Source organism: Lissotriton vulgaris, chromosome 10 (genome assembly GCF_964263255.1).
Source record: "Lissotriton vulgaris chromosome 10, aLisVul1.2, whole genome shotgun sequence".
In the NCBI taxonomy this organism is placed as follows: Eukaryota; Metazoa; Chordata; class Amphibia; order Caudata; family Salamandridae; genus Lissotriton; species Lissotriton vulgaris.
The window spans coordinates 719,205,063-719,277,151 of record NC_141698.1 but is presented as its reverse complement, the minus strand read 5'-3'; positions in this window follow the sequence as shown (position 1 = coordinate 719,277,151).

The following is a 72,089-nucleotide window of genomic DNA, read 5'->3' as shown; positions in this document are numbered from 1 at the left end:
GGCGGATAGCTCATCTATCTTCCCGCAAGAGTATTATATCCTACAGCACTTGTAATAAGGTGGACAAGATATCCGTCATATTTGTGACATAGTAATCTGTAAAACAATTTCAAAATGAGGTCCTGTATCTACAAACAGGTTTATCTCTGTTTGGTCAACATATCTATATACATTTTCTTCTAGATTTCAGATGTTATGTAATGTTATGTTATTATGATTTGCCTATCTAGACTAATCACCCTGATGCTGGATCAGATTCTAGGCATAAAGCGGAGAGTGATAGTCCTGAGCAATTAGTTGAAGCACCAGGTCTTCAGCTTCTTGCAGAATTGAGGATGAAGCCCTGATGTGGAGAGAAAGGTTGTGCCAGGTATTTGGTGCGATGTAGGAGAATGTAGACCCCACATTCTGTTTTTTCAGATGCAGGTTGTGTGTGAGTAAGAGTGAGGCTGAGATCAAGTGTTTGGTGGGTTGGTGGCAGTAATGCGGTTGTTAAGGTATGTTGGTCCAATGTTGTGCAGTGAATTTTATGCATGCGAGAGGAGTTTAAATTGGCATCATTTTTGTACAGGAAGCCAGCAGAGCTCTCCGAGATATAGTGAAATATGGGTGCATCGTGGGAGGTCAAGGGTGAGTCTTGCTGCAGCATTCTGGACGGTCTGGGATCAGTAGAGGAAATGAATGGAGATCCTGGTGTAGTGTGTGTTGGTGCTTGTGATAAGGGCTTGCATGACAGGTCGTCTGGTATTTCCTGGGTAGCCACTTGAAGATCTTGTGGAGAATATGGAGTATATGAAAGCAGGAGGAGCTGAGTGCGTTGGTTTGTGCAGTCATGTTGACCTTGTCATCTAAATGATTCCCAGATTTCTTTGTTGTTGGTTGGTTAGTGTGGGTGTGGGTCTGAGCTCTGATGGCCACCAGGTGAGAACGAGACGGAAGCCTAGAGATGCCAGGCCAGGTCTGAAAAGGACAAGACTGGTCAGAGGACCAATCCCAGATAACCAAAATCTAGCAAAGGGAATTTCATAAAGAGGGAGTGGCAGTGCCTTCCAGAAGTAAGGGGAGAAAATGGATAAAAGGGAGGAAACAAGTATATGGGGAGGTTGTTAGACATGAAACAGATGGAGAGCAGGTGGTGTGGCAGGAAAGGGGAGGATCCAGATGTTAGGGAACTCGGGAATATAAGCGGTCATATGAATGGAGTATACAATCTTATTTTAACGTATGCAATTGATCTAGAAAATTATATGAGCCAAAGATGATATCTACTATACTCGGTGGAGGCAAAGACCATTGGGGCTTTAGACAAAATGCCATTTTGTTTCACTTTCCCTTGCAAAGGTTCAATGTAGTTCTGCCTCGGCATTACAGATTGACATTGGTTGGGAGTGTTATTATTCCTCGGTTTGACAATTACATGGCTTGGCTTGCAGTCTCTATGCCATGTGTGAATTTCTTGGAAGAATGGATGCCAGGTTGCATGTGGCAGAAATAGTGGATTGAGCAGTCAAGCAGGAATCCTATGCTGCCCTGATATTGATTTTTGCCATGTCATCTCAGCACTAGTCTTTTTGTATCTTGACAGTGGAAATATTGGTGTTATTATCTTATCAAACCTACCCTTGATTTATTGAAGGAGTCCTCTAGACTGTAGTTCAGGTTAACTCGTGCAAAAATAAACACATCCCTCTCTGCTGATTTATTGGCATTTGCAAGAATTGATTTCCAAAATCCTTCACGCACCTCATTCAAACTGCATACCTTCACAACAACTCTACATATTAAGTGAGATTTACTCAGTTTATCAGAAGTCAATTGATCTTCATACTCAAAATCTCAGAAGTCATTTATTCATAGTGGCAAATCATGTATCTTCACAGTATCCCACAAAACTATGATACTTTGTTCTCGACATCACATCTCACCTTTCATAAAATGTTGAAGACTGTAATGTCTCAGGCAATGGTCTAATCATATCCTGTTTCATTCCAGAACATCCATCCATTGCTCCTTTGTGTAATAAATAAATAAATAATATCAATTGCCTCACATAATGCCATAATATAAACTCGTTAATACTCTACCCTCAGCATTATACTCAATGAAGGCTTAGAAAAGCTTTTCAGGAATTAATCCATCCATCAAAAACTAGATGTTCAATAACTGAATGCGAGTTCTCTTTGGGAAACTACCTGGTCATTCAGCCTCCAATGAACCTGAAGCAGTAGTTAAGGTGCATGATGCCTTTAATGGTTGAGACTCTCAGGAACAACTTTATAAAAATGCAAAGCGGTCAACAAAAGGAATGTTTCCTTAAGATTAAGAAGGAAGGCTGTGGGCCCAGAACAAGAGTAGGACATTGCACCAGAAGGAAGTCTCTACATTACAAAAAGTTCAAACCTATGGAAAGCCCAAATGCAAGGGGAGAAAATCGAGGTGAGAGGAATAAAACAACACAATTAGCCCCAGGTAAAAAGACCACAGATTTGGCTATTCTCATACAATATGTAGGACCGGATTATGAGTATGCTGATAATTATTGCGTTCAATGAAAATATGACAGCGAGACATTTGCATATTATCATATGCAATATTTAATGGCTATACCAACTTTGGGGGGAATAACATGAGGATTTTAGTGCTTACCATAACAAAATCTGTATATCCCAGTGAAAACTGGGCCTTTTTCCCTTGTTAAATTATGGTAGGTTTGACCAGACGAAATTTAACGAAGGTTGCAATTTTTATTGCCACTGATAAACAGTCTGTGCACCACTTGTAACTTCATACCTGCTCAAACAGGTGTTTACACAGTGATTGCAGTTTAAAGGGACAGTTGTAATCATGCCCAGAGGGGGTAAGTGGCAGCTTTAACCAATAAATCCACAAGAAGGGAACAGTGAATACCTTTAAAGGACCAAAAGAAAGTTGAATTTTGCCACTGGTGTTAATGAGATTAGTCCACATCTATGTACATCTATACTTACCTTTATATACTCACCTTCAAAATATTTTATCAGTAGATATTCTGGTTACAGTTTTTAGAACTCAATATTCTGGTAATACATGTTTGGTTTAAAGCACTTATGCTATTGCAAAAGCAAGCTCCCACCCGACCTTTATTCCTTTACCTTTGGCTCAACAAACTGGGGCATTTGCCAAAAATTGTCTCATCACATCAACTACTTTAATTCTTGTTTTGTTCTTTATTTATAAAAAAAAGTTTTTTGTAATTACATTATTTCAAAATTCATTCTTTTTGAGTACATATTATCAAAAAAACACATTTCCACAATTTCACAATCCACAATTAATTTGGACAAGACTTTACTTTTTATGAACTAATCACATTTTTCATTCTTGTCTACATGTCCACTTGTTTGTACAAAAATAATTAAGTGCAGAAATTAATAAATACCATTCCCTACAGTCATAACCCATTCAGAATACTCTCACAACCATACTCCATACACTCACTATCATGCTAACACCCAGACCAGCCACGCATACACAGATGAACAAACTAATGGATCAAAACATCTACCCTTTTGTGCTGTGTTGGAATCTGGGGTATCACACACTCGACGCATGTTTCAATGGACAATCCTATTAGTCTCCATCTTCATAATGGTCCTAGATATGATTTAACAATATATTGATAAATGACGGGTGATGAAAGTTGGGGGATCTTTACAAACAAAACACAAAAAATATGACGGAAAGACATTACAATTGGTTTAAAAATGCACACACAATCTCTATTTAATATGGTTACATTTCTTTTAAGTAACAACATGGCTTTAACTCATGTGTCTATGCCCTTAGGAGTTTTATACATTGCTCCTTTGAAAATGCTTAAATAAAACTAGATTGTATACACAGATGCTCGTTCTTATCAATATACTTCCTTATCAATTAACATGTCTAATGCCAGACATTTTCTCCCTTGCCCGAAAACGGTGCAGCTAATATACATAGTTACCCAACAATTACAAACTCCAATGAACAAATTTTACAAAATACAAGTTAAGGGTATAATGTAACAAGAAAGAAAAAAAGAAGAAATGGAGAATAGAAGAATGAAGAATAGGAAGAGGAGGAGGAAAAAGGTTAAAAAACAGAAAGAAAAAAAGAAAAGAGAGAAAGAAAGACAAGGTTATGTGCCCCCCTAGTTTCTACACACTATCGATCTTTAGTGTGGGTCTATTTACTTTACTCTCTTGCATTATTAGTTATAAATTGAGGAGATAATATGAATAAAGTCTTGTACAGTGTAAACATAGTTTTGCTAGCGGATCCCACATCTCGTAACTATGTAATGTTGTAGACTAGGTAGTAACCCAATCACTAATGAGAAATGGTAATGCAGAGACTCTCCTGTTATTCTCCCATTGTGTTTTTGCTAGGTATAATGGGCTCTCATACCTGGGAGGAAAACTGTCGCTGAGCCTTCCAACCACAATGCCAGTAAGAATAGTGTCACTTCTATGTGGCTCCTATCACCTGGAACCAGGCCTAATCGTCTCTATAAATTGGATGCCCCAGTTTGTTGAGCTGTAGACAACCAAACGTAAAGCAATAAAGGTCGGGTGGGAGCTTGCTTTTCCAGTAGCATATTTGTTTTTCCCCCCTGCTCCTAGGCCTAGTAAATAGGGGGTAGCCTTTTTCTGACATTGGTGGTTTAAAGCACTTGTCTTTGCTGCTTTTTTGATTTGTGTCTCTTTATGCATAACTCTTTTAAGGAAGATTAGCAGAGTTAACGGGTAGTTGGCACAACACAGGAGTCCAAAGTGTTGATGCAAGATATTCAAATATGGCATTAGTGCCCACTGATTGATAGCAAAGTTTATTTAGACAATAGTCTATAAACCATACATAGAGCAATGGATTACACATAGTGATAACAAGTATTTAAAACCACAATTCATTTTACACATTTACAACACTTGTAAAACCATAAAACATAAAATTGGGATACACTGTAATTTTTAAACTCTCCCACCCTCCTTTGTTACCTCCATTATGTATTCTCTTGTTGCTTTCAGAAATTTCCCCAACGCAATTGTAATATCCAAAAGAGTCATTTCTGTAAGGAGGTCAATGGCGTCTGCACGGGAGGTCACCTCATATTTTTAAAAAATTGGACGGAAAAAAGCTTTCCGGATTGCTAAAATCCATGTACAATCAAACAGAATATGTAAAATATCATTTCTTACTCCTAGACCACATTTACAGGTACCGTCCGGTTGGATCAGGGCTACTCTTATTTTTCTTTCAATCTTCCATGGATTTAGGCCCACCCGAACCTTCAAGATTTCATGTCTTAGCCATCTATTGGGCAGTAAATCCAAGTATGGGAACCGGACCTCCTTTTCCCATTCATTCTTTACCCAATTCACCGATTTTTTTTTGCCTCAGATAGTCCATGTCTTGTGATCTGGAGTATTCAATCCCTTTGTCTCTAAGCATTTTTTTGTGCAGACTATATTCAACAGTGGTGGGGAGAGGCTCAATTTCAAGTGCGCGGCTACCGTCTGGAGAGTTTTCTTCACATCTCGCGCCCAGCGTAAGCTGCTCACTTGAACTTCCTCTCTACACCAAATCGAAACCTTCTCATCACTGCCAGACTCCTGTCGGTTCCAAAATCTTATTAAGGACATTTGAGTCTTTATATCCCATGATGTCAATCCCACCTCCATTCTAATGGCTTAAATCATGGAGCTATTTGATAAGGACAACAACATTTTCAGAATTTTTCCTTCTTCCCGGTCCCACCCTCTTTTACCACTTAGGTAAAGCACCTCTGAACCATAAAGCACTTGTGGGGAGGATCATAACTTCAAAAGCCTTTAAAAACGGTCTGTGTGACATGTCACCGTAATCTTTATTACATTTTTTGAGACCACATACTGATGAATAAGCATTAGCCGTTTGCGCCTCCACTTGGGTATTCCACTTTAATGTGCTATTAAACCAAAGGCCTAAATATTTATATTCACCTACTACGTCTAATTTATCCTGTCCTAAAAAACAATTAAATTTATTTACCCTCTTTCCAAAACATAGGATCTTTGTTTTTTCCATATTCACGGTTAAAAGCTTTTTATCACAATATTCTTTAAAAACATTTAATTTCCTTTGGAGGCCCATTTCAGTTTGATCCAAGATCACAAGGTCATCGGCGTATAAGAGGCATGACACTTTATTACAATTCATATGTGGACTCGCACTTCTTTCAACTTCCAAGGCCGCGGGGAGGTCTGCCAAGAAGATTGAAAAAAGCAAGGGTGCAAAAACGCACCCTTGTCTCAAGCCGTTCCTTACTGGAATTTTATGGGTTAGTGAGCCCTTTATGTCTTTATTGACCTGGGCCCAATTGCCACTATGTAATTCTTTTAAGATGTTTAATATACCCTGTGGCATTCCATAATTTTCTAATACTTCCCAAAGGCTATTTCGGTCCACTGTGTCGAGCGCCGCCCGGAAATCGACAAAACAGCAAAATAATTTGCTGTTTTGTTCGATCGATTTCTTAGCCAATGCCCACAGTGCAAAACAATGATCTATCGTGGAGTGGATTCTTTGAAGCCACCTTGTTTGACAGGAATGATAGACCTTTGTTCCACCCAAACTTTTAGCTTATTAAGGATTATTTTAGAGAAAAAATGTTCACCCTATATCCAATAGGTTTATTAGCCTGTAATTCTTCGGGGCATATACATCCCTTTTCTTATGTAGTGGTCTTATTATAGCTCCCTTCCAGTTTGGGGGCATAATCCCTTGGTCTAAAATTAAGGCAAACATTTTCGCGAAGAATTCCACCCACCAGGTCTGGTTTGAATTTAATATCAGGGCTGGTAAATTATCTGGGCCTGCAGCTCTAGTTAGATTCAGTGTCCTTATTGGCTTATGGACATTTATTATTGAGCATTCTTGTTTTAGATCCTCTACTAGGCCTTTCCAATCCCCTGATACCTCATTTCCAGTCCCCCTCCCAGGGGCGTATAATTGCTGTTTATACTCTGCCCACGCCCCCTCTTCCACTAAGCAAGTCATAGGAGCAACCGAAGATCCCGTTGCTGACTGGATTCGTTTCCAGAACTGCTGTGTGTTCTTGGTTTCGATTGCTTCTAATAACTTGCTCCAACACATTTCTTTATGGGACCTTTTAGCATTGCGGATTAGGGCGATATAATCCCTTTTTAATTTTAATAGGTTTTCCGCCCAAGATTGCTCAAATTTTTTCCGTAGGCTACTTTCTTCTCTCCTAACTTCTCTTTTCTTTAGTAAGCAATCCTGGTTAAACCAAGATCCTCGCTTTGCTTGTGCCCTTCCATTGTTTTTATTGGTGCTTTCACCATACCTTAATTCTACACTTATGCTTTTCACTACTTGAGTTATTTTCTCAACGTACCAACATAAATTTTGGCCGCACAAGTGACCTAATTGCACCTTTTGTTGCAGACTAGTTAGCCTCTCAATATATTTTTCAGTTAGCCGAGTGTTTATCCGCTTAGGATAATCCATCTCTTGGGGCATAACTCTATCTCATGCTATATGTTGGGCACTTACGAGCTCTAATTTTAACATTTTGTGATCACTACAATCCGCGGGGTAAATCCTAAAATCTTTTACCAACTCAAAATTCCAAGCCAACATAAAAATATAATCTATCGGGCAATTTTGAGTCCCATATTTAAAAGTTTTCTTTGCGGGGCAATCCTGAGTTGTCCTTCCATTTAGACAAAATAAACTTTTTGTTGCAAAAAATTGCCCAGGTTGGCCGCATCAGTCGGTATTTTATTTTCCAGAAATTCTGCTTTTTTTACTTCACATGCCTGTAGAATTTCTGTATACCACTGATCTGTCAATTTTGGGTTTAATTTGTGATTAAAATCTCCCAATAGCAACATCAAATCATTTCCATACTTATCACATAGTGTATCCATATCATTCTTATATATGACAATTCAACCCCATATTCCTTCCGTGAACTCCGCTGCATATACACATTTAGGATCAGCATTTTTTCATATTTTATATCAGAAAAATGATGTTTGAATTCTGCAAACCAAGAGCCACTTGGATGTCACGGGTATCTGAAAAGCCTTAGTTAATAAACAAGTTGAGATCAAAGTCAGCAAGCCACCGACTGGGCGGCCAGAGGTAGATTTTTCTGCTGAACGGTAAATTTGTTTAAACCCTTCCACTACCGGGGTTCACCACAGAGCCAGGTCTCTTGTATACAAATAATTTCACACTTTTTTGCAAGTTCTTTCAAAGCTTCCTGTTTTACTTGGGTACCCATCCCATTTATATTCCAAGAGACCATAAATCTGCTCCGTGGCTGCCCCTTTACCTATTCTACATCGCTAAGATGATCATAGGTTACAGATTCCTCCCTATAGCTTTGTGAGGGGCCTGCCGGGCTTTCGATATTGCTCCAATTTTTCCTAGACTCCACTAGGTCCGAATTATTTATCACTATATTGCAGTTTTCCCGCCCTTGTTCCCTTTCCCTTCCTGGTAGCTTCACTTGTCTCTTGCCTAGCCCTGCATGGTACTTTAGGAAAGATCTCTGCTGAGGCACCATCAGATCTTGTACTAGCTCTTCATTGGGCACTAGTCTAATACCCTCTTTTTGGATCTCCTGCTCTGCATTTATTATTGCCGTTAAGGCCAGAGCAGAATAAAACTGTACCTTCGTAACCTCCTTACATCACCATTTACCTTGAATCCCACCTGTCTCAAGTCCTCTGTGCCTATGCTTTTTAGATTTGGGCAGTATGCAAATATGTTAAGGAGGTGGGACCTATTTAGAGGAGCGCTCTTTTTTGCTTTTTTCCCACCCATTCCCAATTTTACTTGTTAGTGCCCACTGTTTTGCAGGTGATGAACCCATACAGACTGTCACCAGTACATGAACTATAGCTATAACAGAATCCCAGGCAAGAGCACTCTCTCTTCATATAATGTATTGCTGAATCCCACAGTGAACTGCAAGAGGTCTATTTTCTTCCTTAGACAGGGATAATCTGAGGAATGACCCAGAGAAGTGTTAACTAAGGTACAAAACCTGAAGCATGAAACTGTGGTTCAAAGGCAAATTAAGATGTCTTCCACATACTTAATACCGATCACAGGGGCTATGCTATGGCAGAGGAGTGCCGTCCCACTGCCATAAGGCAGCAGATTGAAATAAAATGATAATAACACTATTTTAGTATCATTTTATTTTTTACTTTCTCCCCACTCCGCCAAGTTGAGTGCAGGGCAGTCCATCCTCTCTATCCCAGTGTCATTAGCTAGGAAGGAGGAGTGGTAGGCGCACTTTCAGTGAGCATGTCTGTTTGCCGGCCGTCTTAGGCCGGCCAATAAGACTCGCGAACTTAGAATTTCTCCAGCTGGCTAAGTTTCACACCCGGGTGGAGAACCAGTGCAGGCTCCCAGGCCCTAACTGAGCGGCATTTCAGCCCTCTCAGGCTAGAGTAAAAAAGATCAGAATAACATTTAGAACTATTATTAACTGAGAGTCTGATTTATATCTGGGTGGATGTGACCCATTCTTTGAACAGAGCCAGTGTAGCCCGATTTATCTGTTAGTAGTCTGACAGACAAAGTCCGACAAAGTCCTGCTGTCTCCGTCGCGTGTGGTTTCCTCCATTGGGCCGAAGGAGCAGGAGCACCATATAGACAGATGTGTCTCTGCCGCCAAATTTAGATGGCAGCAGTAGCTACCATATATTCTATGTCCGTCCTCACCCGAAAAATCCTGGCTGGAATGGGCATAAAAAATTGAATTATGCCTCCCTTGAAGTGGGAGCTAACTCCCATGACAAGAGGGGTATTGGATATGTTTTGTATGAAAATAAAAACAGGCTCAGTTACGGTTGATGAAACCTTGAGTAAAGCTACCATTGCATTGGCTTGAACTACACTGACAGTGATTCTAGCCATGCTCCGCCAGACCATTGATAACATATAAATCGGGCGGCCGAACCTCCCAGTCCATACAGAGTAATTCATAAACCTTCCATGAAGGCTCAGGTACAAAAATACAAAATCAGAAAGCATAGCAAAATCCATATGTCAGCAAGTGTCTCAAAATTCTAAGAGTTGAACTCGATAAGAGTACCGAGAGCATCACATGAGATGACAAGTCTCAAAACAGAAGCCCACACGAGAGAGACCTGTGAGGCGATTGCAGACTTTTTTGTCCAAAAAGTAGAAATGATATATAATTCCTTTGTAATAGAACCCAATGGACCTGCCACAGAACAAAGGAGGGAATGGAGAGGGACAGGTAACCCTGGCCTATGCCAGTTTGTAGTCCCGAGCAACCCTGAGATGATGAAAATAGTCCAGAGTATTAAGTCCGGCTCTCCTAGAGACGCGGCACAACCGAAGATCTTTAGGAATTCGGCGGAACTCCTCATAAACCATATTAGTCATATGGCTGGGCTGTCGCTCAAGACCTGCCATTTGCCACAAGATTGGAAGACTGCTCAGGTCATACCCATCAAGAAGAAAGCCAACCTGGGCATAGAGCATTTGGACAATTTCCGACCCACTTCGCTCCTTCCCTTTTGTGCGAAAGTGGTGGAGAAAATTGTTAATGCACAACTGTTGAAATTCATGGAGGACTTCCAACTCCTTCACCCATCTCAATCGGGTTTTAGAGCTCACCATTCAACAAATTCGTCTCTGCTCTTCTCGGCTGAACTGTTACGCAAGAGAGTGGATGAGGGCCGGACGGCCGCACTACTGCTAATAGATCTCAGTGCGACATTTGATACCGTCTCTCACCCCATGTTGCTCTCCCGCCTCAGGGAGGCAGGGATTATAGGCTCGGCCTACGAATGGGTGAAGGCGTTCCTCACTGAGAAAATTCCAGGTACACTGCCCGCCCTACAAATCAGAAGTACGGGCACTAAAGCAAGAGGTCCCTCAGGGCTCCATATTGAGCCTGACCTTATTTAATCTGTACATGGAGCCCTTGGCCAAGTTAGTAGAAACGTTTGGGGTGGAGATAGTGTCCTACGTGGACGATACCCAACTGGTGGTGACACGTCTCAACCCCCCGAAGAGGCAGCAGCTAATTTCTCGGCGTGTCTGGGGAAATTGGCTGAATGGATGAACAATAACTGCCTGCACCTTAACGCAAACAAAACGGAACTCCTTGTGGTTGGAAAGGCTCCCTCCATCTGGTCCCCGGCATGGTGGCCACCGGAATTGGGGCCCTCCCCGTGCCCCGCAGAGCAGGTGAAGAACCTGGGGGTTAGACTTGATGCCAACCTCTCTTTCGAATACCACACTAGAGGGGTAGCAGGCAAATGCTATGGCATTTTAAAATGCCTGCGCAAAACGCTAGATCTTTTTCCATCGACCAGCAGGAAAACCCGGATCCATACTCTGGTCACACCCCATCTTGACTATGGCAACTCATTGTAGGTGGGCCTGAGTCAAAAGGGGCTCCACCGTTTGCAATGTGTTCAAAATGCGGCGGCCAGACTGGCGTTGAATCTTTCAAGAAAGTCTTCCGGGAGACGTGCTCTAGCTAAACTTCACTGGCTTCCGGTCCATGAACGCGTCAGGTTCAAAACTCTCTGCATAGCCCACCACATTGCACAGGGGAAGGGCCCAGTCTAACTCCAAAACTTGCTATCCTTGTACCAGCCTAAACGCCAGCTTAGGTCTCTTGGTTGTATGCTCTTCCAGGTGCCCCGAATCTGAAGTACTGGAATGAGCTGCCTCTATCTATCTATGTACAAGTATATACAAGTTTCTTCATTGGCCAGATCACGCTTTTGAACCAAGGATTCCTAAAGTTCCTATCCGGATCTTGGTCTTTCTGGGCCTTTGATGTTCGTCTAACATCATAGGCCCAGAAAGACCAGGATACTTGTACATAGATTGCACTGTATATTTCACCATTCACTGAGCACTTTTCACTGAAAGTCACTTTTTATTTGACAGTCACTACAAGCATTGAATGTTATCCAAGAATGATTACAATTCAGATATTAAATGTTTGAAAACCTTTAATACAACTGATTTAATACATGACTTAAAGCTTTTGAGCGTTTATTTATTTATTTCTCAAAATTGTTGGACTTGTATCAGAGAGTTCTTGCCTTTTGCATTACAACAGCTCTTCAATCAGATCACTCTGTAACTGGACCCCAGGAATATCAAGTTCTTCATCCGAACTTTCGCTCACCTGACACCATTACTCTTATCTTTGTACTTTATCTTCACTAGTTTCAGAAAAATCTTCCTTTTTACTTCTCTCTCGATTCCCTCTGTGAACTTAGGTTTGTCTCTGAGCTTGGTCAGCAGGTTATTTATTTTGGAAAAAAGAGGGTGGGGGGGTCAACAGGGGAAAGTTTAATGACCACGGTAACTCAAACCCCTTACATCAACTCAATAAACAAACAAGAGGTACCTGGTCAAATTGCTTAGCTAAGAGTTGTGTCGTGCCAAAGAGACCACTACACCAAACTGACCTCCCAATGACAATACTAGGTTAGAAAAAGTCCCATCAGCCCACCCTTATTGGTGGAGTGTCGTCATGTGGGATATGGACCATGAACCAAGATTTTCTCCTAATGCATCTAGTAGTGATGCAGAGATAGGTTCTGGAAGGTGGTCTTCTTAACCCAAGTATTGCAGAGGTAGGACCAATGGGGTGCAGTGCTAGTGAAAACAAAAGATAAGAGTGATTTTAAAATTGGCTCCTGTGACAAAAAATATGTTTATTCAGCATTGTCCAGGGTCAAGGGTAAAAACAACGCCTATAGTTTTAAAAAATGACTATATCACGGCGTAGTGCGTGGTGGTCGACATGTTTCAGCTCGTAGGACAACTAGTCCGAGCTTTCTTCAGGACCTAGAGATGTTTATGCATCTGCACTATTAGAAACAAGTGGTGTGATTAACATATTGGATTAGTCCTACCGGATCTTTGAGCCCAAAGTATTCCTTGGTAGTCATCCAATTAGTCCGGATTTTCCTAAATGAAATGTGAGAGGCAATTGGTGAAGAAGTGGCACTTCAAAAGACACAACACAACTAAGAAAAAGCAATGGCTAAAGAAGACTTTTCTAAGCCCTTCAGAAACTACATATGTCTTCTGATTTATAACTAAATTAGGTACACATCGCTCGTAGAATTATGTTCTACTCACCCAGCGATCTCTGGGAAAGCGCCTCACCTCACCCGGCACCCACTCGGGAAAGAAGGAGGCCCGCTCTGTTAGGGATGGAAAAGTATAATGACCTCTAATGAACTGATCTATTGAGGTACAGAGTATATGTGCTCAACTTATCCATATATATGTATTTAAACACTAACTAAAACTAGTTGATTAAAAAGAGACTCAACCCAGACAAAGACACATGGTAGGTGACTAGGCTAGGGAATAAAACTTACTGAAAAACGTGGGTTCTATAGATGGGCTATAGATGTGAGCTGGACCCTCATGCAGAGAAAAAAAGGCTAATTTGATGGCAATAAGACTAACAAACTAGCATACAGTCAACTGCACAGTTTCAAGTTAATTTAGATAATGACACAGCTTAATACTACAAGTTGCAGAATCTCATGGTCAGCTAGATCCATACCTGTCCGTCGGTACCCCTATGGCCAGCGTCCGAGTAGGAGTGGAGGTGATATCAACTATGAGATGCTGGGTTAAATACACCCTCTAATTGGTTAATTTTGTCAAAAACGCGCGAAAAAACGGCGTTTTTTTATGAAAATGACCCCCCCATTGGTCTTCACTAGCCGGCCAGTGTTAAGGGTGGAAGCTGGAGTAAGACGCGCATGCGCTAGGGTTTAGCACTATTACGAGATACTGGAATTTAAGCGCGCATGCGCTGAAGATTAGTGCTCTGGAGGAATGCTCCTGCGCTTGCGCTAGAAGTATAGCGCTATGTCAAAACATGTACAGACGCATGCGCGTGTGCAGAGAGAATTTAGAATCTGCACGCGCGGGTGCCGTGTATCAATTTGGACGCTCTGCGCATGCGCAGATAAACTACACCGATCGTGTGTTTACTATTGCAACGGCGCCAAACTTGAATATAACAATGTGCGTGCATCCGTTACGCCAGCGTTATGATGCGCATTTGAGATGAAAGAGTGCGTGTCTGACACTGTTCTCTCCATAGTATAACAAAAGTTAGATGTACAGAGGAAAAATATACCAGGGGATATTAATCCTCATGAGATGCTTACACAGATGAGGTTATACAAACAAAGTTTCACCAAGTATTATTAACACTACATGGCCAGATAGTGACACCAATGGGCACCATGGATATAAACTAGATATATTTGTACAGACAAAAGAGGGTGCTATGTAAGGCAATCCTAAATAGGGAAAGTACCAGTAAAGAGAGGTGGAAATGGTCCTTACACATATTGGCTCAACGGTAGGTCATGTGTTCTTGACTATTATGTATGTTGTGAACATAGCCATGGTTTACTATAAAGATGACCATGGGATGTCATCGTTGAGCCCCTTGGAGTCGCTTTGTAGCTGAAATATCCATTTCTGCTCCTTTTTGAAAAGGAATTTGGAGATGTCATTTATGTGAGTGGGGATGGATGGGTGTTCTAAGACCACCCATCTCATGTCTTCTGCTGTGTGTTTGGTGCTTAAGAAGTGGTTAGTCAGTTTGGTTGCCTGCTTGTGTCGCCTGATAGTGCTCTTATGCTCACCAATCCTGATTTTGATTTTCCGGGTTGTGTAGCCAATATACCTGAGGGAACAGGGGCAGGTGATCATATAGATCACATTCTCTGTGTTGCAGTTAGTGTGTTTTTTGAGTACCCAAGTCCTCCCCGAACCTAAATCGATGGTGTTGGTTTTGCTAGTCTGAGGACAGACACTACAAGAGCCACATGGGTGGTGCCCCGTGACAGGTGGAAGGTTCCATAAGGTGGTTGGTACTGCAGTGGTTTGTAACCTAGGTCTTGTATGGACCAATGTGTCACGTAAGCTTTGGGCTCTTTTAAATGAAAAGAGTGGTAAGGGGATATTGGCATTGGTGGTATTGAGAATCCCCCAGTGTTTACGCACTGCTTTCTGAAGTCTGTTGGATTGTGTGTTGAAGGTACTCACAAATGTGAGTCTCTCAAGAGGTGGTTTAGGAGGACGTCTATCCAACAGTGCCTCGCGGTTGTTGTTGGAGGCCCTTTTCCATGCCCTTTTCACCAGGTGTTTAGGATATTCTCGTTCCTTTAGTTGTTTTGAAAGGGTCTCTGCATGTTGGTTAAATAGTGCTAGGGATGAACAATTCCTTCTCACCCTGAGAAATTGACCCACGGGAAGGTTTTCTTTCAACGAGCGTGGATGGTGGCTGTTGAAAAGAAGTAGAGAATTTCTCGCCATTGGCTTGGTATATAGTTCACTTTGTAGGCTACCAGCCTCAGGAAAAATAGACAGGTCTAGGAATGCGAGTCTGACACGGCTATGTTCTAATGTGAATTTAAGGAACTGGTTCCGTTCGTTCAGCCATTGGTGAAAGGACTCGATCTCGTTCTCAGTCCCTCGCCATACCATCAATATATCGTCTATATATCTCCTCCATAGCACCACTTGGTGGAAGAAGGGGTTGCTATGGTGGAGGACAAGATCTTGCTCAAATTGATGGACATATAGGTTGGCGAGGCTGGGGGCAAAAACGCTCCCCATTGAGGTCCCTGAGATCTGAAGGAATAGTTGGTCCTCAAATTTAAAGAAGTTTTCTTTCATAGCTAGTTCTGCGCATGCAAGAATGAAATTAACAGGAGTGATGCTATCTAATTCTTCTAGTGATAGAAGATGTCTGATGGTGTCAAGGGTTTCCTGTTGAGGTATGCAGGTATAAAGAGACTCGACATCAAAGCTGGCTAATATGTCGGTCTCCACATTAAACTCGATGTTGGGTAGTAGGCGTAGTACATCGGCAGTGTCTTCCAAATACGTGGGCATTTTCTTGACCAGAGGTCTAAGAAAGACGTCTACAAAAGTGGACAAAGGTTCCAGTAAGGAGCCGATCCCGGAGATAATGGGACGTCCCGGGGGTGGTCTGGTGGCCTTGTGGATCTTGGGTAAACAGTAGAACCCAGGAGTTACAGGGTTCTCTGTTACCAAAAAACTTGCCTCATGCGATGTAATCCAACCTTCATTCAATCCTTCATCTACCAGATTTTTGATCGTTAACAGGAGGCGGGGAGTGGGGTCTTCAGTCAGGCGGCGATAGAATTGCTGATTGTCCAGTTGTCTAAGACATTCTTGTCGGTATTGGACCATGTCTAATACTACCGTCGCACCCCCTTTATCCGCCGGTTTTATAATGATAGTAGGATCTTTAGTAAGACTAGTGACGGCTTGTCTTTCTGCTTTGGAGAAATTATTGAAGGTTGTGGACTCCATGTCTTGTATTAGTGCAACCTCATGTCTGACTGCTTGTTCGAATGTGGTTACAAGTGATGGCACTTGATGACTCAGGGGGGTGAAGGTGGATTTTGGTCGCAACCCGGTATTCCTGGGTTCATCACTGCTGCTGTCAGGAGATTCAGTTCTATCTTTGAAAAAGAAGTGTAGACGCACCTTGCGAAAGAATTTCTCTAGTTCAGTCCTCATCAAAAAAGGATCCCCTCTATTTGTAGGGACAAAGCCAAGGCCTTTTCCCAAGACTGTTTGTTCAGCCATTGTCAAAGTGCGGGAGCTTAAATTCACTATTAGATCCCTGTCGTCTCTGCACTGAATAATGTGGTAAATATTTGATTTACCGTCTTAATTTCTATGCAGGTAAGTACTTAATCAATAATAACTCAATCGGAAAGAAAAAGGCAGAGTCCGTGGTGTTAGAGTTCTTAGGGGTTTTATTCCTTAAAAAGGAATGGTCATGACCTGGATATCATGTTCCTGCAACCACAGGGGTTCAGGAAGGGATAGAGCAATATTTTATTGACAATACATAGCTTATATACTTAAGTTACATTATAGAAACCAATACAGTAGATAACAGCATCCACGTGGTAGTGATACGTAATTAGAAGGCGTGAACTAGGCGTGAACATAGAGGTGTGTGCTAGAAACGTCACAGGTAGGTGTCACAAATGGGTGACAACAAAGCAGAATCGTGTAATGTCAGCAGAAATCTGAGGCTTGGATGCGCGCGCAGCTGCATGACGTGTGATTGACGTGAAGCTGGAGGGTGCAGGGGGACTTGACTTTTACACTGGCGGAAAGAGACAGAAGTCTGGCATGTCAGATCAACTTGTGCTTCTATCATATCTGATATCTGATGTTTGGGAACCATATTATCTAAACGGAAAAGGTCTCTGGGGCAGAAGCTATTCTATACTGACTGTGAGTGCGTGTATAAGGGAACTTACCTTAGGAAAGGTATTCGTCCTATTCGGGCGCCAGAATAAGGTTATTTATTTTGGTCATTCATCTCATCCACTGTTTCCACTACTCTCACTCTCTTTATGTGAGCAGCTTGGATCCACTGAGGCACTCTAGAGCATTTGACAGCACTATTTGGCATTAGGAGTTCTTGGAATGGCCCTCGACATTGCTCATCAAGGCAACCCTTGCATACATGCTTTTGTATAACCACCCAATCTCCAGGATTCAAACCATAGCAGGGTCTATCCTTGTAGTCTTCTGTTGCTACACTCAACCGATGAAAGACCGATTTCACCTCATCAGCTAGACCTTTGCAATCATCCAGAATGTTGCCATCCATTATTCAATCATTCATTCATTTGATAACTTTATTTCGGTCATTGACCATAAAAGTGCAGATAAAATACATACACAAATGCACAATCAATAAAAGAAGAAATAAATAACAGACCTTCAATATAAAGTAGATTAAACTGAATAGTTATCAAGAATTGAGGGTTAAAATTCACAATAAGACATGTTGGGGCACAAAAATTCATCCAAAACTTTTCCTCCGATGCCACATGCCAAATAGAAAACGAGAGACACTAAGACAATGGGAGGTTGAGTATCATACGTTAAAACCCTAAAAGCCTGTCTACAATATCCGAACCCTAGGTTCCTACACAACGGAATCAGCCAACATTTTCTTATAACCTCATAAGCAGGACAAAAAAATATTACATGGCTAACATCTTCACATTTATAATTAGATGCCGGGCAAGCAATAATTTTTGGATTATCCCATTTGCAAGTAAATGCTCTAAGTGGTAGAGTGCCATGCCTTAGCTGGATATAGAGCTTCCTAGCAAGGGGTGGATAAATTACATCTAAAAATTCCTCTGCTCGCAGTTCAGTTTTCACCAAGAGGAACTCCACTGAAAGCCTTCCTAGGGAACCTGAGCACTGTAGGGCTAATACATACTGCTGTCTCAACCGACTTTTAAGTTCCAGTTTGGATATTCCCGGGCAACATACATCCGGGGTCTCCCAGAGCTGAGGCAAGCCAATCTGGGAAGTAGGAGATTTAACGTGACACAGCCATGGGATGTTCTTGCCTTTTAGCAGGGCCCAAACCTCTAGGAATTCCTCCCTATATGCAGCTAGTTCAGGCACTGGCCAAAGCATCTTCCAATAGAGCAAAGGCCGTGCCGATACTATTTCTTCAATGGATTCCAACCCCAGGTCAAGTCATAGAGGAGTGAGTGGTGTACTAATTGGTAACCCCAAAATACTCCTCATGAACCCCTGCTCAATCTTCACTAGATTAGATATATTTTTTTGGCCCCAAAGTTCTGCACCGCACATTGAGGCCGTTCTAGCTTGTCGTCGGTATATTTCAATAACCGGAGCTGCCGGATTGAAATCTGAGCTTCTGTGGATTTTGTTAATGCCCCCCATTACTTGGGATAGCCTAAGGGCTGATTTGGAGATTTGGGAGGCCCAGTCAAAATTTTCCGCCAGGGTAATGCCCAGGTAGACAAAGGTCTTAACTCTCTCCAGGGCAGAATCATTCAGAATGGGGTTCGGGCGCGTCTGCTTTGGGGGGTTGAAAATCATGAACTTGGTCTTTTCCAAGTTAATTTTCAAACCCCGTAAAGCACAAAATGCTGAAAAACCATCCAGGGTGCGCTGGATGCCCAATTATGTTTTGGATAACAACAAGGTGTCATCCGCAAACATCAGAGCGGGCACCCTCCTGTCATCCAACCTAGGGGCATCATTGTCTTTTACATCAAGTAGATGGTCGACAAGACAGAATAGCATTGGCGCTAAAACGCACCCTTGGCGTACACCCTTCAAAACAGGAAAACGTGCTGAGAGATCCCCGTTCCTCCCGCACCTGACTTGGGCATAGTTACTAGTGTGAAGCCTAATTAAGATGTTCAATAAATAGGATGGGAGACCATCCATTATTGAAACTAATGCAGCTAAAGGCACATGTGCAAGCCTCATTGTTATGCCCATCATCACTTTGGTTTTTCTGTCTGGGGTACTTCTCATATTCATCAAAACATTGAAAGTGCATAAGGCCACTCCAGACCTGTCAAAGGACAAATGTTCATCAGTTTATCCTTGAGGGTGCCATTTACTCGCTTTACTACACCTGAAGACTGATAGCTACAATGAAATCTCTACCTGATCGCAAATTATCTGTAACACTTCATTCTTAAAGTATGCACCACGATCAGTCTCAATAGATGTCGGGAGGCCAAATCTTGGAATCAACTCCCCCCACAACAATTTGGCAACTGTAAGGCTATCTGCTCTCCTGGCGAGAAATTCTTCCACTAATTTAGAGAAAAGATACCTACTAAGATATATTTCAAACCAATACAATATGGCATTTTAATAAAGTCTGCCTGTAATCTTATAAATGGTCCTTCTGATTTGTCAATGTAATTCATGATTGTAACACGTTTTGCTCTTATTATTTAAATGACATATCAAGCTAAGACTACATATAGCCTTAGCAATATGTCGAAACGCACCCTTGGCGTACACCCTTCAAAACAGGAAAACGTGCTGAGAGATCCCCGTTCCTCCCGCACCTGACTTGGGCATAGTTACTAGTGTGAAGCCTAATTAAGATGTTCAATAAATAGGATGGGAGACCATCCATTATTGAAACTAATGCAGCTAAAGGCACATGTGCAAGCCTCATTGTTATGCCCATCATCACTTTGGTTTTTCTGTCTGGGGTACTTCTCATATTCATCAAAACATTGAAAGTGCCTAAGGTCACTCCGGACCAGTCAAAGGACAAATGTTCATCAGTTTATCCTTGAGGGTGCCATTTACTCGCTTTACTACACCTGAAGACTGATAGCTACAATGACATCTCTACCTGATCGCAAAAGCTATGCAAATTATCTGTAACACTTCATTCTTAAAGTATGCACCACGATCAGTCTCAATAGATGTCGGGAGGCCAAATCTTGGAATCAACTCCCCCCACAACAATTTGGCAACTGTAAGGCTATCTGCTCTCCTGGCGAGAAATTCTTCCACTAATTTAGAGAAAAGATACCTACTAAGATATATTTCAAACCAATACAATATGGCATTTTAATAAAGTCTGCCTGTAATCTTATAAATGGTCCATCTGATTTGTTAATGTAATTAATGATTGTAACACTTTTTGCTCTTATTATTTAAATGACATTTCAAGCTAAGACTACATATAGCCTTAGCAATATGTCGAAACCCTGTGTTCTCCCAGTATTTCTTGATATCATAACCAGACCAAGCCTTCCTGCACTTGTTTTATTATGCATATATTTACACGTGGGCTGAAAAATTTGAGTCTGGCAGGACAAACTTCTGTTCTGTTTTTACATAAAAATTTTGATGATTCTTTTTATAGCCCAATCTTTCACATTTTTGTTACTCATTTTCAGGAGTACCTTCCTGCAAGTCTCTCATTTCTCTCAAAGGTGTCTACATTGACTCCAGAAAGAACCAATTCACATTACTTGAACCCTGTGTAGTATCAATAGGAAGACTTTAATTTCCATTTGTTTGAATAATTGACCCTTCTTGCAAGGTGCAATAACTCGCCATCCGATCTGGTTATTTGATTCCCAAAGTAACCATTTCTTTGCCAGCATTATGGACTATGCATTTCACAACTGCCACTCCCTTTGGCTTTTAAATTGCCTTCAGAAAATCCAATATGCACATGCTATTTTTGATTTAAGCACCTGTAGATATTATGACCATAGTTGCCCATAATCATGAACAACAAAGAACCATAATGACTATCCTTATATATTGTCTAATTCAAATGCTCTGATAAGCAGCACGCTCTCGTTAAGGCCAGCAGTTCTGCCACTTGCACTGATGTCACATTTGGTAAGGAAGATGATTCAAGAGGCTCTGGAATGGAGCACACTGCATAGGTAGGTTTCAATCAACCATACGGCTCTCTCAAACAAGAATCATCACAATTAATGTTAAATCTGCGAGCTCCAAAGGGACTTCTTTTATGTCTGCTTTTGTTTTTTTGCATATTTCGATCGCTTCTATACATTTGAACTCCAATTCATCCTCAATTTCATGGCCATTGCCTTCACATTTGTCTGAAATTAGAAGCAGTGTTGTTGGATTCAGGATATTACACCTTTGAATGGAAATATTCTCTGCTGCAAGAATCGTTTGCTAATACCATGTCAACCTGCTGTTTGCTATGTGCTGTGCTCTTGTTCTTGTCAAAAGAATCTCAACAGAATATGGGACAAGCACAAATAAAATATGACCCATCACAATTATTTTAGTTTGTCCGTTGCCAGACAAGCAGCTGTAACCAATTTCAAACAGCTTGGAAGGCTTACAGCTACTGGATCCAACTCACCTGAGATATACGCTACTGGAAACATTAGTCCTCCACATTTTTGGGTGAGAATTGAAAGTACACATCCATCTTTTTCATGGCAGACTAGGTAAAATATCATAATGTAATCAGGCATCCTGCTTGTGGGCACAGAACACAAACTCTCTTTCAATTTCTTTGATACATCAAGACACTCATCATCAAATGATACTGGATCTTGTACATCAATACAACGTTAGCCTTACCAAAGGCTTCGCAATCTGGGAAATGTTTGGCATCCACTGTCCACACTACCCAACAATTCCAAGAAACATCTGAACCTTCCTCTGGGAAGTCAGGGGGCTCAATTTCAGAATTACAAAAACATGTTCTTTTGAGACATTCCTCAGACCTTTTTTAATATGGTGTCAGAGATAAACAACTTCTTTTTCATAATACTTCATTTTTGTCGGGGAGACTAAATGCCAATTTTTCGCCAAATGATTCAGCAATGCAGTCATATCTATTTTGCAGTCCTATTTTGTTTAAGATGCTATTAGCAAATCATCAATGTATTGGTCTAGGAGGACAGAATTACCTGCCAGTTTTAGAGTCTCTAAATCCTTCTTCAGTATTTGGGAGAAAGTTGAAGGACTCCCTGTATAGTCTTGTGGAATTCTGAACCACACAAGAACTTTATTTAAAAATGGGAATGCAAAGAAGAACTATGAATCCTCATTCAATTTTTAATTGAAAAGAAAAGTTGGCACAAGGGTATGACTGTATACTATTCTTGTTATGATGGAATTTGAAACAAAATTACTACCTGCTCAGCTTTTTAATTCCCATCACCAGAGAACTGCAAGGACTACCAAGCAGTTCTGAGAGAATTCCCTGCTCAATCTTTTTCTCAATCACTGGTTTCGTTCCCTCTTCGGTCTCTTTTCTGAGCCTGTACTGAAATATTGCATCTGGTTTAATCTGAGGGCCTAACTTATGAGTTCTTGCCATAGAGCAGAGCCGCGGGCCTTCCTTCTGTGCTGCCCTATGGCAAAAGAAAAGGGCTGCAATGTGCCGTATCTATCATATACGACGTATTCCTGCCCTTTACCCCTGCACTGGCACACAATGGGCTGCTGTGCACCAATGCAGGCATATTTGCACCATGGTGTTGCTGGGATGATTATTTTAGTGCAGAAAGGGAAACCTTCCCACACAAGCACAAGAGGCTTTTTCCTCTTTGTATGTGTCCTGCAGAATGGAGCACACATAGAAAAAGGAAAAACAAGAAGTGAAATTTTAGGATATAAAGATATTTCTCCACGTCGTGCCTCCCTTATGCCTCCCTGGGGGGTGTATGTTTTTGGACCTGCCTCAGAGGTATAATTTCATGTAAATGTGGGGCATTGTCAAAAAGTAATGGATGTTGCTGGGAACACCCCCAGCAACACTCATTTTACGCCCCTTTACTGCATAAAACTATATTAAAGGGAACGATATTTAATAGGCAGCATTAAGCCCAAAAAAGTGTCTTAGTGCTGCCTGGTAAATATGGAGCAGGCTTGTGCGCCACCGGGGCATCACAAAAAGTGACGCACCGGCTGTGCAAGGGTTTTTTACTGGTTACGCGCTTTAAATCAATCGAATATCCATTCCGGTAAAGTTCCATACCCCTTCATCAACTGTATGTCTTAAATCCAGAGGTAACTGTTCTTTTGTCAAAACTGGGTACATCTCAACTCTTGTGTCTTTTGAACAAAATTTAAAAACTGACCCTCATTCTGCATTTCAAGTGCAACACCATCCGGTGTAAAGTATATAACGCAGTTCATCTTTCAAAGAAGGTCACTTCTAAATAAGTTCACTGTGCTTGCTTTGCACAATATAAACTGATGTTTATTCTTCATCTGTCCTATTTTGACTGGAACATCTACTGTAATCTGGTTAACAATATGTTTATTGTTGATCCCTACATCTTGAAGTTCTCTTCCCGAGAGGGGTAGGTTTGGGGCTTCCACAGAATGAACTGTAGAACGGGTAGCCCCTGTATCAATCAGAAATAAAACAAATTGTCCATTGACGTTCCCTTCAAGTTATGGGCCAGTTTGGTCTACCTTTAGGACTGTTCCAAGCAAGCAATCCTCCTCCCACCTCAGGCACCATCATTGTGAACTGCTTCCTGCCATCTCATCATTAGAATCATAGTATTCTGTTGGTATCCTGCTTTAACTGGCATTTTATTTCTCATGTTCTGTTGCATTACTGGGGCTGTTGGTATTGACATTTGAAGTTTTACTGATCTGTACGTTCTGCCCTGAATTTTGCATGTTTAACATAACATTACCTTGCATTGTGTGTGCTGAATTTGCTCTGAATTCTCCTGAATCCTCTTAGGATTCTGTCTACATACTATGTTCTAGTGCTCGATTCTCTCACAAAAATGACAGGCTGTATTCTTTTTCAACATTTCAACAGTTCCAATCATTCCATCTCGTATACCCGCTTGTAACACATGATTCATTCCATTTATTCGATTCTGCACAAAATTCATATTTGATTCCTTGTTGCTTTCTCAAACTGTTTTGTCTGAGCAATCACAACATTTTCCTTTAACTTCTTTTGACTTTTCTCAAAATAAACCCTACTATTTTATGCCAACATCAAGATTAATCAATGCCCTTTGCCGACCAGCACAACTCACTCTGTTTAATATGATTATTAATCTCTGATTTTAGTCCATTCGCAACTGTACTGGGTTTCTTAAGAACCTGCATTACCTCTCATAATGAGAGTGCATCGATCTTTGGGTTCCTGTGTTGTTCTTAAAAACTTTTCTCAATTTATATCCTTTTCTGAAATTAATATTTACAAATACTCAATCACAGCTTTGTATTAGTCTGTTAAATGCTGCTGGAGCATTGTTAGGATCAAGTATAGCTGGTTCTTGTGCTAACCTTGCAACAACTCTCCAACCACAAATTTCCAGGGACAACAATCTCATACAATGTGTTTAAATTAGCCCCTAACATTGGGCAAATGTGTATCAACTTATGGTTCTCTGCATACCACTTTGCTGGATCGTCTCACAATTTTGTAAAGTTATGCATAAAAGCATAGATATCAGCCCTTGTCCATGGGACTTGCACAATATTCCCTCCATGGACTTCCCTTAAATGGAAACCTATCACTGAATTTGTCCCCACTACCGAATCACTTGCAATATTCCTTGTCCTCATTGCCTTTCCTTCTTTTTATTCGCTCTCCCTTTTTTCCATATTTTCCCGATTTCTTCAAGTCATTCCAATCTCGTGTTTTGTCAATTAAATCTTTAATTTGAGTCCTCAAAGTAATGAAGGCCATCTCCTTGATCTCATCATGTTATTAAATCAATTTTATAATTTTGTTTTACATTTTTCATTTGATTAATGTCAGCTTCTAATTCATCGGCCAATTCTTTCAATTTGTCATGTGCTTCTTTAGCTCATCTAGCTGCTTTTTTTTTATCAAACACCTCATTTCATCAGCATTACATGTCAATGATCTGTTAAGAACCACATTTCTATGAACATTTCTCCAAATTCTATTTTTAAAATTCTTTATACAGGCTTCTTTCGGTGGTGACTCTACTACCACTGTTCTTTCAGGGATAGCCTGAGCCTCATCCAATTGTGCCCCGCTAGTACTTGGTATCGCCATTGTGACTGAAACTCCTGTCGTGGCACATGGCACATGGTACAACTCTAGTAGAAGCTTATACTGTTGCTGTGTCTCCCCCTACAGCCCTATCAACAGTGCTTAATTTGTAAAACAAAAACAAAGTACCAGAGCCCATGTTAGGCGGCCATTTCTACTTGCACCGCCCATTGCTGCGGTCAGCACTGCCAATTACTATGATAGTACAAGTAATAATCATCACTCTCCCATAAGAGTGGCAGTTCTGACTATTCCAGTCCCCCCAAAGCTATAAAAAGTGCTTTGGTGGCAGGTATTGCATTTTTTATTTTATTGAATTGATAAACAATTGTTGTTGTGCTCGTCTCTACATGAGACTAACAGTACCACTGTGTGGCAGACTGTCATAGGTGCCAATTTTGACAATTAAGTGATGGTGCCAAGCACCGGAAACCACCGGCTAAAATGAAGCACAGCTTATTAAACCCGATAGCAGTCTGCGTTGTTTCCAGTGTTCTATCTGTATATGGAGAAGGATCTGAACTCACCAGCTCATTTATGAAGTTGTCGTCATCATCATCTAACTCTTCAATCTCTTTTTTGTTTTTCTCTTTATCCTACTCCTTTCCATTAACCATAGCAGGACATTTTTTAACACATTTCAGAAGACCTCCTTCCAACCTTTCTCTTGGTGATCTAATTTGCCTTCCAGCCAACTTGTAAATGATTTCTTTATGATTCTTTCTTTTTTGTACCTCTCCTTCTCAGCTACCATGCTGTTCCATGTATTAAGCACCTCAAACTGTGTAGGTCTAGGCATTTGTCTCATATTGTAAATGGGTTGTCCCAGAAAACCTAGCTTTTTAATGTGAAAAGTACCCTCCATTGGAAATTGTAAAGCCTAATCATGTGCTGTGTATATATTCCATTCAGAAATATGTATGTATGTATGTATTGGCATTTATATAGCGCACTACTTACCCGTAGGGTCCCAAGGCATTTCGAACGCTGCGAAACCCTTCCTGGCTTCCCTGAGAGATGGTCCCTTAATGGGTATCTCCAGGGTGAGACCAGGCATCCCCGGCGGTCTGGTGGGGCCGTTAGTGAAGATGAGGCAAGCTAATGCCCAGAGTTGCCGAGTGTGATCGCTGATCAGAGTGGGCACCGAGGCGAGAGAATTATCGAGTCCGCTGAAATCCGAGCACAATTATAATACCCGACCTCTACCATCATTTCATATGCTGGTGTTCCCTGGCTCTGCAATTTCTAGCCCATTCTAGTTATAGCATCCTTAGGTTTGGATTTTGAGAATATACCACCCACGTTTTACAATTAAACAAAGTCAAAATAACTCTAAAATCACAACCTATCACAATACACGAACCTAGCAAACAACAACTAATAACAGAGCGGCTCTGTCGAAGGTCAATCTATTACAGTGTGACTGTGCCTGCCAGCAACCAATCAAAGCACAGCTTTGACGTGATATCTCACTAATCCCAGTGTGGCCCCTGGCTAAACAACCAATCACAGCACGATTATCTATGGGAACAGAAAACCAATAACAGAACCATATTAAACTAGTTAAATCATTAACCCCTTGGGCGTTATGAATTTTCGCCCAGTGCAGCCGTTTTAATCAGTGGGCGGGATTCAAATGAATCCCAGCCGTCCTATGCACACGCCCACCGGGCCGTCCGAAGCACACAAGGGGTTAAACCCTTTGTCTGTTTACCGTGGAGAGGCAATAAAGTCAGCATACTAAGTAACACAACTCATTTGAAACTGTAGAAACTTACATTCAAGCAAATATGAAGTAAACTGTATCAGAAACTAAAATGAATAACACACTGCCCGCAAACGTTCTCTCAGAAGGCAAATTCTGACCAGGAGAAATGTACTTCTAAGTCAATGTTCTCCACCCCGTGCTCTCTTGGTAAGCACAATAACCCAAGTTGAACTTTCATTCCTGAAAAGGAAAACTGTTAATGCAGAGTCCCTATAGATGTGTACGCAGTGCCTAGTTCTACACACCACAATACAGACAAAATAATCAAAACCTCCAGATCTTGGATTTTCCATTAAACCATTAACCAACTCAGGTCTAACCCAATGAAAAACTTGACTTCAAATTGGTTTACAAATATGAGTAATAAATCAACATGCCAGTAATCAGTCCATTAACTGACCTCTCGATCATCATCATAGATCTGAGAAACTCAGCACTTTAACAAAGAACCATCACCACAGACTCATACTCCAAAATACTCTCACAAACTCAAGTTTTCCCTGTTCATACTTACACTCCAAGTTAATTCTGGAACACACAGCGTTACAGCTAGTCACCCCACAGGAGGCCCTGACAACGAAAACTTTCTCAAAACTTTTTTATCCTTCATATATGCATTGAGCGCTAAAAACCTACAAAAAAAATGTTGTGGACCCCTTAAAGGGGAGGTGTTCTGACACAAACCCTCCTCTGCTACCAACATTGTGGAAGTTGAACCCTACAAATCATCTGAACCTCAATAATTTGACAACCCGATTTAATCCTTGGCAGTTCAGATCCAAGATCTCTTGTTGATCTTGCAGTAAGAGACTACACTACTCATCAATAACACATCAATTTAGCAGAGTAAAAAAAACAGAATAATATTGAGAGCCATTAATAACTAAGTTTTAGATCGAAAATAGGGGAAAATTAATGTATTACAGAATTGTTAATAAGAACGATACAGAGTAATGTATTAACCTGCCACGAAGACCCAGAAATACAGAATCGTAAATCATAGCAACATTTTTATTTAAATAGATCTGGGAACATTTTAAGTTTCAAACTTATAAAGAGTACTGACAGCCACCCATGAGAGGAAAAGTCTCAAAACAAACTGACAGAGTTTCGGGAGGAAAATGATAAGTCACTCACAAATCCTCAAAACCAGGGGGGTTTATTCACAATTCATGCTAAAAAAAGAATAAAAAACATTGTAAATTCATCATGGTATGATCAAGGTTAAGTTGCATTGACAAATTAATTGTATTGACACAATAATGAAGTTCTTAGCACTAACCCTTTTCTTTAGGTAAGAGAATTATTCTGCTTGCTGTCTCAGCAACTGTACTCCGGAGATGTGCAACATAATATGAAACATATGTTGGAAAGCTTTATTCACAAAACCTGCTTTCTAATACAGTCGTCCACAGTGACGTCATATCCTTTTTTTTGCTCCACAGAAGTAGAAGAGTGATTGCTTTCAGTGGGTCACTGAATGGACAGGGGAATGGGCCGGAGCAAGATAAGCAGAACACCAGAAACTGAATCCAGTTTAAAATAAATGGTGTCTCACACAAAAATATGGCATACCTAGTTTACTTTATTAATCAAATTTGTAAGCAAGATAATCAACTTATTTCACGTGCAACATCATAAATGTATCGGTTACAACTCTATGCATCATTAAGTCATTATTTTGCACAAGTAATTTTCACACCAAATTGCACGTCAGAACAAACGTTGACATTCTCCATAGCAATTATGCAAAAATTGTCCCTGCAGCGGTGACGATTGTCCCTGAAAGATCAACATCAAGCTCAATCGGTTTAAAGTTTCACCTCTGAGCACTTATTTATCTCAATCTACATTCCTACATACTAAGTCCAGTCACCTCAGGTTTTCAATTTGTAGCTGCAGCCAACTGCTGTTCCCTTCAAGAATTAAATGTATGCAGACTACTCAAAAACATGCTAACACATTAATCAATGCAGTGTTGGCACATCTTGGGGACTACACATTTCTGTTTCCCCTCAAACTGCATGAGGTGCAACTAGCTATGCCCTAGCTCTCTAAAAGCTAGATCTTACTGGTTCCTAAATTAAATCAACCCTGCTACCGTAAATTAATGAGACAAGCCTCTTAGGCAGCTTCCAACCCCTGAAAGAAATATGGAGAACCCATTCATTGTTTTTCTAGGTTTTTGTTGTTGTGGCCATGCAACCAAAAGGTAGTATGCACTGGAAACCCCATTGTGGCACTGAACACCAACATGCTACATTATCACAACCAAGATTCACATGAACACCACTTTGAGAAGAAAACTATAAATAGAACTACAAAAGAGCCTGATCACACCTCACTGAGAACTGTTATGTAGCATTTCCTGATAAGGCAGACCTATATGAGCAACTCTGCAGGCTTCGGATAGCTTCATCACATGTGAAAGCAAAGCATTGCCAGCACTAAAATAGCAGCTTCCCTCATACATACATCACATGGGCAACAGACACAAAGCACAAATGTCAAAAAGAAACCCTAAAATAAAGAGTTTGGATTTCATGTGCTAACGCATGCAAATTGTGTTTTGCATGTCTGTGTTTATAAGTTTTAGAACACGAAAGTCAGACTATTGGCTATGTCAGTGCTTATTCATTTTCCCAGTGGGAAAAATATGGGTGCTGCTGAAGTCCCTATCTTTCTAATAGTCGTCGTTTTGATTGCTGTTCCTATTGTGGTGACAAGAATTGTCGCTGCGATTGTCCCTGTTGTTGTGGCAGCTGTTACTGTTGATATTGATCTTGCTGTGGTTACAGATGTCAGAGCTGTTATCCCTGCCTTGCTAAAAGCTAGTTTTGCTGCTCTTGGCCCCGTCCTAGTGGGAGCTGTGGTGCCCCTTGCAACCCTGCTCTGGTCACTATACTTGCACAAGCTGTGGTTGCTACTATTTTAATAGTTCTTTCTACAGCTGTCCCTTCTGTGGTAGTAGATGTGGTTACTGAGCTTGTTGCTGTGGCTCTTGCTGTTGTGGCACCTAATGTTGCGGTATACACCCGTTACAACGCATCTTTTACTCCGCACTACCATTACAACGCGACTTTTACAACGCATACCATTACAACGCATTGCGCTGGGGGGCGCTCTAGGATAGGGAATAAGTATAATTTACTATCCAACACCTTCCCTAGGGTCCACGGGGACTGGAGTTAGAATAGTAAATTATACTTACCACTATCCAGCACCTCAAAGCGCTATGCGTTGTAATGGTATGCGTTGTAATGGTCGCGTTGTAACGGTAGGTAGTTGTAATAGTATGCGTTGTAACATGGTACATCCAATGTTGCTGCTGTTGTGACAGCTGTGTCACTATTATTTTCCCTGCTTTAGTTACAAGTGTGGCCACTGCTGTTGTCCCTATTGTGTTCGTTACTGCTGTTGTTATAGCGGAGTGCAATATGTTGCACTGCTTTGTTCCCTAATGTGCTTGAAACGATTGCTAAGCCGTTGTTACTACTGTAGTGGTGGATGTGCTTGTCAGAGGCAAGGTATCACTAGCCTGTAGATTTGAATCAAACTGCAAGAACAACATGGAACCCCGTCGGCTCTTCACTGTCGACAGTGCTGAACATGTCCATAACTGTGCTTGAAACTGTCTGTGAAGATGGTTAGGGTAAGTGAAAGGGGTCCAGAGGGAAAGTAAGAGATTAGGTTAGTGTTGGCGTATCAGTAGAAAAGAGGTTTAGGATTGGAAGAAAGAAGAGTGTTGGCAAAATGAACGTTACCTATCCTTTTTTCAGGGACGGCTCCTCCTTTGGAGCGGAAGAGCATCGCCCAACTTAAATCCCCTCCCCAAGACCCGTGGTGAAAAATAAAATGGTAATTTATTACCATTTTATTTTTCATCCCGAGGCGAGTGTCAGGACGGGGGTGGGTACGCTGCTGAGTAACATCAATAAAGAGGAAGGTGGGCTGGTATTGCACTGTTTAAAGTGCGCATGTCTTTTTGGCCTGTCGTCTTGCGACGGCCAGCCATATATGCGCACTTTACACCTCTCAACCAAGCTGGCTTAAGACAGCTGGGTTGGGAGTTAGTGCAGGTCTCCAGTGTGCTGTGGCACACCGAATGAGGCTGCTGCCTCCAATCAGGGCGTTGCTCACTTACTGCATGTGAGCAGCAACAGGGTTGGGCAAGGGAGTTCCACTATTCGGTTTCACTATACGGTTCCAGTTTTTGGTTGAAGAAAAGTCTGGAGCATGGGCATGGCACTAGGTACCTTTTTTAATAACATTTTGCATGCGTGTGCCTCCTCCCTACCCCTCCCAGCAGATGACAGCCGGGAAACATCCTTTACGACGCAACTTTTACCACGCAGTACCTTTACAACGCAGGTTTTTCAACGCAAGTCATTACAACGACTTGCGCTGGGGGGCGCTCTAGGATAGGTAATAGTTTAATTTACTATCACAGAAACTGAACCCGGTACGTTGGAACAGGGAGGCCGAATCGCGATTATCAGGAGACGCAGCCGCTCCTCAAAAAAAACTTACTTTTTCTACAAACGATCAAATAAATAATAAGGGTGACTCTCATTGAAGAAAAGAGCACCTTATAACTGCAAACGTACCCACAATCATTTACGGTGGTTCCAACGTGCCGCATTGACGGTTTTTACCTATCTTTAAGGCTCAAGACAGAACGAGTCAAAAGAAGATAAATCAAACTGTGGAATTCTTTGAAATTGATTAATTAAATCCTGACAAGTTTTCTACAAGATTTCAAATCGAGAATGTCTTTGTCCTGATGAAGGTGATACGATAAGCAAACACCGAAACGCTGCGTCGACTGTTTTTAACTGCTTTTTAACTTAATTTGTGATTTATTTGCATATTGTGATTTTACATTATGTTTTTATGTTTTAACCAATCAAATTCTTGTTCACTTAGAGTGTAACCCGAAGGGAGGAATTTAATAAATATAATTTCTTTTTTAATGAATCTGACTTTGATATCTAGTAATTAGTGACACTTGCCCTAATGTTTTGAGTCGTTTATATAATTTGTATATCGTAGAACTTTGATAATAGCACTGAAAGAAATACTACATTTGTCTGCAGTTCTCTTCCCTAGTTCCAAAGGATATTTCCATTGCGATACAACAGGGCTTAAGATTCTTTGTTTAATTTACTATCCAACACCTTCCCTACTATCCACGGGGACTGGAGTTGGAATAGTAAATTAAACTATTCACTATCCAGCACCCCCCAACGCAAGTCGTTGTAACGACTTGTGTTGAAAAACCTGCATTGTAAAGGCATGCGTGGTAAAAGCATCCGTTGTAACAACGTACATCCATGCCAGCCACCACTGTCTTTTTTCAGCGTGGAGGTGTGACTTACTCCTGGTAATTTAAGAGTAAGTGAAGAGTAAGTCATATCTCCTCATTGAAAAACGTTGTGACTCGGGTCCACCGAGATCACCTTTTTGCGGCCTATTCAAAAAGGCACTTTGAAGTACATGAAATAGTACCACTTTAGTATTCTTTGACACACACTAAGCCTTTGCGACCTGGCCTGAAAACATGTAAAATGGTTATATTCAGTGTAAAATTCAGGGATTTTTTTAATATAATAAGTACAAATAGAAAGAACAGTGCCCCGTTTGCAATTTTAAAATTAAGGACTCAAGCATTTGGGCCTGATTCACAAAAGTATGTAAGAGTACATATAAGAGTACTCCTGCACTACTACTTTCAGGGCCAGACTGGGAACCGAAACCGGCCCTGGCAAACTGCTCGGCCAGCCCCCTGGGTGGGTGGTGGGGGTTGTTCAGCCGAGCTGTTTGCTAGGGCCAGTTTCGGCCGATTTTGTTACAGGGGACCGATATTGCCATCCCCCGGTAATAAAAACGGCTCCCAGGGGCTTAGAAGCGGCCCCCACCCTGGCAGTCCACTTGGGAAATGCCTGGTACCTGCTATGGCCAGTCCGACCTTGACTACTTCCCATACTCATAAATGCATTTGTGAATTATGTTTTGTTTTGTATCTCTATTAAGCCATTTGGTAAACATTCCCTGTTAGAAAGTGTTTGGTAAGTTATATGACATTAAAACATTTGTATGGCACGTACTACCAGTGTAAAGGTGACATCGTGCATTCTCAAACTAGACGCCTTTGGGGGGCCCTGGGAATGCTATCTTAAAATAATTGTGTTTGTTGTTTGTTGAAGATTGTTGTACTTTCATTTTTTTTCCTTTTTCTGAAATTATAGGCAAATGTAAGGATAATTTGACTTTACACTCAGCATTGTAGCAATTTTATGATATGTTACATATTCCCACGCAATTCTTTAGGGTGAAATACGCTGCAATATTCGAAATTAAACCGTCTTTAGTCTCTAAGTGTTGCTTCCAGGGAAACAGGCGAAACGCCCGGCGGGGGACCGATGTTGTAAATTAGATTTACAGTTTGAAAGTAGATGACGCAGTATGCATTTATGCCAGGGCCTCCTACATTAATGGCCTCACGTGCTTAATTGGCAGGGAGGGAGATGGCCCTCGTGTCTCCATACCTGCAGAAAGAGATGACTTCAAAGGGTCCACAACATTACACGCAGAATAGACCCTTCTCTGAGGCCCTTTTAAAAAGCTCCTCTCCATACATTATTAACACCTTTCAGTACCGCGCGGCACCTTAATTACGTTTCTAGGCTGTTTAAGCATGTTATAGACTAATGATTTTAAACATTTAATTTAAAGAGGGATCATATCTTTCTGCATATTGTCTGCCAAAGATTGTAATGTAAAGATTGTAATGTAAACTAAAGAGTTATCACAGAACAGCAATACATCTTGCTTTTGTTAACGTTCAGTTCCATAAAGGACAGTGTACTGTCAAAATCACAGCCTGGCTTTCACCTTCCTTTCCAATCCATTAAGCTTTAGCAATGATGACCTTTGTTACTTTAGATGTATTTGATTGGGTGTTTGGTTACCTCCAGGCTTCTAGACGCTACATAGCCACAAGAAGAGCAAAACAAATGTCACTGGAGTGTTATTTAGGGATATTTTCTGAATCGCTTTATCTGATTTGCTTGTCGGGTGGTCATAGCTGTACATGTGCAGGCTGTTGTACAGACATTTGGGATTCTCAAGATCTTGATCAGAAAATGTGCAGCAGAATGTAGATTTCCCGATGGTACATGGTTCTTTGCTTCACCTTTGCACGGAAAACTGAACCATAATTGGAAAAATTACTGTGTAACACACAGAGTATGCTAATTTGAGTGTGATCTGCTGCTGGGAATTAGTTCAAAGATCCAAGACTGCACTGATGTGTTCTCTGCAGGAGAGTGGTCCATGGTACAAGAAGTGCTGCTGCATTTCAGAGCTGTCTTCTCATGTGTACTCTTCACTTTCTCAATAACCCACTTGACATTTGGGAGAAGACCATGCATAAATATATTTCAATGAAGAGAACATTCTCTACCACCTTCATATGCTTCTGTCCACCCAGGCATAAGTCAAAGGCTTCAGATAGACTTCTTAATATATCGTAAGTGCAGACCCATATAAAATAGCAGTGACACACTCTGTCTGGCATTGTGACCCCGTCTGAAGACCACCACAAGTTGTTGAAGATGCTGAATGATGTGAACAGGACTATAGATGGGCACTGGAACCTTGCTCCTAACCTTTACCCTTAGTCTGCAGTACAGTCTCCTTGTATCCTCAATTTTCTTCAAGACGTATATAAGCCATCTTAAGACCCAGATACAAGTTGTACATTGTTTTAGAGTGCGGACAAAGCAGAACAACATATACAGTCTTCTTTGCTTTTGGAGAATCAATAATTGGCCAAAGGCTCAAAACGCTGATTGGATGGCCAATTCTTAATTAAATTAAAACCCCTGAGAATTGAGCATTGCGAACATGACTTCAAAGACTGTAGATGAACCATTGAGATCATAACCCTTCTCATCATACAATATTAGAGTGGATGAAATCATAGAGGTAAAAATGCCTGGTGTAGATTACTGATGACATAATTTTCTCAAGCCAGTGTAGTGTATTTTTTATCATCTTCACCACCTCAGGAAAACTAAACAGCTATATTATCCGATGATCCATTCAATTAATTTTTAGATCGCTAAATCAATAATTGAAAAAATCAACAGTCCCCAGTGTAACTCTTTCTGCGCTGCATGCTTGTTAGAACTTGGCAGCAAAGCAGAAGAGGGATGTAATCAGATGCGAACCTAGCGCTGGGGTTTTTCAGTATTGGTCTACAATGTTGTGATCCAGGTTAGATTTTCGCAATAACACCTGACTATGCAAATGATTGTCATTTTCACTCACTGCATCTTGATAATTTAGCAAGGATTGATCACTCACGATCATTGTTGTACACCCTCCCTTAATAGCTTATATATTTGGTTTAGGATATTTAATTTAGTCCTTAGACAATTTGCAAAAAAGGTGCAACATATATGGCATTTGGGGAGAATTGCAGAGTTCTAGACAAAGAGCTCTCTATGTTGTCTGAGCCAGATCCGTGGGTGTGCGGGGGTACTGGCAGGGCTAAACACCCCCATAATAATAATTGGCACCCTGAATGCTAGTGTCAGCAGTCTAGAGATTGCTTTCAAAACAAAAAAAGTTTAGCTCACTTTATCACTTCCTTGATCACTGAATGCATTCAGCATGCAAGCTAAAATGAAAGGCCCGCAGTGAGCATTTTAAAACAAACTTCAAACCAGTCAAATGAACAGTGAAAGGACTCCAGCACCATAGTTTATAAAACATAGCATGATGTGGGGCATAAGCGTAATGTTGCATGAGTGACAGCAATGTATGCATTAGTGAAGTGCATATTTTACTCGTCGAAGCTCCCTTTTTTGAAGTTATTCTTCGTAAGACACTCATTGCCTCCTTCCATTTTTAGGTCAAGCCTACCAAACAGCACACACTCTCTGGCTTGAAAAGACCTATAGTGGCCATACCAAGTACCTACAGTAGGCTTACAGCCCACCCATTGCTTAACATTGGTTTGCTTTATTGACACTCTTTTTTGCATGCTTCTTATTCCATGGTATTCTATGTCCATCTTGTGTTTGCACCTCTCCTAGATTATATCCTTTTTGCCTTACTTGGCTTGACTGATTTGTATCCTTCCACTGCTCACTTTAAAAAAAAAACATTTCTTTGTTAAGATTTGCAATGTACAGTGATAAATGAAATAATCATTGTTATATATGTCTTCAAATCTCCCAAGAAGAAAGTATCTTTAATCATAAAATTACAATTCAAAACTATAACAACAGGTACAGAGCAGCCGCGGTCGGTAGTGGGAGTGCCTGCCGGGCAGTGACGTGGGGAGGGGCAGGGTGAGGGGTAGTAATCTATGTATTACGGACGTTTGCAGGTAAGCAAACATATAAATAAATAAAATGAATTTTGTTGCATGCACTGCATCACCAAATGCGATGCAGTGCGCAACCAAATTGTTTTATTTATTTATATGTTTACTTACCTGTAAACGTCTGTAATCCATAGATTACTACCCCCACCCTGCCCCCCCCCTCCCCACGTCACCGCCCAGCAGGTACTCCCACTACTGATCGCGGCTGGTAGAAGAATTAGTTCATCATATTCAATAGATGGTTTTGCCATCGAGTTCTTTCAGTCAGCTTATTTCACAATCCTTTACGTATGGCAAATAATTTTTCTATCTAAGCAATGCTGTTTATCGTATTGTCATAGAATAGTTAGTAATTATGTTGCCTTTACATCGGTTCAGTTCCCACAGATATTCAATCGGAGCATAGGTCTAGTCTAGTTTTAATCCTATACTCATGCAGTGCACCATCTCCATCTCCCCGATGTTGTATTGCAATAAGGGGAGGGGCTGTCCGTCACATACCAATGCAACTTAACAATATCACTCGTACTTGTGTCACACTGCGTCAGCAATGGGGGGGGGGGCGGCAGGCATCAGTGTTCGCCTAAGGGATATGTCTGTAGATAGGTTTTCAGTGGTTGCCAAACATCGCATGGGCGTGCGGTCGGAGGCTGCAGCGTGGCATATATTTTGCTTGTGGTGTTGCAATATATGAGGTCTCTTATCCAGGACTTCACCATTGGGACTTGCGTTCTACCCCAGTACAAGGAAACCAGTCTTTTTGCCATTAATAGAGCTATTGCACTGAAATGTTGTATACTTTTTTTAAGGGGCTTTATGTATACCAGCAACGCCATTGGTGGTGTTGGTTGGAGCGCATGTTCTACCATCAATGACAATTGCTTAAAGACCTTCCTCCAATATTCCTGAATCAATCTACAGCTCCTAGCCAAATGTGCAAGATCAGCGCTTTCTGCCACGCATCTAGCACATACCTTTGAGGTATTGAGATCGATCTTAGCTCATAAGTATGGTGTAATATATGCACGGTGTAGGCATTTAAAATGTTACAGTTTATGATGATGGTTACCTGACACATATCGTGTTGTCCACAGCAATATGCCCATATATTATCTGCTAATGGCATTTCCAAATCTTGTTCCCAAGCCAAGCATGCTTTTGCACCAATTATGGGTCTGAGCCTTAGGGACAGATGATATAATCACAACACCAAATGTGTCCCATCCGGCGAAGTTATCAGCAGAGCGAGTGGGGGGAAATCCGGGTGATCGGTCGCCGCCACCGGGAGCGCTCCCGCCAACGAGCTTCGTACCCTGTGCAGAAGAAATCTGTCCATGTATGTTACATCGCCGCAATGTTGCAAGTCTCCGACGTTTCGCAATTGTGAGTCCCCAAAGAAAGCCCCACAGTATGTAAAGCATGTCTGCTAAGAGTCTGTTTAGTAAGGGTATCCATCGTAGGGGGGATCCAGGGATTGTCAGCTAGGGGTGTGTGTGCGGAATATAAAGAATCGGCATGCAAATACCGACACAATTTGGACCATGCCCAACAAGCTGTGGACACTGTTTGTAATCCAGTGGGGTTGTGGGGGAGACCCTGCGGTAATATATTTCGGAGTGGGTTAGGAAATACTTGAGACCGCTATGGCTTTAAAAATTGGAGTTGGACATCTGGGTGGTACCAATAATACATAAAGTGCACCTGTGCGACAAGATAAGATAAGTAAAAATGGGGGACCCCAAAGCCACCTCGCTCATATGGCATGACGAGGGTGTGCCATCTGATGCGTGGCTGTTTCCCAGCCCTTACGAGTCGGAGCAGTAAGGATCGTAAAGTGTCAAAGAACTTCAGGGTGTGCTCGATGGTAATATTTTAAAAGAGTTAAATAAAACATAGGAGTACCACCATTGTTGTAACGGCTATTCTCCCAGCCAGAGAAAGAGGAAGTTTAAACCATCATTCGATTTGTGTTGCAAGTTTATCGATAGCCGGTCCATAGTTGAGGCGAATCACCTCTGGTGCCTTGCAGTGTAAGTATATTCCCAAATATTTTGGAGGGTCTATGCATCATCTAAACAGGAACTCAACATCAGCATTAGTGGTGGCCAGTGTCAGCACAAAGATCTCTGACTTCGTCCAGTTGACTGTAAAACCAGAGTATGTCCCAAATCTGATCACCTCTCATTGGTAAGGGAAGCCTATATCTTGGGTTCATTGATCTCAAGACGGCTTTCGACTTGGTCCCACGTGCAAAGCTATGGTTGGTGCTACAGGACATGGGTATTCCCCCCTACATTCTATCACTTTTAATTTGCCTCCATGAGGATACTTACGCACAAGTTAGATGGGGGGAACAAGGGCAAACCACGGAGAGGATACCAGTAAACAAGGGTGTCCGCCAAGTTTGCGTATTGGCTCCCACACTTTTTTCACTCTATGTGAATGGTGTGGTCGATTTTTTGAGCCAAGTTCCAGCTGACGCTCCAACCCTGGCGGGGGAAAAAATTGCCACCCTTCTTTTTGTGGACGATACCCTTCTAATTTCAAAAACTCCGATGGGTCTCCAAAAACTCCTTACCCGTTTTCAATATTTTTGTTCAGCAAGGGGTCTTTCTATAAACATTTCCAAGACTAAGTTCATGGCTTTTAACCCTGGGAACCATTTTAGACCTAAACTCGCACTTAATGGCTCTCTTCTTGAGCGAGTTCACTTTTTTGATTATCTGGGGATTAGGCTCTCAGATAAAATGCTATGGGGGCCCCATCTGAGTAAGATGCTTTTAAACCATAAGCGGGTCGCGCGAGCTATCTCTAGAGAGCAACGTTCTTCCTCATGAAGATTAATTACCCCGGCTTTGGTCGTATATGAAGGCAAAGCGGTGACTTCGGCAACCTATGGTGCCGAACTCTGAGGTTTTGAAAAAATAGCAGAGATTCAAAGATCTGAGAATACATTTATCAGAGACTTGGTCTCTGCTCCTATTTAGACTCCATTACAACCCTTGTTCCTTGACATAGGCAGACGCCCGATCAGTGAGGTGACCAGACTCCGTCCCCTCTTGTATTGGGCTAGACTAAGGCGCACCCCTGAATCGACACATTATGCGGCTGGCCTTTCTGAGCTGATCACCCTGGACTTTAACTAAAGGGTCAAATGGCTAAGGGATTTGAAGGACCTCATGTTTAAATTGGGCCTAGGCGAATCTTGGGAGAATCAGGCCCCTTTGACTAAGGCAGAGCTAAAAAAGACTTACTGGAACTGGGTTAATCACCAGCTTCTACAACACCCTAGGCTTGGGAGATTAATTGATGAATTTCTCCTCCACAAACAAGTAGGTTATCAGGAGCCATACCTAGATTTTATTAGAATCCCTAGAGATAGGACAATTTACATGCAGTTCCGATTTGGGTCCCTAATTCTAAATTTCACGCTTGCACAATGGGGGCCAAATAAATACACCTCAGGCCATTGTCCGTGCTGTCAAGCCCAGCAAGAATCGGTAGCCCATCTATTATTTGCATGCCCTGCTTACAAACAGGCAAGGTCAAAGTGGCTTAAGCGAATTTGTGCCCAACTGGGAACAAAAAACCATTTAGTGGCACTTTGTATTTTGCGAACTGATGCCTCAAGGCCTCTGTTTGTCTGTGGAGTTGCCAAGTTTTTGGGCTGTGCACGGTTTATCCGCTTAAAAACAAATAATAAGGTTGTAGGTCCAAAGGTGTAGCCTAACAACCACTGTTTAAGCGGACTCAGCTCCATGTCCTTTTGCCTTGTTAACCTTGATGCTTACCGACACACATGAGATATCTGAAATAGAAACTGTGATTTTTCCTGGTAATGGCAATTTATTATTTATTATTCTGGAAAAGTATGCTTCCCCCTAGGATGGCTAAGAAGTGTAATGTTTTAAATCTCTGTTTTTAATTTTTAATACTTTTATGCACTGTCAAACTTTTATATTCCTTTTATGAATTTGTAATGCTTTTATGATACTTGCTATCGAATAAAGCTCATTTGATGATCACCTCTCTCAATATGGGAGATAGATTAATGTACTGTTCGCTCACAAACAGCATAACATCATCTTCATAGAATGAGGCTATGAAAGGGCCTACATGAAACTGCAATCCGCAATGGAGATGCCTCTCTTGTATGTGTCTAGCCAGTGGGTCCATAGCTATCATAAACAGCAGGGGCGAGATGGGTGTCCCTGACTGGTGCCTCGTGTCAGTCCAAATTGAGAAGTGACCTCACCATTTAGTTTCAGGCGTGCAACCGGTTTGGCATATAGGAGCCAAATTAGATAAAGGAAACCAATTGGGATCCCTAGCTTCTTCAGTATGGCGTAAAGAAAGGGCCATTCTAAGGAATAAAATGCTTTTTTGGCCTAGAGTAGAATTGCTGCAGCAAACAGCGTGGGTTCCAGCTGGTCAAGAACTGCAAATATAATACGTAGATTTACTGACGTAGAGCTTGAAAGGGGCATATGATTTTATCTATTAATAGTGAAAGGCGGGTAGCTAGGACTTTGGCTAAGATCTTATAGTCTTGGTTAAGAAGAGATAGCGGTCTATAGGATGTGCAGTTTCGAGGATTTTTACCGGGTTTTAGCAGGAGTGTGACTATAGCCTCTCACATTGTCAGGGGGAGGGCCTCCCTCTGCAGTGCTTCATCAAATACTTCCAGGAGTCGGGCGCTAATATGTGTTGGTAGGCTTTATAAAATTCCCAAGTCAGGCCATCCGAGCCAGGGACCCGGCAATTGACAAGTTCCCTAATTGCTTGTTTGATTCCATCTTCATCTATTGGGGAGGCAAAAACATTGCATTGCCCCTTCTCTATCCATACCATTGCTATCTCGTTCAGATAGTCTAGAAGGGATTGCCCCTCAGGAGGCTTACGCGTCTTATATAATTGGGAGTAATAAGCTGAAAACGCAGCTGTGAAATCGTCGCCTCTTGTCAACACAACATCATCATCCATCTCTAAGTATGTGATATATGTCGATTGGTACTGAGGGTGGAGTAGCCTAGCGAGTGTCCTGCCAGGCCTTTCACCCTTGCCATATGTTCGGGCCCTGGCGTATTTACCTAAATATTTGACATTGCGGTCTGCTAGTTCAGTGAATTCGGTTATCAGTACCGCTCGTTCTCATATTGCTGATCGGGGGGGGGGGGGGCAATCTTTTGTGCAGTCCTATCAAGGTCCTTTAGCTTCTGTTCCAAGACCTCTAAGTCTCGCCGTATGGAGCGCAGCACTCCTGCATGCTTGGATAGGCACACCCCTCTAATATATGCATTAAAGGTGTCCCATAGTGTGGATTGCAAATCTATTATGCCTTCATTTAACCAGAAGTATTCCTGAATAGCATCCCCCACTTCAGTATTAAAAACGGAATCAAGAATTGCTTCAGCGGGGAATCTCCATGGATTCTGCGGTTTTGGTATCATGGACAGCTCCAATTTGAGGAGAACTGGGAAGTGATCTGACAATGTGCGGAGTAAATAATCAATTTCCTGGACTGTAAGTATAAGACGGGGTGTAAGATACTGGTGGTCTATCCGCGACCACGTATCATGTGGAGCTAAATAGAAGAAATATGTCTGTTCAGAGAGGTGTCTAGTCCTTCAGTGGTCTGATAATAGTGTGGATTCTAGTATTGAAGTAAGGCCCTGTATTGCATGCGGTTTGGTGACGCATCCTCCTCCCTCCCCTACTTTCGTGGATCCCCAGTGTCCCCCCCCCCAAGGGACAACTCACCACCCTCCCACCTTTGACTAAGGAATCTCTGACTGCCATAATTCCACTTGTCAAATCCGGCTCCCCGTTAGATCCCTGTCCGGCTCATATTCTTCGTCATATCTTCACCACCTGTTCAGACCCCCCCCTTCACCTCCTCAATAGCTCTCTTTCTCAGGGCGTGGTACCCAATCCACTCAAATCCGCAGTCATTGTTCCCATCTTGAAAAAGCCAGGCGCCGACCCCTCAATCCCCGCTAATTTTCGCCCCATCTCCCTCCTGCCGTTCCTGGCGAAAGTACTCGAGCGCCACGTCACCTGCGCTCTGAGCTCTTTCGTGGAGAAGAACGGGGCTCTTGCCCCCGCCAGGCCGGGTTTCGCCCCGCACACTCTACGGAGTCCGTAGTTCTTTCGGTCCTTGATAACCTCAGGGAGGGAATGGATACCAACCAACCCCAGGCCTTGGTCCTCCTCGATCTCTCAGCCGCATTTGACACGGTGGATCATTCCATCTTGCTTTCCCGTGTCAAGGCGGCGGGGATCGGGGGCACCGCGTTGGTTTGGCTATCCTCCTTCCTGAGGGACCGCACCCAGGCAGTTCGCCTGGGCGACTTTACTGCGGACTTTCGTAATGTTCAGTGCGGGGTCCCCCAAGGTTCTTCCCTTTCCCCTCTTCTGTTTAATCTTTATATTTCCCCTCTTATTTTTTCACTGCAGCAAATGGAGGTCGCCGTATATAATTATGCGGACGACCTCCAGCTTGTCTTCAATCTGTCCTCTTCCCCCGCTTCTGTTCTTAACTTCCAAACCATCATGATCCATATCCGGGACTGGATGAACCACAACCATTTGAAACTCAACCCAGACAAGACCGAGCTGGTGTTGACGGGTGGTTCATCCAGCCCCTGGTCTCCTTCTTTCTGGCCCCCTTCCTTAGGTCCCCCACCTGTTCCCTCTACCTCAGTTAAAACACTAGGCATTAAGCTCAATTCTCAACTCACCCTTCACTCCCAGGTTAGCTCTGTGGTTTCTTCTTCCTTTCTTTCACTGCGCACTATACGCAAGGTGTCCCGTTTTTTTTCATTTGATGCTCTAAAACTGATCACTTTGGCTATGGTCGTCTCCCGCCTGGATTATGGCAACGCCCTATATGCAGGTATACCTGCATATAGTCTTCAGCGTCTGCAGCAGATCCAAAACCAGGCGGCACGCCTAGTGTTCAAACTCCCAAAGTCTCACCACATCACCCCCCTCCTAAAGTCCTTACATTGGCTCCCTGTTCGTGCTCGTGTCCAGTTTAAGCTTGCATCCATCACCTTTCAAGCACGACTGGGCACGGCACCGGCTTTCATCTCATCTGAGATCATCCCTTATCCCCTTCGCTGCGGCGGCTATTCCGCCGCAGCGCTAAAGGGGCGGGGCGGCCGTGCGGCCGCCGCATGCTGGTGACAGAACCGCTCCGTCACCAGCTACAGTTGAGCTGTGCTGGTGACGGAGCGGTTCCGTCATGACCCGCCCCGCTCTTTAGAACGCCCGCGCAGGCGCGAAATCAGCGCCGCGCAGGCGCGGCGGCCGGGCCATGACGGAACCGCTCCGTCATCAGCACAGCTCAACTGTAGCTGATGACGGAGCGATTCCGTCATCAGCATGGAAGGGGTTATGTTCCCTCCAGGGAACTGCGTTCATCTACTCAGTCCCTTCTTACAGTCCCTCGGTTCCGGAGAAAGAAATGGGGAGGCTCGAAATTTGCAACCCTTGCCCCTCTCCTCTGGAACTCCCTGCCTCTCGAGCTCAGAGCCTCAACCCTGTACCCGCAATTTCGGAAACAGCTCAAGGCACATCTTTTCACTAAATTTTTCAATTAATCCACTAGCAGTCTATTTTCTTTCACTTAGCTCCAGCTCCCTCGCCCAGTTCTCTGTCAATTGTAGCGCCATGAAACCGCTGGTGTACGTGCGCTGTATAAATGATTTTAAATTCAAATTCAAATTCAAATCCTGGCCCTGTAGAATCTAGCAAGGTGTTTAAGGTAAGGTTAAAGTCACTTCCTAGTAAAATATTATCTACTTTTAGTCGTGCAATGTGGGTGGCGCAATTTTAGGGAAGAAGTCTGTAGTGTCGATGTTTGGTGCATATATATTAATCAGCAATAATGGTTCCCCGCTGAGTAGGCCCAATACTATAACGTATCTGCCCTCGTCATCCGCCTCTACCTCTCCAACCAAGAAGGGGAGTGCTCGATGGATCAAAATACACACCCCAAGTGAGTATGTGCTGTACCTGGCGAAAAATCTATTAGCACCCCATGCTGATGCGAAACGGTGATCAGGGGACGGAGCATAGGGTGTTTCTTGTAGGAATGTCAGTTTGACGTGCCTGTTCATGTAAGCTAAGACTTGGCATCCCTTTCTAGGGTTCAACAGTCCTCTAACATTGCAAGACATGCCTCATAGTTGTAAACCTGTGCCTCGCACTGTAGGAAATGTCATGTAGGTGCCATAGTGTGAAACTTAACAGTGCGTAGTTCCACTTGTTCCATAGCTCTATCTAAAATGAAAGGCATGGCTCTGTACCCATAACGTACATAACAAAAATCAACTGTCAACATTTCCCGCTCCACCTAACACCCTCATCAGATACACAAAAACAAGCAACCGGTGAATCCCATGGAAAGTATCCTATAGGGAGTGTAAAAAAAACAAGGAAGGGGAACTCTCCCATCCTAGGAGGGAGAGGGGGGGGAGAGAAGGAAAGTTCTTCCAATGGGGGGTAGGCAAAACTCCTTAAGATCGTCTATGCATACTGGAACATAATACCCATCTTCTCCCTCAATTTAGTTAAGGTAGTGGTAAGAGTAATTTACTGTGTAAACGTTCATAATTTATTTGTAGCTCGCGGTTTGGTGTCTTTGTATCCCATATGTTGCATCAGTGCCGATACGGAAGACCTCATTGGGAAATAGCCGGACGTTGAAATGGTTGTATACTTTGGGGGGACCAAGAGTCACTCAGATCTGGTTCCTACGTCCTCTGCTCGCTTCTGATGGGAAGCTGAACCTTGGTGGTGCTTCCATAATTTTCCCGCTGCATCAGGAGTTTAAAAAACATGAGTCTTGCCGTTTATTTGGATCCTTAGTTTAGCCGGATATAGTTTAGTCAAATATTTAACATTGAATATTTAACATTCGCTTTCTGTAGCGTGCGATTAACGTCTATATACTTGCATCTCGCCTCTTGCACCATTGGTGTATAGGCAGAGGGTGGAGGTTTGTACCCCTTAATCCTGAAATAATTTGAGAAAGGTAAAATCCTTGTTGTTTAGTTTCTAAGTTTTATTTTTCTTTGTTACACCTTGTAACATTGAGAAAAAGAACATAAAGACAGCTGACACTTGTTTTGCCCAGTGGCCGATTGGCCGAGGACTTTTTCAAGGCAGGAATTGTTGAGAATGTACATGAGAGCTGTAAAGAGCAATCTGTAGAAATGTGCAACGTGGTCTCTGCGGTCCTAAAGAATGAAGTGAACGCAAGACCACTTCACAAGGTGTAACACAGAAAAATAAAACTTAGAAACTAAACAACAAGGATTTTACCCTTTTCAAATTATTTCAGGATTAAGGGGTACAAACCTCCACCCTCTACCTAAAATTACCTTTTTACAATGGCTTTTGGGTGTAGCCATTTGTGAGGCACGTACCAGCATCATATTGGGTCACTGCAAGGACAGCATGAATCCCAGATTTACCAACACCCTGGCTTTCCTACACCATTGGTGTTTAGTCGGGATACAGTGCTGTTTCGTAACCCTGATAAGAGAGCGAGCCCTGCTCCCGAGCCACTCAATCTTGGTAGTTAAGAACTTTGGCTATGATCAATCTTGGGGGTGCCCCTGGCGCCGGGCATGGCCCAAGCGATCGGCGTGCCCTCTCGATCGCAAAGGTACAAAAGAGGTCTATCATCACAGTCTCAACAAAATTAGCTGTAGGGCCAGTATTCGTAGATCCAGCTATCCCTGCAATGCGCAGATTATTTCGGTGTGAGCGCGCCTCCAAATCCTCAGCTTTGGCTGCCACTGTTTTTAAAAATTCTTCAATTCTGTCCAGTCGCTTGTGAATGCTAGGTTGTGCATCCTCCAATGCCGATATGCAGTTCTCTGCTTCTTCAATTTGAGTGTCTTATGTCTCCAGTCAGTTATGAATGTCGTCCAGCTGAGACGTTGAAACATTTAGGCGCGTGTCAATGGCTTTGAAGACAGTCTTCAATTCAGCCATTATGGCTGCAGTGAAATCTAGCAGGGGAGCCCTTAGCTGTCTTCCCTTCTGGGAGTTTTTGAGGCATCACAACTCAGTAGGCGCTGTTTAGGGTCCTTTCATCCCATCTTATGTGGCTATCCTTAGCAGGACATGTAACGTAGGCAGGGTGAAGCTTTTTCAGGGGATTCGTGCCCACCTCAGGTTCTCATGCAATGGTAAGGTGAATTGGGTGCAATTACCACCTGTTCTCTGTGTCCATGCCCCTAAAGGAGACCAGTGCCAGAAATCTAGTATTAAAGAAGGAAGGAGGGGGCAATTCTGAGCAATTGTAAGCAGGCTGTTCACAATATGCCAGTGTCTGCCCTTTATCTCCACCTCTAGAGGTCTCCACATGTTAGTTTGAGGCAATGGACTTCAGTAGTATCATGCGGTAGCCTCTCAACAGCGGAGCCAGGCTATGTTGTGTCCTCGGTCCCGGCGCTAATCATTCATAGTGCACATTGCCTGCAACACGCACTTACTTGAAAGCCTCTCTCCGCTGCCAGCTGGGACCAGACACTCTTCTTCTTTATGTCTTCTGTTGGGCTGCTCCGCTGGGGAACATGCATATTCGTGGTGTGTTGCCCGGGCCTCGCCATCAGGCTCACCCGAGTCCCCTGTTGTCTCGGGCCTCAGAGGACCGCGTCAGGCCCAGGCTCGCACTCTCCGCTTCCACACTTCAAGGCCATTTCTCAGGGTCACGAGCGGCTTAATCTGAATGCTAGCCACTCATTGCACCTCAGCAAGGCAATTTTTGAAACCCAGTCGGCATGAGAAGTGAGTTGGGAGGATTAAAAATCACAACGGTCTTAGAGCTTCAGAGTCAGGTGGCCATCTTGGTCCCCGACTCGGCCACGCCCCCTCCACTGCTCACTTTTAATGAACTACATTTTTTCTGCTTAAGCACTTTATGAGTATGCATGGAACTTGCTATCTTGTGGGCTTCTAAAGCCCCATATCTATCCCACACTCTCAGTAAAGTTTTGTCACTCGTGTTTTATGAAGCAGATAAATGGCTGAATCCTTTGAGCTGACTCATCAAACTGATTTCGACACCTTTGAGAGAAAAATGACAAAGAAGCACTAACTGTGCTAAAAATACTTTGGAAAAATTTGAGAAAAAGATCATGAAAAGACTTAGTTACTGCATCCTAAAAACATGCAGAAGAGAGTAGGCTAGATAAAGCCATTCATATGAATAACATAAGTTAATGATTTACTAAATTGCGTTGGATATTTAACTTGTAGTAGAAAAATGAAAGTGATGACTCACGTATTATAAAAGATTCATTAACCATCTTCATTATGATGACAATGTGTGTGAAGAATTTATGAAACTAATGTAATTTAGATGACATTATATGTGTATTTTAGGACTCTCATTTTAAAACTATATGTTTTTCATATGTGAAAATGTGCACTTAGTGGCAAAAGAGAAAAGGATGCTGCTTATAAATAATGAGATTAAATGTTTTGAAACTTCCAGAGAATAATTTTCATATATGTACTAATGAGAATTATTAGAAATTATATTTATATTTCATGTTTTGAAATAATTTTGTACGTTGGTACTTTGAAAATATAGTAATATGTCATAGGTATACATGCTAATTTTGATAAAGCTAGAATGCTTTATGAGTACAAATGAGTTTAAAGAAATATAAAGTGATCCCAAGATTCTAGAATTAAATGTATATTTCCATTATATTATATTCTATAATCCATGAACCCAATTATATTTAGACCTGCATTGTCCTTACTTTCTTGTATTCTGTTCTCATGGAAAAGCTTTGTAGACTTACAATGTGGAATGAAACTATGCTTTGCTACTTTGGGAACATTTGCCGTGGGAACTGTCAACTTGAACTCACTCATGTGCTTCTTTAAAGGCCCATTATTAAAATCATATACACTGGATGGTTCGATGGCTTACGTGATGATCACCACCTTTTTGTTATAATATGTGGCTTCTTTATGCTGCATGACAATCACTCTATACAAACTGACCAATGGACTAAGTGGTCTGACAAGATGAGGTGGCCCAGGAGGTGTTACCCCAGAACTTGCAGATTAATATACACTGTGACGGAATGACAGGAGAGAAGACCGTTTTCTTCTTTATTTGAAGATCTTGCTTTTTTGTGGAAGGAGAGACATCATTCATTCTTTGCGAACTCTATTGGCTGGCACATTTGTTGTGTGCACTGTTCCCGGACTTCTTCCCGTCATGGCAGAGAACATTTGAGTTGGGATGGTTCATGCCCTTACCTGAACTATTCTAGGACTTTGGTAATTGATGGCCAATGAAAGAATACATTTGATTATTCTGCACTCCTAAATTTAAATGCCTGATACTGGTGTACTTACTCTCCTTAAATTTTCTGTCATGCTAAACCATCCTTAAATTCTGTTTCTGTCTCTATCTCATCTTCAATTCTTAGTTGTGCATTCCAATTGAGTTTAATGAGGGACAGGAATCTAAATAGAGAAATCTCTGTACAACAGATTAAAATGTTACTGTTTTGCATAGCTTTAACTGAGTTACTGGTTTGTATGATTTTAGTCCGACTGAATTTCTTCAGGAGATTTGGTCTAGCTGTGATAATTCTGTATTTTTATAGTGTAGTGTTGAGGGTTATATATATGAATCTGACTACTAGAATGTAGGTCTGTTATTCAATTCCTGGTCCTCCTTGGATAACTGGATGGGACCCCCTATATCCGACCCCTCTTGCCATGATTCAAGATCTATCGGTGGACCAAGTAAATGAAACCTGAGGTGTAGTGAAAGGAGACATGGTGAGACAAAAAGTAAATGGGCCCAGTCACGCTACAACAGGTTCTTCTCCCTGTCTCACTCAGTTGCTCTCCCTCATGTGCTGCTTTTCCCCTGCACCCACTCACTTTCCAATGCTTCCCCACCACCTGCTCTTCAGTTGCCGTCACCCTTGCACAATATATTGTTTTGGGAGGGCAAGTCACCAGATTTCTGCCTGCCCCTCTGCTTTAAAAAAAGCGCTTTCAAACTACTTCTGTTCATTTTTTTTTTATTTCACAATCCATCACAGAAAACTAAATATAAACAATGGCACCTGGAGTATTTTGTAGACACATACATGCAGCATGCGTAATGACACATGCGCGCACAAATCATCAACCACACAGACCTGCAAAATAATGTGCCCGCTGCAGTCATGTCAGCATGCCTTTTTAAAAAAATGTGGCTATGCTGTACACCATCTAGCCAATGTTGTACAGCATGCCTTTCAAAAATAGTTGCCATGTTGTACACCAACTTACCGATGCTGTGTCAAAGTTAATATGTCCCAAAGGCAAAAACATATATTTTTTTAAACAAACTTTATTCATTTTCGCCCACTTGTCAGCGCTGTAATACATACATTTCGCATTGTAGGCGAACCTGAGATATTAAACCATTCCACATTTCATTATGCATAATAACAGATGGTTCAAATTTACAATCTCGGAATTAGGAATGATAATTGAATAAGAAGGACACGGCAGCATTGACATTTGTCTGCCATAGTTTATACAGGGGTACAAAATATAGGGGGCACCAACATTATCATTCCTATGGGAGCACCAACAGTGATATGAAAATATGAACAATTATACTGTGACAAAGGGGCCTGACAGGGGCCTGACAGGAGAACACTAACAAGGGAACACTAATACAGGCCACTGGCAAATGGATACTATCACTAGGAAACTGATACAAACAAATCACCACTGATAATGAGACCCTGGCACTAGGCACACTGAAACAGGAGCACCAATAATTGAAGAAATAAAAACCTTCTAAGGGGATCACTTTAAACCAACAAAGAAGAAATTGGCACGGAAGCTGTTATATAAAAACAATGCATGTATTAACCTAACATGAGGGATACTGTGTCATACGGTACCCTCAGACCACTGTAGGAGGCATTCTAAGGAGTACAGAGTACAGGGGCCTTATATATGCATAGGTTACATAGTCAGCATAAAACCAAGGGGAGGTCCTGGCACATACAAGCATACCTTCTAACTAATATGGCTATACAAAATGTGCTTGCTCAACAAAGTGGGAGGAGAGACTTTCTCCTTACATCAGCAAGAATAGCCTGACAGTTATAACATAAGAGCAGATGCATTCTGACAGCTAGGCCTTTCTGAGCATGTGCAAGGCTCGGGAAAAGGGAGAAAGCACATGGCTAACTAAGATGGCTGCCAAGTACAAAATGGCTAACACTGAAACACTGAAGTGGAGCACACACACTAACATTAGGACACTGCCACATGTTAGTTTTTCAGGAACACTGACACAATAGGACAAAAGGATACTGAAACTAAGATAGTGATACTAGGATACTGTAAGGAAATGCCTTTTTTTGTATGTTCACCCCCACATTTTTGGACTGAAGCGGTTAGTTTTTCAACTCTCATCGTGCACTGAAGCCTGCTAACTAGACCCCAATGCCAGTGTTCTAACCCTATACCAAGTTATGTTGAATTGGAGACACCCATCTGGATTACTTATAAACCTCTAGTGTTTGGTATCCCAGGTACCCAGGAAGTGTAAGACAGAGTGTTCACCGAGGGCTGCAGCACTGTTTCTGCCACGCTGCGTGTGAAAGAGACAAACTGGATCTCAGCCTGCCACTTCAAACTGACAAGGCAGTGTGTGACACTGCCAGTTTGACTTTGCCATTACACTTAATGCTACCACTTCCCTTAAGTAATATATGTAAGTCTCCCCTAAGGAAAGCCTATAGAGTCCTATGGAAGGGAGCTGCTAATTACTAAGTAAGACATTTGATTTTCTATGTCTTAGCAGCAACCCTTCCAAGTTGTCGCCTTGCTGTGGAATGGTTAAGAGCCCCATCGGCTAATACAGTGTTACTGACTGGCACCTCAACTCGGCTAACCTCTGAATGGGACCACCTAACACAGTTGAGTAAGGTGTCAAATTAAGTGTGACATTAAGCCCAGCCTGAAGCTCAGGCCAGATTTAAAGTCACTATTGAAGTTAGCAACTTTTAGAAATGTGCTACTCTGCACTCCATCTAGTCCAGTAGCTTCACAAAGGCACTGAAACATAGACAAATTTCGGACCACCTGCACAGACATATGTACGACTTCCAGGCCCTGGAACAAAGGCAGTTGCCGCACAGCAAGGTGTCACCTCTCCCAGGATGGCCACTCAGAGTGTTAGCCCAAACGTCAGGCTTCAAAGGTGAAGCCGCCTATGAAGGGCCACTTGTGACAACATCCCTAAGAAGGGTGGCTTTTGTTTTTATAGACAATTGGGTTAAGGGAGGGAAACCTGTGCCCAAACCGGTTTTTCTATGGGCGTGTAGCCCACTGGTAGCCACACTTCTAGGGTGGGCTACTCTGCTCCTGACGACCAAGGAAGGGTCATGCCATCTTGAATGGGGCAAGAATGGGGCACTCTGGGAAAGCCAGATGCCACACATTACATGAACTTGATCACTAGAGTGGAGGGGACCCAGCAGCCCATTTTCTAGTGACTGCAGGGTCCTCTCGGGGCACTTTCCTGGGAAAAGTAGGGCACCCCTGGTACCCTGCCCCTCAGTTCATGTTGTAGAAGAAGAGAGGACTGATGAAGGACTGCCCTACTGACCTTGAACCGTGCAAAGAAAGGCTGCACCACTGAGAGGACTGCAACTGCTGGACTTTTGGACTCCTGAGACTGGGACTGGAACTGTGACTGTGGCTCCTGCCCCAGGAAAAGTCAATTTTCTAGCTTCACCAAGACCAGTGACTCTGAGGATCAGTCTGCTGGTCTCTTGGTACCAGCTCCAGGACAACATGAGCTGAAAGAGCCCAAACGGACAAGTTGGCAGTCACTGCAGAGGTTTTGCCACTACCAGTCACTAGGCACAATAAAGGACCAATCGGAAATAGCCAAAAATTGCATCCATGTCCGGTAGACCAAGGAGTGCTGCCAAGGTTTGGATTCATTACCCACAAATGCGCCAGCCCCCAACAAAAAGTTTGCATCCAACCGCAGTGTAGCATGATCAGTAGTGTAGCATTAGCTGTCCGACTACTGTAACATAGAGGACTTTGAGAGACACCGATCTCCACGATCAAAGCCGCCCCATATCACTTGTGGACCGAGCATCCTTTTGAGCATTCGTGCCTGCAGCCCGCAGCATCAGGACCACTCATTTAACTTCTATGGTGGTTGTCCTGTAAAGTTTTGAACTTGCTCTAAAAATGCTCTGCTGGCCAGATAACTGTCCAAAGTATCCTTTCTGGTCCCCTAGACCTTATCCCTGCTGGATTTGGTCCCCCAAGTCGGGCTGGAGTACTCGCACTTACTCTTTCAAACTTTTCAAACGTTTTTAAACTTTATGTTTGCCAATGCTTGTTTGTGTTTGCATTTAAAAGTGATGAAATGTTCATTAATCTTTATCTTCGGAACCCTGTGGTGGATTTTAGTGCTCAAGGTCTCTGAAAAGTCATAAAAATACACTCTTTTGTTATAAATTGTTGTTTTCTTTCATTGGCATATGATTTTCTTCTTCTATTTTTAGTGCTGTTAAGTGCTTCACACTACGTTCCTTGGTCAAGCCTTACCGCTCTCAGTCACAGCTACCCAAGGTTAAGTAAACAATACTGACTGGAACCAAGATGGTATCTGAGATTTTACTTCATAATAAGGCACCACAGCCACATCATATTGGACACCCAGATCCTCACAGACAAAATAACAGAACAATGACACAAAATAGGGAATAACTGGATGGAACAGTAATGTAAGGACATGTAGGCACAGACAAGAGGGTGGTGACACAAGAACACTCACTTGGAGACACTGAGACTTCAATTGGTGCACAGACACTAGTAAGCTGATACAGGGGCACCAACATTAACATAGAGATTTTGATCTGGAGACAGTGACAATAGAACATTGACACAGGTCACTGACACAAGGACACTGACAGGAGTACCAGCACCTCAAGCTTAATTTCTCAGTCCCACCCTCTTCAACACATACATATCTCTCAGGCCAAAGCCATCCGCACGCACAATACACTGTTCAATGCTGAAGACATGCAACTCAAACTCTCCCTCCTGGACTAAACCCCCAACACAGGAAACAAGTTCACTACCTGCATCAATCAATCAATCAATCATCGCATTTATATAGCGCACTACTCACCAAGAGGGTCTCAAGGCGCTGGGGGAGGGGGGTCCGCTACTGCTCGAACAGCCAGGTCTTGAGTTGCTTCCTGAAGGCGAGGTGGTCCTGGGCCAGGCGGAGGTGGGTGAGGAGGGAGTTCCATGTCTTGGCGGCGAGGTAGGAGAAGGACCGTCCCCCTGTGGTGGCTCTTCGGATGTGGGGGACGGCGGCGAGGGCGTGGCTGGTCGATCGAAGCTGGCGTTTGGGAGCGTAGAAGTTGAGGCGGCTGTTGAGGTATCCTGGGCCTTGGTTGTGTAGGGCTTTGTGTGCGTGGGTGAGGAGACGGAAGGTGATTCTCTTGTTGACCGGGAGCCAGTGCAGGTCTCTCAGGTGTCTGGAGATGTGGCTGCGACGGGGGATGTCCAGGATGCATGACCGAAGTCTCTAACTGGATGAAAGCCAGCTGTCGCCAGGTGACCAACAAGACAGAAGTAGTGATCTTTGGCAAGAACACCTCACCATGGAACTCCAACTGGTGGTCAGCCGGACTCGGACCCATACCTACACCTAGCACCCATGTCAGGAATCTCACAATTATCATCTAGAGCAAACTGGACATTAACGCACAAGTCAACCCTGTTACTTTGCCCTGCTTCCACACCCTGAAGATAATGAGGAAGATCTTCAAATAGCTTCAAAGCAATGCTAGAAAGTCTATCACTCGTACCACAGTCACTAGCAAGTTGGACTATGGGAACACCCTCCACCCTCGACACTGGGATCACCTAGGAACTCACTAGAAGACTTCATACCATCCAAAACTTGGCAGACTGACTCATCCTCAACCTTCCACACACCACATCTCAGGAAGTTCCACTGGCTCCTGATACACAAATGCTCTCATTTGAAATGCCGGATACACGCACATTCATGTCACTACACAACTTAGGCCCAACGTACCACTTGCATCTCCTTCCACCAACCACCCTGACCCCTCCGAATCACAGGACTCCTACTCATACACCCCATGCATACACAGAACCAGATCAGTAGGACTGGCGTTTTCTCCCACTCCACATCAGAGCTTCCTCCTCCCTTCTTCAATTCCACAAGAAGCAGAATACCTGGCTTTTCAATTAACCAACCTGCTATAGGCACGGCTACGCACACACAGCTGCTTAGCACCAGGATACCGACACAGGTGATAGTTTGCTTTACTAATACACATAACATAAGAATACATATTTGTAAAGGAAGATTAATACCAATACTCTAAAAACAAAACACACTGTTATGACATTGTTTTACAAAACAAAAAAACAGATCAAAACTTAATGAAGGCCTTTTTGAAAATATGCCTTTTAACTCAAGATCTATCTAGAATAAAGACCTGAAAAGTAAAACAAAAAGTAAACTATATATAAACAACTTTGGAGAAATAGTTCAGAAAGACATAAAGAGATCCTTGTTTCACCCACTTTATGTCTAGAAAACACATGTTTAGTTTTATTTCAGCAAGAAAAAGTATCCATGGTGCGCAAACATTTTTTTATTACAGCACTTAGATTTTTTCTGAACCACCAAAACCTGGCAAATAAGGGGACTAAGTTGCTTTGCTTCAGTATGGAAACTTATATAAGACGTCATAGAGGAAGATGGAGAGAGCACAATGGTTTAGGATGGGAAGGTTTAGATGTGCCAACCTAAAGCTCAGTCTTGCTACACCATTCTGGGATGGATGGACCCCACACTTTACCGGGCTCACGAGGGGTAGAAGTAGTGAAAGTGGGCATAGCCAGGACAGTAAGTCAAGATGCATCACCTCATTGAATATATATTATACTAAAGGGATTGTGTGTTATAGCACATATGATGTAAAAGAGTCATATGGTGTCTTAACATGGACGTCATTTGTTTTATGTTGTAAAAGTCAAGTAAAAACATTAAAAAAATAGGTAGTCATGCTGCCTTGTTCTATCTCTGACAATGCACCCTTCGGACCACTTGATCTGCATGAGCGTAGACATTTCCAGGGTCACAACTTCAGAATATATGTACCTTTGTGCCTTGCAAGTCACTATTCGTACACCACCAATTACACGTTTAATTTGAGGATGCACCTTGACACTTTCTCCATAGGCTGTGATTCATGATTGTGTAGTCTCTCATGCCCTGTCTGGTCATATGTAATGGCATTCTGGATTTAGATTCTTGAATCTCAAAGCATATAGCACTAATCTGAAAATTCATTTGAACCTCTACCAGTGCAAGAAATTAGGCGGATCCAGTCGGATCCCAGATCTGGCAGCTATTTATTGACCTGAATCTGGGCTGGCCCTTGTGAAATATGTGTAATATGTCCTGATGTGTCATTTGCCGAAAATTGGACACATCAGGTGCACCCACACTTTATCTCATTCAGAGCAGCAACCCGCAGTGGTTTAGATAAGTTTCTTATTTTTGCTTCAAACTGGGTCCAACTCAAACGCCTCATATAAAGGGCAATCAGCACAATTTTTGTTTATCCAGGCTGGGCGCTAACTGGAGCATAACATCTTAACACCAATGCTTTGGAGGGAAATAAAGACACTGAGGGCACAATTTATATTTTGGAGGACGGCCCGTTGTTCCACCAGAGGGATGGACTAGATTACTCCTTCGCCCTGGTGGAGGGACTATCATCAGAATTTATAAATGACCCCCAAACTGGCTGCCATTTATAAAGAATTGTCAGGAACTGCTGCCATGGCAGTTCCAGTCAATGCTCTTCACTTTTTGTTGTAGGGCTCTGATCCAGCGTCACTATAGAAATTCTGTCTCACATGCGTCACCATTCACTACCTAATACTCACCAAACTAATCAATAACCAGGCCCATGCACGAAGACAGAAAATCATGAAGCTGAATCATGTGGCCTAATTCTCTACACTATTAAACTCATTTATACATATTTACAACTGCAGTATAACATTTTATTCATGAATTATAAAAAACATTTAATTAGACCACTGAGGCCAACGGATTTAAACTAATGGTAACAACTCAAAAATCAAGACCAGCTTGACGTTTTAAGTCTTTTATTTCAAATTCTCAAATTTCATAAACTTTATTAGCTCTTTATTAATATCAAGCATTTAATTGTATTAATTCAGTTTTATTCATTTAATCATCGGCTCAAAGGTCCGACACTTCAACATTGCATAGAATAATGAATTAAAGAAAACATCAACCCTATTCCCTAAGTTAGCTTTCTGACCTGAAAGGGAAAACAAATTTTAATAAACAGTCTAGTCCTTACGTGTCCAAAGGGAAACGGACAGCAGTTCGCCCTCAGGAAACAGTCAGCACTGCTCCCCTCAAGAGGCTTAACTTTTATACCTTTCTGACCCACTAATCTAACTAAATGTTATATTTTAGTAAAATACAGCAACCTAATTGGTTGACATCCATCAGACCACCGAGAGGCCAACGCATCAGTCCCAGTGACATCATTATGTCATTGTCCATTGACAGGGAGCAACACTGGCTTCCCAAAGTTGATACTTTAAACCAAAAGTTTTTCAGTTTATTTCCTCCAGGATTTTAGCCAAGCTGCCTCTACACGCTTCCTCGGCCTTGCCGCTTTTGCTTTCGGAGCTGTACTGAACAACCATTGTTTGAGCTTCTGCACATTTCCGTGCATGGAAGTTTTTTTTTAAATGACAAGATCGTCACGTTGCACTCTGCTCCTTTTGTCAGGCCAACCAACTTTTCATTAGCACTAGGCCCCAAACTTTTCACTCGAGCTAGTATTTAAACAAACACAAAAAGGTGATTAATTCAAGTAAAATAAACCCTTCTGTTACCCACCCGACCATTGCTAATAATTAACCCATTAATAAATGACATCTAGCAGAAGCAAACAAATAAAGCAGCACATAAAATATCTACCATTCTTCATATAGTCCAGCTGAAGTCTTTATATTTCTGAAAGAGTAAAAAGATGATAAAATAATACACACACAGACAATCACAACATAAGACTAACATATAAGCACATATAATAAAAGCACATGCCATAAAATGATCAGCCGCATATAGTGACAAGGACAATAGGATGAACAAGACAAACAAAACAATATTAATCATGTGTTACATGACAAACTCGCAAATGCAACAAGAGCACATGTCATTAATCCCGCGTGTTCAAGTGTGTGCAATCTTATACTAAGTTGAATTCGTTGAACAAATCATACAACAATTCATTAATAGATTAATTCATGTTACAGGGAATAAATTTCACGAGTCAGAATAAAACAATTTCTGAAGCTCGCTCCATCAGCTCCAACTATAAGACAGAGCCCTGCACTAACAGTTTTCTTTTTTATATATCTACAAGAAAATCCCATAATAAGATTTTCTTAATGAAAATAAAAAATGAATGCCCTCTCGCCATCGGAGTAACCTCCAATGGTGAGGGGTGTATTGTTCCTTTTACACTGACCCCTACCGCCAGGGTTTTCCTGGAGGTAACGGCCAATAGAAAATGGCTTATGGCTTATGTTATGTGTCTCCCCCTCCTATTAGGTTGGGCAGAAATATAGCCATTTCTCCGACGGCCGTTTCTCCTTAGGGCTGTCGGAGAGGTTTGGCTAGGACGGTGGCGGAGTAGTCATCGACATAGCCAAACCTATGGTCCGCCTGCATTTAAATCGTGCTGGACCATTATCCTTGCAGTAGGCATAATCCGTTGCGATGGAGTATGCTTACTTTAAATATATAAAGTGGACCCACAGCACATTACCACTTCACAAGTACTTTAAAGACAAACTATGATTTGGAGGCAGGTTTTTGACTTTTTCGAACCCATGTATGTGAGACATATACATGCACCCTGAGAAAGTCAGAGATACCTGTTAGTGTGAGTAATTACTATATAAACACTTATAGCAACACAAGAAAAGGTAGCAGTTGTCCAATAACAGTAGCTATTGGAGCACTGAAGGTAAGTGAAATAACTGGTGAGTTCCTCAGTATCAATAAAAAACAGTCCATTGTTTTGTGGTTCTTTCAGTAAGTTGGTCAATCATGGCTAGAAAGCAAATGTGACATCAGTGCATCAAGCCAACACGTGTATTGTGTTATGGACGTTTTTAAGGCTGCAATCTTAATGAAGTTACGGTTGTGTTGCAAATAAAGTGATGCTCAAAATCAATGACCTGCATATTGCACATTGTGATTTGCAGCAGGTACATTAATCCTCTATGCTGCTTTAAGATGAGTCGAACCTTTGACTACACTGCACCCTGATCTCTCCAGCAACTGCATTAACAGCAGAGTCATATTGCCCTTATTATACCTTGTGAATTCCTGGGTACACAAAGATTTCTGTGGCAGGTGCCTTACCTCAAGGTATTTTAGAATGCAACCTATTTGTGGGAATGTAAGTAAGCCTGGGGACATTTACAGCGACATTTGTCATCATCAGTTTATTTGAGATAGATTTTTTTTTGTTTAATAAATGAATACGTTGACTGTCAGTCTGTTCCTCGTAACTGTCCATTATGACCTCATATCTTTTTGCAACAAGCCGTGAACCCCCAATTTATGAGATGTCAATGTAGTTTTTTTATTTGCAGCACTGATCTCTATATTATATATATTTGTTAACACATATAGCGCACATATACACTCTATTTTCTAAACGGTTAAATGGATTCAAATCATTAAAACCTAATCCGTTTCTGTGAAAACTAAGGGCCATACTTACAAATTAGGAATAGCAATTACCTTATTGCGATTTTCAGCAAATGACAATTAGGAAATTGCTATTTCTATTGTAATAAACACATTTGGTTTCATGTATCAATTCCTAATGGGGTTGCAAAAAAAATGAAACATGTAAGTTTGATTTTTTTAGAGTAGGCAGTGGTCCCTGGGACCACTGCACTGCCTGCTCTTCAAAAATATGTGTTTCAGCATTAACGAAGGTGAAGGAGTCCCGTCAAGACCCCTTCCCATTGGCGAATGGTTACCACCACCCTTGAGGTGTCAGTGAAAAAATATTGTTTTTCGATCATAATTCGGTTGCAAAGCATTCATACATACCACTGCATTTCGGTATTTCGAAGGGACTCTAAACACACCGCGTCCAAATATGAAATCGCTAAACACATATTGTGATTCTGTAAAATGTTACCAAGGACCCAATGCATGGAAAATCTATTTACCGATTTCCTAATTGCAAATTTTATTGATGCACGATTAGGAAATCTCTAAATGGCATGTATTGTTGCAGGTCAGCTGGATTTTGTGAATTGAAAATGAGTCGCATCACTAAATAGGGAATCTCAATTTGCGATTACCTACTTGGGCTCAAATTGCAAATGTGGTTGCAAATAACGAGTGCAATCGCAAATAGCAACTGCATAAAACAGCAATTCTGCTTTTTGGATCAGGGAGATGACCCCTGGGACAGGAAGATCAGGATTTCAGCAGCCACAAAGGGAGACAGAGAGAGACAGGAGAGCTGCAGAACACAGGGAGTGAATTGAAGACCCCATACACCTGTCACCCAACACCAGGAATGGCCAGCCAGGAGCAGGGGAAGGAGGCAGGGGCTAGGAAGAGAAAACTGAGCAGGAAGCGGAGATTCTCACTGTCGAGTGTTGCAACAACCACAATGCCTTGTTTGACTGGGGATCCATGAACGTCCTGAGTCACAGACGTGCAAGATAAGGAAGGGGATGCAGCAAAAGATTAATGCTTTGGGGGGGGCACAGCGCTCTGTCGAAGCAATATGCAAGAGGTGGTACGACCTCCGTTCCCACACAAAGACAAAGTCGCAACACACCTGAGTGAGTCCCATGAAACAGGAGGCAGACCCTCCACTGCACCACCACCTACGACACTGAAGGTAATAGTGGAGGCCACTTAACTGTGGCAAACTTTTTGGGCATGAACTTGGTGTCCACATGCATGTAAAACAAACTTTAACAGACATATCTGGATGGGATTATTCCATAACCAAAATATTCCAAATGGCACAGTTTGGAAATGGTAGTTATAGACAGAAACAGAGTAGTCAATGTCAGAAATTTGCAGAATACGTATTGTGTGACTAATGAGAATGTGTTTCACATGTAACATTTTTAATGGTGTCTCTGTTAAATAATTAGATGCACCCAGGGAAGACATTGAAGGCCCAACAGAGGAGGATAAAGAACAAGCATAGATTGAGGAATAAGAAATTGCAGTGCTTGAGAGTGGTCCTACTACATCTCATGGCCACTCCAGTAATGTGTCCTTCTACCCACGGCCACCATCAGTAGAGGGTGAGGATGCCACACAGCCACCCACTCCAACCCTGCAGCCAGTCGTTAGGTCCTGACAGCAGCGCTCCAGTCTGCATGGCTGTAGACATCGTCACACATCGCAGGCTTCTGGGTCTCAGCGACTGCCAGGTGGTGTATGGTGGGCTTGAGGCATCGATAAGGCTCGTTCAGCGCCTGCAGCACATACAAATTAGGAGGGTTAACAGCAAATTGCAGGTAATGCAACAGTCCATAACAGTGGGGTTCAGCATAGTGACCAATCAGTTAATAGACAATCAGGCCCACATGAACATAAAAATGGACCAAGTAACAGGTGCAATAGAGAAACTCTGCACTAAGATGTTAGAGAACAGGAGCACACAAAGGCCCAGGGAGAGGAGTAGTGTTGCGCGAATGGATGCCATGACCAGAGCCATTGGTAGACTCGCACAGGCCACCACTACACTATCCAAGTATACTGTGATGCTACGGGTGGAGATGGGCCACTGCAGTGGGCTGTCTCGAGGGGCCTTGTCCAGCTCACAGCTGCAGTGGAGGCAATCCAGACAGCACATATTGCCACTGGTGTGGGTGGAGAGGCACCTGACAGTGAGGTATCCACTGTCAGCAGCATCTCTTCCACAGAGGCACGTGTGCTGCGAAACAGTATCAGTCACACTCCTGCACCTCAACACGGTGGTGCTTCACAAACCAGATGTATTCCCAGAAAATAACTGAGGTGTGCCATTCAGGGAGTGGAAATATTTGTTTTCCTTATGTTGTCGGTGCTGGAACTCACCTACATTTTGACTACATGGTGTCAGAATTAATGAGAATGCCTGCTTTTCGGTCGACTATTTAATGACACCTGCCATTAAAGGTAGCTTTACTTTGAGCCTTCAGTCTCTGTGGTGTCATTATTTAACAGTTACAAATGGGGGTGGGGTCGCACACTACTCACACACCGGCGGTGTCGCCCCTAAGGACTCTGGTCAATGTAGTAAAGTGTTTGCGATGCATCATCTTTCGATCTTCTGCTATCTTCGCTGTCTTCGCCATCCCTGGACACGTGTTTCGGGGTATTACCCCTCATCAGCAGGGATAGGCCGTGTACTGGGGTTGCCGATGGCTGCCAATATCTGCCAGGTATAGTACCACTCAGGCGCGTAGGTGCGGGATCCCAGGCTCGTCAGCCCACTGCTCACGGGAGCTTTAAAGTTACAAATGGGGGTGGGGTCGCACACTACTCACACACCGGCGGTGTCGCCCCTAAGGACTCTGGTCAATGTAGTAAAGTGTTTGCGATGCATCATCTTTCGATCTTCTGCTATCTTCGCTGTCTTCGCCATCCCTGGACACGTGTTTAGGGGTATTACCCCTCATCAGCAGGGATAGGCCGTGTACTGGGGTTGCCGATGGCTGCCAATATCTGCCAGGTATAGTACCACTCAGGCGCGTAGGTGCGGGATCCCAGGCTCGTCAGCCCACTGCTCACGGGAGCTTTAAAGTTACAAATGGGGGTGGGGTCGCACAAAACTCACACACCGGCGGTGTCGCCCCTAAGGACTCTGGTCAATGTAGTAAAGTGTTTGCGATGCATCATCTTTCGATCTTCTGCTATCTTCGCTGTCTTCGCCATCCCTGGACACGTGTTTCGGGGTATTACCCCTCATCAGCAGGGATAGGCCGTGTACTGGGGTTGCCGATGGCTGCCAATATCTGCCAGGTATAGTACCACTCAGGCGCGTTGGTGCGGGATCCCAGGCTCATCAGCCCACTGCTCACGGGAGCTTTAAAGTTACAAATGGGGGTGGGGTCGCACACTACTCACACACCGGCGGTGTCGCCCCTAAGGACTCTGGTCAATGCAGTAAAGTGTTTGCGATGCATCATCTTTCGATCTTCTGCTATCTTCGCTGTCTTCGCCATCCCTGGACACGTGTTTCGGGGTATTACCCCTCATCAGCAGGGATAGGCTGTGTACTGGGGTTGCCGATGGCTGCCAATATCTGCCAGGTATAGTACCACTCAGGCGCGTAGGTGCGGGATCCTAGGCTCGTCAGCCCACTGCTCACGGGAGCTTTAAAGTTACAAATGGGGGTGGGGTCGCACACTACTCACACACCGGCGGTGTCGCCCCTAAGGACTCTGGTCAATGTAGTAAAGTGTTTGTGATGCATCATCTTTCGATCTTCTGCTATCTTAGCTTTCTTCGCCATTCCTGGACACGTGTTTCGGGGTATTACCCCTCATCAGCAGGGATAGGCCGTGTACTGGGGTTGCCGATGGCTGCCAATATCTCCCAGGTATAGTACCACTCAGGCGCGTAGGTGCGGGATCCCAGGCTCGTCAGCCCACTGCTCACGGGAGCTTTAAAGTTACAAATGGGGGTGGGGTCGCACTCTACTCACACACCGGCGGTGTCGCCCCTAAGGACTCTGGTCAATGTAGTAAAGTGTTTGAAATGCATCATCTTTCGATCTTCTGCTATCTTCGCTGTCTTCGCCATCCCTGGACACGTGTTTCGGGGTATTACCCCTCATCAGCAGGGATAGGCCGTGTACTGGGGTTGCCGATGGCTGCCAATATCAGCCAGGTATAGTACCACTCAGGCGCGTAGGTGCGGGATCCCAGGCTCGTCAGCCCACTGCTCACGGGAGCTTTAAAGTTACAAATGGGGGTGGGGTCGCACACTACTCACACACCGGCGGTGTCGCCCCTAAGGACTCTGGTCAATGTAGTAAAGTGTTTGCGATGCATCATCTTTCGATCTTCTGCTATCTTCGCTGTCTTCGCCATCCCTGGACACGTGTTTCGGGGTATTACCCCTCATCAGCAGGGATAGGCCATGTACTGGGGTTGCCGATGGCTGCCAATATCTGCCAGGTATAGTACCACTCAGGCGCGTAGGTGCGGGATCCCAGGCTCGTCAGCCCACTGCTCACGGGAGCTTTAAAGTTACAAATGGGGGTGGGGTCGCACACTACTCACACACCGGCGGTGTCGCCCCTAAGGACTCTGGTCAATGTAGTAAAGTGTTTGCGATGCATCATCTTTCGATCTTCTGCTATCTTCGCTGTCTTCGCCATCCCTGGACACGTGTTTCGGGGTATTCCCCTCATCAGCAGGGATAGGCCATGTACTGGGGTTGCCGATGGCTGCCAATATCTGCCAGGTATAGTACCACTCAGGCGCGTAGGTGCTGGATCCCAGGCTCGTCAGCCCACTGCTCACGGGAGCTTTAAAGTTACAAATGGGGGTGGGGTCGCACACTACTCACACAGCGGCGGTGTCGCCCCTAAGGACTCTGGTCAATGTAGTAAAGTGTTTGCGATGCATCATCTTTCGATCTTCTGCTATCTTCGCTGTCTTCGCCATCCCTGGACACGTGTTTCGGGGTATTACCCCTCATCAGCAGGGATAGGCCGTGTACTGGGGTTGCCGATGGCTGCCAATATCTGCCAGGTATAGTACCTCTCAGGCGCGTAGGTGCGGGATCCCAGGCTCGTCAGCCCACTGCTCACGGGAGCTTTAAAGTTACAAATGGGGGTGGGGTCGCACACTACTCACACACCGGCGGTGTCGCCCCTAAGGACTCTGGTCAATGTAGTAAAGTGTTTGCGATGCATCATCTTTCGATCTTCTGCTATCTTTGCTGTCTTCGCCATCCCTGGACACGTGTTTCGGGGTATTACCCCTCATCAGCAGGGATAGGCCGTGTACTGGGGTTGCCGATGGCTGCCAATATCTGCCAGGTATAGTACCACTCAGGCGCGTAGGTGCGGGATCCCAGGCTCGTCAGCCCACTGCTCACGGGAGCTTTAAAGTTACAAATGGGGGTGGGGTCGCACACTACTCACACACCGGCGGTGTCGCCCCTAAGGACTCTGGTCAATGTAGTAAAGTGTTTGCGATGCATCATCTTTCGATCTTCTGCTATCTTCGCTGTCTTCGCCATCCCTGGACACGTGTTTCGGGGTATTACCCCTCATCAGCAGGGATAGGCTGTGTACTGGGGTTGCCGATGGCTGCCAATATCTGCCAGGTATAGTACCACTCAGGCGCGTAGGTGCGGGATCCCAGGCTCGTCAGCCCACTGCTCACGGGAGCTTTAAAGTTACAAATGGGGGTGGGGTCGCACACTACTCACACACCGGCGGTGTCGCCCCTAAGGACTCTGGTCAATGTAGTAAAGTGTTTGTGATGCATCATCTTTCGATCTTCTGCTATCTTAGCTTTCTTCGCCATTCCTGGACACGTGTTTCGGGGTATTACCCCTCATCAGCAGGGATAGGCCGTGTACTAGGGTTGCCGATGGCTGCCAATATCTCCCAGGTATAGTACCACTCAGGCGCGTAGGTGCGGGATCCCAGGCTCGTCAGCCCACTGCTCACGGGAGCTTTAAAGTTACAAATGGGGGTGGGGTCGCACTCTACTCACACACCGGCGGTGTCGGCCCTAAGGACTCTGGTCAATGTAGTAAAGTGTTTGAAATGCATCATCTTTCGATCTTCTGCTATCTTCGCTGTCTTCGCCATCCCTGGACACGTGTTTCGGGGTATTACCCCTCATCAGCAGGGATAGGCCGTGTACTGGGGTTGCAGATGGCTGCCAATATCTGCCAGGTATAGTACCACTCAGGCGCGTAGGTGCGGGATCCCAGGCTCGTCAGCCCACTGCTCACAGGAGCTTTAAAGTTACAAATGGGGGTGGGGTCGCACACTACTCACACACCGTCGGTGTCGCCCCTAAGGACTCTGGTCAATGTAGTAAAGTGTTTGCGATGCATCATCTTTCGATCTTCTGCTATCTTCGCTGTCTTCGCCATCCCTGGACACGTGTTTCGGGGTATTACCCCTCATCAGCAGGGATAGGCCGTGTACTGGGGTTGCCGATGGCTGCCAATATCAGCCAGGTATAGTACCACTCAGGCGCGTAGGTGCGGGATCCCAGGCTCGTCAGCCCACTGCTCACGGGAGCTTTAAAGTTACAAATGGGGGTGGGGTCGCACACTACTCACACACCGGCGGTGTCGCCCCTAAGGACTCTGGTCAATGTAGTAAAGTGTTTGCGATGCATCATCTTTCGATCTTCTGCTATCTTCGCTGTCTTCGCCATCCCTGGACACGTGTTTCGGGGTATTACCCCTCATCAGCAGGGATAGGCCATGTACTGGGGTTGCCGATGGCTGCCAATATCTGCCAGGTATAGTACCACTCAGGCGCGTAGGTGCGGGATCCCAGGCTCGTCAGCCCACTGCTCACGGGAGCTTTAAAGTTACAAATGGGGGTGGGGTCGCACACTACTCACACACCGGCGGTGTCGCCCCTAACGACTCTGGTCAATGTAGTAAAGTGTTTGCGATGCATCATCTTTCGATCTTCTGCTATCTTCGCTGTCTTCGCCATCCCTGGACACGTGTTTCGGGGTATTCCCCTCATCAGCAGGGATAGGCCATGTACTGGGGTTGCCGATGGCTGCCAATATCTGCCAGGTATAGTACCACTCAGGCGCGTAGGTGCGGGATCCCAGGCTCGTCAGCCCACTGCTCACGGGAGCTTTAAAGTTACAAATGGGGGTGGGGTCGCACACTACTCACACAGCGGCGGTGTCGCCCCTAAGGACTCTGGTCAATGTAGTAAAGTGTTTGCGATGCATCATCTTTCGATCTTCTGCTATCTTCGCTGTCTTCGCCATCCCTGGACACGTGTTTCGGGGTATTACCCCTCATCAGCAGGGATAGGCCGTGTACTGGGGTTGCCGATGGCTGCCAATATCTGCCAGGTATAGTACCTCTCAGGCGCGTAGGTGCGGGATCCCAGGCTCGTCAGCCCACTGCTCACGGGAGCTTTAAAGTTACAAATGGGGGTGGGGTTGCACACTACTCACACACCGGCAGTGTCGCCCCTAAGGACTCTGGTCAATGTAGTAAAGTGTTTGCGATGCATCATCTTTCGATCTTCTGCTATCTTTGCTGTCTTCGCCATCCCTGGACACGTGTTTCGGGGTATTACCCCTCATCAGCAGGGATAGGCCGTGTACTGGGGTTGCCGATGGCTGCCAATATCTGCCAGGTATAGTACCACTCAGGCGCGTAGGTGCGGGATCCCAGGCTCGTCAGCCCACTGCTCACGGGAGCTTTAAAGTTACAAATGGGGGTGGGGTCGCACACTACTCACACACCGGCGGTGTCGCCCCTAAGGACTCTGGTCAATGTAGTAAAGTGTTTGCGATGCATCATCTTTCGATCTTCTGCTATCTTCGCTGTCTTCGCCATTCCTGGACACGTGTTTCGGGGTATTACCCCTCATCAGCAGGGATAGGCCGTGTACTGGGGTTGCCGATGGCTGCCAATATCAGCCAGGTATAGTACCACTCAGGCGCGTAGGTGCGGGATCCCAGGCTCGTCAGCCCACTGCTCACGGGAGCTTTAAAGTTACAAATGGGGGTGGGGTCGCACACTACTCACACACCGGCGGTGTCGCCCCTAAGGACTCTGGTCAATGTAGTAAAGTGTTTGCGATGCATCATCTTTCGATCTTCTGCTATCTTCGCTGTCTTCGCCATCCCTGGACACGTGTTTCGGGGTATTACCCCTCATCAGCAGGGATAGGCCATGTACTGGGGTTGCCGATGGCTGCCAATATCTGCCAGGTATAGTACCACTCAGGCGCGTAGGTGCGGGATCCCAGGCTCGTCAGCCCACTGCTCACGGGAGCTTTAAAGTTACAAATGGGGGTGGGGTCGCACACTACTCACACACCGGCGGTGTCGCCCCTAAGGACTCTGGTCAATGTAGTAAAGTGTTTGCGATGCATCATCTTTCGATCTTCTGCTATCTTCGCTGTCTTCGCCATCCCTGGACACGTGTTTCGGGGTATTCCCCTCATCAGCAGGGATAGGCCATGTACTGGGGTTGCCGATGGCTGCCAATATCTGCCAGGTATAGTACCACTCAGGCGCGTAGGTGCGGGATCCCAGGCTCGTCAGCCCACTGCTCACGGGAGCTTTAAAGTTACAAATGGGGGTGGGGTCGCACACTACTCACACAGCGGCGGTGTCGCCCCTAAGGACTCTGGTCAATGTAGTAAAGTGTTTGCGATGCATCATCTTTCGATCTTCTGCTATCTTCGCTGTCTTCGCCATCCCTGGACACGTGTTTCGGGGTATTACCCCTCATCAGCAGGGATAGGCCGTGTACTGGGGTTGCCGATGGCTGCCAATATCTGCCAGGTATAGTACCTCTCAGGCGCGTAGGTGCGGGATCCCAGGCTCGTCAGCCCACTGCTCACGGGAGCTTTAAAGTTACAAATGGGGGTGGGGTTGCACACTACTCACACACCGGCGGTGTCGCCCCTAAGGACTCTGGTCAATGTAGTAAAGTGTTTGCGATGCATCATCTTTCGATCTTCTGCTATCTTTGCTGTCTTCGCCATCCCTGGACACGTGTTTCGGGGTATTACCCCTCATCAGCAGGGATAGGCCGTGTACTGGGGTTGCCGATGGCTGCCAATATCTGCCAGGTATAGTACCACTCAGGCGCGTAGGTGCGGGATCCCAGGCTCGTCAGCCCACTGCTCACGGGAGCTTTAAAGTTACAAATGGGGGTGGGGTCGCACACTACTCACACACCGGCGGTGTCGCCCCTAAGGACTCTGGTCAATGTAGTAAAGTGTTTGCGATGCATCATCTTTCGATCTTCTGCTATCTTCGCTGTCTTCGCCATTCCTGGACACGTGTTTCGGGGTATTACCCCTCATCAGCAGGGATAGGCCATGTACTGGGGTTGCCGATGGCTGCCAATATCTGCCAGGTATAGTACCACTCAGGCGCGTAGGTGCGGGATCCCAGGCTCGTCAGCCCACTGCTCACGGGAGCTTTAAAGTTACAAATGGGGGTGGGGTCGCACACTACTCACACACCGGCGGTGTCGCCCCTAAGGACTCTGGTCAATGTAGTAAAGTGTTTGCGATGCATCATCTTTCGATCTTCTGCTATCTTCGCTGTCTTCGCCATCCCTGGACACGTGTTTCGGGGTATTCCCCTCATCAGCAGGGATAGGCCATGTACTGGGGTTGCCGATGGCTGCCAATATCTGCCAGGTATAGTACCACTCAGGCGCGTAGGTGCGGGATCCCAGGCTCGTCAGCCCACTGCTCACGGGAGCTTTAAAGTTACAAATGGGGGTGGGGTCGCACACTACTCACACAGCGGCGGTGTCGCCCCTAAGGACTCTGGTCAATGTAGTAAAGTGTTTGCGATGCATCATCTTTCGATCTTCTGCTATCTTCGCTGTCTTCGCCATCCCTGGACACGTGTTTCGGGGTATTACCCCTCATCAGCAGGGATAGGCCGTGTACTGGGGTTGCCGATGGCTGCCAATATCTGCCAGGTATAGTACCTCTCAGGCGCGTAGGTGCGGGATCCCAGGCTCGTCAGCCCACTGCTCACGGGAGCTTTAAAGTTACAAATGGGGGTGGGGTTGCACACTACTCACACACCGGCGGTGTCGCCCCTAAGGACTCTGGTCAATGTAGTAAAGTGTTTGCGATGCATCATCTTTCGATCTTCTGCTATCTTTGCTGTCTTCGCCATCCCTGGACACGTGTTTCGGGGTATTACCCCTCATCAGCAGGGATAGGCCGTGTACTGGGGTTGCCGATGGCTGCCAATATCTGCCAGGTATAGTACCACTCAGGCGCGTAGGTGCGGGATCCCAGGCTCGTCAGCCCACTGCTCACGGGAGCTTTAAAGTTACAAATGGGGGTGGGGTTGCACACTACTCACACACCGGCGGTGTCGCCCCTAAGGACTCTGGTCAATGTAGTAAAGTGTTTGCGATGCATCATCTTTCGATCTTCTGCTATCTTCGCTGTCTTCGCCATTCCTGGACACGTGTTTCGGGGTATTACCCCTCATCAGCAGGGATAGGCCGTGTACTGGGGTTGCCGATGGGTTGCCGATAGCAAGATCGAAAGATGATGCATCGCGAACACTCTACTACAATGACCAGAGTCCTTAGGGGCAACTTCCGCCGGTGTGTGAGTAGTGTGCGACCCCACCCCTCTTTTTAACTTAAAGCTCCCTTGAGCAGCGGGCTGACGAGCCTGGGATCCCGCACCTACGCGCCGGAGTGGTACTATACCTGGCAGATATTGGCAGCCATCGGCGACCCCAGAACACTGCCTATCCCTGCTGACGAGGGTTGAAAACCCAAAACACGTGTCCAGGGATGGCGAAGACAGCGAAGATAGCAAGATCGAAAGATGATGCATCGTGAACACTCTACTACAATGACCAGAGTCCTTAGGGGCAACTTCCGCTGGTGTGTGAGTAGTGTGCGACCCCACCCCTCTTTGTAACTTAAAGCTCCCTTGAGCAGGGGGCTGACGAGCCTGGGATCCCGCACCTACGCGCCGAAGTGGTACTATACCTGGCAGATATTGGAAGCCATCGGCGACCCCAGAACACTGCCTATCCCTGCTGACGAGGGTTGAAAACCCGAAACACGTGTCCAGGGATGGCGAAAACAGCGAAGATAGCAAGATCGAAAGATGATGCATCGCGAACACTCTACTACAATGACCAGAGTCCTTAGGGGCAACTTCCGCCGGTGTGTGAGTAGTGTGCGACCCCACCCCTCTTTGTAACTTAAAGCTCCCTTGAGCAGCGGGCTGACGAGCCTGGGATCCCGCACCTACGCGCCGGAGTGGTACTATACCTGGCAGATATTGGCAGCCATCGGCGACCCCAGAACACTGCCTATCCCTGCTGACGAGGGTTGAAAACCCGAAACACGTGTCCAGGGATGGCGAAGACAGCGAAGATAGCAAGATCGAAAGATGATGCATCGCGAACACTCTACTACAATGACCAGAGTCCTTAGGGGCAACTTCCGCCGGTGTGTGAGTAGTGTGCGACCCCACCCCTCTTTGTAACTTAAAGCTCCCTTGAGCAGCGGGCTGACGAGCCTGGGATCCCGCACCTACGCGCCGGAGTGGTACTATACCTGGCAGATATTGGCAGCCATCGGCGACCCCAGAACACTGCCTATCCCTGCTGACGAGGGTTGAAAACCCGAAACACGTGTCCAGGGATGGCGAAGACAGCGAAGATAGCAAGATCGAAAGATGATGCATCGCGAACACTCTACTACAATGACCAGAGTCCTTAGGGGCAACTTCCGCCGGTGTGCGAGTAGTGTGCGACCCCACCCCTCTTCATTTTTTAACAGTATTGTGGATTTGAGAATGGCTTACCTTGTGAACTAATATGTAGCAATGTGGTCTCTGCGCTTTCTCCCCTTCGCTGCTCTGTTCTCTGGTGGCTGATGAACAGGTGAACCAAGATCCTCCTCCTCTGACTCCAATCCGGACACCCCAATGTGAAGGCCTCTTCTGCAGGCAATATTATGGTGGACGGCATACATTACTACAATCTTACAAGCAGTTTCAAGTCTTATTGAAAAGCCTCAACTCTCCTGGAGGCAGCGAAAATGAGATTTCAGACGTCCAAAGGTCCACTTAATCACAGTCCTGGTGCATAGATGTGCAGTATTGTATCACTGTTTATTTTGGCTGGAGGAAGGTAGGTAGGGTGTGAGGATCCAGGGACACAGGGCAATCGCACTCTCACCTGAAAAATACATAAATGTGAGTCAACATACATTTTGTGCAGATTAGGCACTTACATATCAGCATTTACATTTATTGTCAGTACCTAATAAGTATCCATAATCAAACTCCCTACTTTCCAGTCGTCTGTATAGCCTGCCCTGGCCGAACATGTAGGAAGATGAGTGAGTGAAAAGAAGGATGCAATGTCAGTTATTATGAGGTGGGCATTGCAAACCGCTTGTATATTAAGGAAATGCATTTTTTCCGGTTCCTAACAAGGTATTCAGGAAGGGATGGAGGAAATATGGGCAAGTTTCCCATCTATACACCCTTTGACCTGGGGAAATTCAGCAATACGCTAAAATTGCAATTTGGTAGTCAGAG